Raw genomic sequence first — 61,852 nt, forward strand, 5'->3', positions numbered from 1 at the left:
CCGCGCAATTGTTGAAATGTGACGAGTAAATAACACAAGCAAAAAGTTCGATAACGGAAATAATTGATTGATTTCACTTAGATTCTGAATCTCCAAGCAAACACTACAGCTTAGTTCACTCCTACCGGTACGAAATTTCAAATGGCAATCACCCGCCACCAAAACCATCAGATGGGGCCAATTGGGTCCTTGAAGACGACATATATATATACTGTCGACTGGGCGGGCATTTCAAATACTTACATTTTCATGCTGGGACCCATTTCTTTTACATTGGGCTAGATTGAACTATCAATAAATAAGAAATGCATACTCTTTCATAGGAATGGGCTTTCCCAAAAATTATATAAACTCACCCACTTTCGAATTTTTCTTGGAAGCAATTGCCGAAAGTGCGATGCGACTACCGATAGTGATTAAGCTGCTTGCAGACAATGTCTGTGAAGTCAAGTTTTAATTTAATATTTATAAATTAAATCATTGTAGCTAACAATTTGCTTTGATTTTAATAAATATTTTTTTATTTTTACTGATATATAATGTCACCTATATGTGAGAAAAGGCTTCATTTACGCTGATACGGACGCCTTTTTGACCAAAAAAACAACGCTCGAAATTATAAAAAGTACATTATATAAATGTTAATCTATCGTGATTTCGCTGGATTTCATTGTTTTCATTCAATGCCAGTGGTGATCGTGTTGTCCCCATCAATACGTAGATTTACCCAGTTGCAATGGAATTGATAAGGTATTGCCTGTTGTTCACCTGCGAAACGCAGATTCACCGGGTTAAAATGTGTGTGTTAAGAGATAAAGTTGATGATCCCTACGATGCCTTATGTTGGTTCAATTATGTATTTTTACGTAGATCAACATTTCAACAACACACCCAGGCATTAGGAGAATTCATTTCAGTGTTGAAGGCAATGTAAAATAGACTGCGATGTGTGTGTGTTTCGTAAGGTAAGTAATGTCAAGTTAGCATCTGTTGGCAGGCTCAGAGTTAAGCTTTTGGCAATTCTATTATCGTCAAATTCATCCAAGAACGGAAGGAATAGTTGTTCAATGTGAAGACGCAGATTCCCATTTTTTTGTGATATTCCACATTTACAGTTCAAATAAAAAAGCATCCCGGTAAGCTTTTGGCATATTCATATCATCGATCTTCTGGTAATTAAAAAATTTGATTGACATGCTGAACACTTTGACTGGGACTGTTGTTATGGTTTTAACTCACTTTTTACGTTCACAGCCGAGGGAGGCTATGGAAGAGATGCATATATATTGCAGGTGATAAAGAATGTAAAGCAGAAAAATTACGTTGGTGATAAAATCAGAAGCCGATTGGAGAGTTGAGTGGATGCATGCATTAAATCAGTCCTAGATTGATGACTGATGTTCATCGTGAGTGAAAAATCCTAAGATAGGTTTAATGCAGCTCTCCATTCCTATCTGCTAGCCTTACCATAAGGACATATTTTTTTCTCTTTTACATCCTTTATAACCTGTCCTATAACTCATTTAGGGCTATCCCTAGCCCTTCCACCTGTCCTACGATTGTTTTCATCAGGCTATCATGCCTCATAGTGTTGTCAACTAAGTTGCCCAGTCTTCTGCGTAAGGATTTTAGAAGACACCTTTTCTGCCACACTTCATAGCACTTCCTCATTACTTACTTGGTCAATCCATCTTATCTTCATCATTCTTTGATAGTACCACATTGAAAATGCTTCCACTCTCGACTTCTCTGCACCTGTTAACGTCAACCAAAGCAATGCTCCTTCAACCCTCAAAAGTTTCCTTCGAGTTGATTGAGAGCTTGTGAAGGGTTCCAGTTGAGAGGCTGCTGTTGGTCAGTGCTACGAATTCTCCCATTCCAGCAAACTAACACTACATATATTTTTTGTACCTGTGACATGATCCCTCTTACCGCCATTGGAGTAGATTTTCTGTTTTACAAAGGTTGAGTCCAGAGATGCTTAGCCTTCAGAGTAGGCAACGGGAGAAAGCAAAGTAATCACGGTAGTGAGTGATTGATCCAGTATGTATTAGTTTTGCCTAAAACCACCCCTAGCCTTTATTCCTAGCTGCGCCCCTGTGAGGAATGGACATCGTTCGTTGATACGATGAATTCTGTTGCACGAAATCACAACATCTAGGCATTCCTAATGTTCTGCAGAAGAAACTGGCAAATTAGTTGAATATCTCTCATGAGATCATCGTGAAGACAGCCAGGCCCTGAGACGGCAATTAAACCACTTAGATAGATGTACCATATTTTTGGCGATGCAGCTTAAAAAAAAAAGAAATGTTGAAAAACTTGAGTTGTTTAGATTTCCAGATTATCGATCTTCTACTGTATTAAGTTAGCCATGACCTCAAAGGCATGAATGCCTCTTGTCTCCGAGGCTACACTCTGCATTGGGGTCAACCAATGTTAAGAGTTGCAAACTGTATAGTCCCCTAAGGAGTGAATGCATCGGAGAAGGGCCCATCCCACTCCCAAAAATAAGGGTATATATACAATGCTGTAAGGGGGTTAAACAATCTCTGAAAATGATAATGTAGTTCAAGGGTCATCAACCCGCGGATCCCTGTGGCCCACAGCACAATTTCCTGCGGCCCCTACAGGCTAAAGAAAATAGATATTGTGTCGCACCACTCATTATAAAATATATATTGACACACTCTTCAAAAATAAACAATGTCAAAAATCGCATTGATTGATTGAACTTTTTAACCATTAAGTTTATTGCACTTTGAAAATGAGGTTTTTTTTCTTGATTTTATTGATGTGATGGTAAAGTGACGTGGAGAATTGTGGCCATCCTGACGATGTGAAACCTATTTTTGGCCCTTGCATTAAAAAAAAGGTTGAAGACCCCTGATGTAGGTTACGGGGAGGTACTTGGAGATGGCAACCAACAGCTTAGGTCATTTGTTTCATGAGGGAAAAAAGAAGGGTGGATAGAAACTCCACATCTGCATCATTCATTTTATCTTTACAAGTGAGCTGGTGAACCCAAAGCAAGTGGAGATGAGGGGAGGGAAAGTTTCTCGACATACGACTTTGCCTTTGCCAATCAGCAGACAGCAGGCGTGGCCTTAGTCAGTTGCCCTCAGACCTCCGTCAAGTTACCACCGTGAATCTGCTCGTGGAACAGTGTTGCCAAACCTCACGTGTTCTCCTTGTATGTCTTTAAGTGTGCCTTTCACTAACGGTGCTTCATTCAGCACGTTAGCTGACAATGTCATGGGCTTCTGTGAAAGGATTATCTCCAATGCCTTCCATATTAGTACATAGCTATATTGTCTCGGTGCTGGGGCCAAAATACCTGTGACCACCCAAGACTCTCACGTTTTCAATGATAAACTAGGGTGGCTATGTACCTTTGGCAACATTCAGCTCGCTCCTACTCTCCCTCTATTTGTAACACCCCTCCCCCATTAGCAAAGCCCTACGAGAGTGTCTGGGCTCTCAAGAAATCTCACTCACAAACAAAAAGTGAATAGATTATAACTTATAGGTTGAATCACTGGCTGAGAGATCAACACGCCCCAAGAGAATAGGGTGGTTTCCTATTATTTTTTTATTGCCTAAATCGAAAGATTATTACTCCCGGAGTACATATTTCACGCTTTTAGATTTTTATATAACGATATCTATTTTTTGCGATTAAATGAAAAGTGAAAATTTTCAAGCAGGCGAAAACGCGATGGGTAAGTATGAATGATGGGAAAAAGTCCGTGTGACGTATTTCTAGTTCCCCCTGCCGCCTTGTGAGGTGACCTTGGGGCGAGGCTCTGAGCGCTGATACGACGAAGGATGCTAGCAGGTAGCTGAGTACCATGCTAGCTGGTATCTCTTGGCTTAAATAAGGATTATTAATACCTTATCAAACGAAGAAAACTTTCCGACCTTAGCCAGTTTTAATAGGTGATTATTAAGATATGTTTCCCTGAGCTCTGTGCCTTATGCATGCATTGGTAACCTCAGACGATGTATAACTCCTATCCTCTCGTGTAGAAACTAGGTCCCTGTGACGTCACGTGGAGTGGAGCGCCAATCTGGCCTTTTTCACATGAGGTTAAAATTGACCGTTGCCATTCGTCTAAACCAGTATTTCTAAAACCAAATAATTTGTATATCATGAATACACTAATGGTGGGTAACGAATCGCAATCAATGCCTTCTGTTTTTTTTTATGAAGGAAACTACCCTAATCATAAATTGTATGTGCAAATTTTGACGAAAGGTGCCAAGGGGATCATGGCTTAGTGTCCTATCAAATGGACTGTGTTATGCTTTAAATGCCGTCCATACAATACTAGAGAGAGATTGGGCAGCCTCGGAAAAGTCTCCACTCGTGATGATGTAGTAAATGCATGAGCCCAGTAGGGTGGCATAACTATGAGGGGGGATGAAGGGATAGATCACCTCCCCCCAAAGCCTCAGAGAAATAAAAAGTAATTTATAACTATTGTCCAGTTTTGAAATTTGATTGCTGCATCTGATCAAAGTGAAATTTTTAGTGCCAAAATGATGTAAAATGTAATTCCAGGCATGCCATTTTTCAAAAAATTTTCCTTGACTTTCCTATGCTTGGGGGGGGGCGCCACCCCTGGCCTCCCCATCCCCCCAAAGCACATTCCTAGTTACGCCACTGCATTAGCCTAAACCCTCTTAGTGTCACCAAAATATGGTGGTATGTACTAGCAAAAAGTGCTGACGTTAATTTAAGAATTTTGTAGCACTTTATGAAAAACCATGATATGAAGCTACTATCTTATACACCAATGTAAATTTTTATTCTAATTCACTAAGAAGGAATTATTTTTTTTTAGAAAATTCTAACACATTGGATAAAGAATTATAAAAATGTATTAACTTATTATGCTATTAAATCCAGTCCACACTCGAGCCAATATATCAGCTCATGGGAGTTTTCGCCCATGTCACAAAAGCCGATATATTAGCCAGTGACACTAAGAGGGTTAAGTAAGGATAAAATAATGAGGTATAATATTTTAAAACTTTCATTTCCGTAAAATAAACTACATAAAAGTCAATTATGATCTCGCAAATCATAAATATTTTGCAGTCGAGAGGCAAAACCACAATTAATAAAAAAAGAGGAGCATTTTAAAACGGTTCTCTAATTACAAATTTCCAAAATTGCTTCCTCTACTGGGGCCATATCACCTTGAATTCTTCACAAATTGCCTCTACATTCACCAAGTAACGTGCAAGATCTAACTCTCACTCTCCAACATCTTAGATTTTGACAACACTATAACAGGTAACATTTCTTTTAAAAGTACATTAGCACCATACATGCTCCACCACTGACTGTTCGAGGAAGCACCTCCACAATCTTGTAATTTGGCATCTGAATGTCAGATTACACAATCACAGGACATTGGCCTTCTATGTCATATATTTTTGCTAGTCTTGTAACTACTGCCTCACAATATAATTCCTACTCATGTCAAAATGAAAACAAGAGAATTTATAATTTGAAAGTTTATCAAACAAAAAAATAATATTATTCAACTATACTTTTCAAGCTGAACTTGAAAACAACATGAAAAAGTACGGATTGGTCAGTTCTGTTCTTCACCTCGGTTCCAGCAATTCTAAAGTTGATATCCAAAGCCACAAGGAATCCAATAAAAACAAAATAATTGCTGCAAACACTATTTGAAAACTTTTCTCAAGCATAATTTCCACTGCATATTTTAATCATAGTGATGTTATGGATACAATAACTTGTGAGATAAATTCATGTGTTACTTCCAGTAGCACATAAATATGTACCCAAGGAAAATGACTAATAGATTTATAAAATTAGACAACGAAAAGGAAACACTTAAAAAGGACTGGAAGCAAGAATCAAGACTAAGAAATGGGATTGAAAACAGATTTTAGGGATTGATTCTAGCTAAATGATGAAAAACAATGAACCAATCCATCCATAATAAGAATCTACCTTTTCATCAAAGGGATGACACGTGAATTAATTCTGAAACAACCATGTCTGTATTTACAAACACAAACAGCTTAAATCCATCCAAGTAACAGTATGCATAAAGAAATATGTATTTATATAAAATGGAGAAAAAAGTAACTGGAATCTACCATTACAAATGGAAGATTACATTTGATTTTCATTCCTTCCAATGCAACAGAAAAGCTGCTGGCTTTGCAAACAATGATGCAAATGGGCTAAGAATACTGACAACAATCGATGAATAAGCCGTAGAAATGCTTTCATTTCACTCGCAAAGGCACAGCCATTCATGAAGGGATCACCCGAAGGTTCTCACAGAAACTAGGCTGAAATCCCATTAACTTGTGAACCTTAGAACATCTCCAGCATTGATATCAGAACACACAACAGGGCATGACGTGTGCTACGAGCATTCAGTGTTCCCATAAATACCGCATGAAATGGGAGGCAGGATATATGCTGATGAAACGTGTACTCTGGCAGAAAATATTGGGGAAGAATCAAAGTTAACCACTACTGGACTATCTGGGAATCATCTTGACTTCTACCAGTTTTCTTGTAATTCAATTACTACAACCGAAATTCCAAGCCCATAGTCTTCACTAACCTTAAAGCAGACTTTCATTTACTATGAGGAACCTTGGATGAAAGTTACTGAAACAATGAGCTACGTACACTTGAGTCATATCCAACTACATGACCTGAGCAACGAAAATTGTGAAATTAACGGGACGAGAACAGCTAGCTGAGTGGGGGGGTGAACCTTTGTTGGTAGGAATTTGGCATTAGTTCATGTTATGTGGTGGCAAGTCACGAGATATACATAGAAGCTGTAGGGAAGTGCACCAAAGAGATAAGAGCCACAAGATGATATGGTGTTCATTAACTCTATTCAACATTTTAACATTGAGACTCCCACACATCCCTACAGACAATGTAGGAATGGGTAGTCCAGGCCTAATAAATATCAAACTCCATCCAATGAAATTTCACCAGGACTGAGTGATAACGATACATTTACTAAATCTTTCCCTGGAACCACCAATTGGTGGTGGGCAAGACCCAAGTCATCTTTAGAACATTCGCTCATTTGATCTACAGCCCATGTACTAGACGCTAAGTCAGCGCTTTCGGAAGGAAGAGAGTCACCGCTGGCCAGCAGGATGCCGATGAATATTCCACTAAGTTTAGCTGCCGAGATTGGCGATGCTCGACCTCCAGTGATGACCTGAGTACTACCACCAATCACCTTATCACTGTCAGGCATCATCTGCAAATCGTAGGAGAAAAAAATGCATCAATATAATTATTCCTGAATAAAATAATACCACATGGTCATTATCTTTAGTTGAAAAGGAATGCGAATTGGTAGAGAAAACAGGAACTACCGCAGTAACTACCACATCAGTTGCTGAGGTGAACTTATTTATTTATTTCATCACCAAAAATGGCACAAAGGCTTTTGCATTGGCTGTTCCTTAAATAAATAATACCTAAAAGATAACAAACAATAGCACAATAAATAAAAACTAACAGAAAACAAAATTTTTCAACGTAAGAAGGGGCACTATTGATTAGACAATGGTGAATTATTCAGATGGCATTTTAATGAGGATTTTTAACTAGTGGCAGAGGAAAATAGGTCCAGGGAAGGGATTTTTGAAGCAATGGAGTTAAATAAGGATGGGATTCGGTAGAACAGAGAGCGTTGAGAGATGGAGAGATGGAATTGCGGAATGTGAAGCAGAGAGTTATTTTGTAAGGGGCGAGGAGGAATATGAAAATGGAAAAGAGAGAGAATTTCGTTTGTCCGGATAGAACCGATTAAGATTCTACACAGAAGCATGAGATCAGATAAGACACGGCAGCTAGTTATGTTAGATATCCTGAGGGAGGAAAGGATAACGTCACGGGCATAATATCTGATTGTGGGGATTTGATGGAGGGCTACGGCAAGAAAGAAGTTGACAGGACGGTTGACCAAGTTTAATGTAGTGGGCTTTTTTAGAGTAGTGGGGCAGTTGACCAACTTAGACTGAACAATGACTTCTTCATGTCCGGTTACACCCAGTTGGTTGCCGTTGCTACTGAGGCAAAGATAACAGTCATCCTTGATCATAAGAAGATTAACCCTTAACTGGTGACGTGCGGTCTGAGAGACCGCTGCGTTTTTAAAATTATGAATATTTTCAAAATTAAGATTTCAAAATATCTATAATTCTCGTTAGCTTCATATTTTTGCATAACAAGGACATCCCACTCTTAAAATTTAACGTTCCTTTTATTAATTTCTGTAAATTTGCAATTGAACTCGACTAGCGGTCTGTGAGACCGCACGTCACTTACTAAGAATGCATCAAGAAAAGGAATAAGTGGGATAAATTTCATGGCTACTAACTACTTAGCCTTCCAACTTTAACATTTAAGGCCTTTTTGAATCTGGCAAAATATTGATACATAAATATAATAATTATAACGCAAGTGTTTTTGGCATCAGTTTTTTATCCTGCTTCAAATCACAATTTTTTATGACAAATTGGTTCGTATTGGGAGTGTAAAAATTTTAATATAAGTTTTAAAATAGTTAAGCATTCAAAGAAAAATTAAACAAAACAATAAAAATGGCATAGCAATATTTTATGAATTTTTGATTTATTGCAGTCTCCCAGACCGCACGTCACTGGTAGTGTAACAAGAATTGCACGTCACTGGGTAAGGGTTAAATCACCAAAAATTACTCCAATACTTCTAAATACATAATTTTAAATTTGTGTATTTTCAAGGTCTAGGAATAGGTTAGTTAGCACACATTGTAATTAAAATTTAAATTCATTAAATGCAAGCTAAGACGCTTCATCGACCTCGTAAGTAGATGTTGATCTCACCTGACATCCTATTCTTGGTGTTTTATAATCTTAATTGAGTCTCAAGAGTGATAGAAATTTTGATTCTGTTTTCATGTCTGATATAAAACATTTCGTAGCAGCTGTAAAAATTCTACTAAGCTACTGCACTCAAAATTACGACAAACACATACAGGGTTCCCACTCTAACTAAATTATAAAATTCACGGTTTTTTCCAGGTTTTCACGGTCTAAATTGTGTCAACTTCACGGTCTGTTAATAAGCCATTTTAGGAAGAAATATTGATCACATAAAAATCACTGGCCGCACGTTAACTAAAAATATAGCAAACGCGATAAACTCCGCGAATGCAAAACACAGCAATGAAAGGGCTCTTATGACGTCGCCTATCTTTAGCAAAATTTTTGGGCCTGCTAAAGGTTGTGAGTGAGAAAATGGAGGGTGATAGAGAAGTGAAGATGTGTCTGATTTCTCGCCAGGGTTAACGATCACTTTGGTTTAAGGTCGTCCGATCACAGCCTTAAGGTCTGTGTGTCGTCATGACACACGGACCAATATTTGCGCTTTGAATATACGAGTGCAGATAAATAAGTGGACAGTATCTGCGTGTGACAGATCTATTTTTCTTTTGACCCATCGACCGTAGATCTAAAATCAAGTATGAGAGGTTTTTAAGGTTTTCAGATGAATTTCACGGCTTATTCACGGTTTTAAGGTTTTCACGGTTGAGTGGGAACCCTGACATATTAGGCCAGAAAACATATTACGTGAGAGAATATAATTGTGCCTAAAAAGTGCCCACATCCGAAAGTAGGAGAGTACATACACTAAAGGTCCTTATGCAGTGAAACCTCTGTACACGGACACCTCTGACTTAAGATTCAATTCCCTGGCAGGAGGATATGCATTTGTATAAGGATAGAATCTCTAGTGTATGTATGTACTCCCACTTATGGACGCTGACACTCTTCAGGCACAATTTCACTCTTTCACAAACACCATCGCTATGGGTTCTCTAACAAATCCATCAAAAATTTATCTTTTTTTTAATATGAAAGGATTTAATTCAACTGGTTGGAATTCCTACTCAATAATACTTGTGTGGTAACATTAAGTCTAAAAATGAGGTTTTCTTTAGATAACCTCCGATTTGCAGACACCTTTCGCTTACTGACAAATTTTTGAGGACCATTAGTGTCCGAAAATGAGAGGTTTTACGGGACAAATGCATATTCTTATGCCAGGAAATTGAATACTGTTCTTAAGCCAAAGGTGTCCTAAACAGAGGTTTTACTGTACTTGATGATAAAACACAACAATCACTAATATAATGATACTGCCACAACAGTTTTAAATATAAGGGATAAGTGGGAATTTTCATTCCAGATTGTCATCAATACACTTGTTCAATTACCTTGTCAGCCACATGTAGATACACCAAACCATCCCCACCAACATAAAAGGTTGAGAAGCCATCATACCAACTGAAAGAAAGAACAGAGATAGGGTTAGCAAATGATAAAAAAGAGCCATCTGAGTTCATATATACACAACATAATTATCAATGGCTAGGTTTTAACAACACGTATCTCAAATTCGGCCGGTAAGAGTAAGGTGCCTTAAACAAAGTGTAAAAACGTTTAAAAATACAATATAAGCAAAAAACAACTCTTTCTTAGCAAATGAATGCTTCTTTTTCAGTTTGATGAACTTTTCGTTTTTAATTTCAGAGTAAAAGTAAAAAAAAATTAATCATTTTTTTTTACTCTCCTGAAAAGTTGCTATGCTTGAGATATGTGTTGTTAGAACTTAGCCATCGATATGTATTAAAATTAGGGATATGTAATTTAGTTTCCTGTTCTTAGTTCCATTGCTTCTTCATAAGGGAACTGGAATCAGAACTGAAGCCAAAAATTATTGGTGCCAAAATAATTTGTGCAAAAGCAGATACAGTGGAACCTCGATAAAACGACACCCCACGGTGCACTAATAAACACTCGCTATAGCGAATTGTCGCTTTACCGGAGGTGGTGCAAATAATAGCCAATATACCTCATATTACTCCTTTATTTTTATTTTCTCGCTTAGACGTGTTTGATGTTTTTTTGGCCATGGTGTGTTCCATCAAATGCTTTCTATTCATGCAACTCATGGACGTGCGGGTATGCTGACGACTGCTTTCTGCCGCCCGAGGAACAAAAGAAGATCAAGCATTCGCGAATGCTAATGCCACAATATTTTCACCAAAATTAACTACTTATTTATCGAACGACAGTTTACCACATAAATTTGAGACTGAGCACTCCATTAACTTCATTTCTAACAGATCGCTAGCAATTACAGAGATTAAGGAGTCTTGGTGTAAGTTTTTCCGGCGGTGAAACCCTCGCTATGGCAAGAGCCAACACCAAAAGGGCCTCGTAAAAACAAAATTTTTAACATGCTTATTATAGGATCAATTGACGGTGCATCGGCTATCTCTCGTAAAGCGGGGGTCTCGCTATAGCCCGTACTCGCTTTAACAAGGTTCCACTGTATTTAACATTTCCGCTTGCTGAAAGTTTAGGCTTCAGATATTTAACCCGCGGAAAACACGTTTGTTATATAATTAATAAATGAAAGAATCAATTGAAGTTACACCTGAAAGGGAGTGCATATGTGTAGTACTGTATTTAAATTTGAACCCATCATCCAAATTTTCCGGACTCAAGGCATGTGAATAATACATTTTATTCAGTAATTCCAAAACTTAGTAAATATAATGGGTATGTCTGAAAAATGCCAAGGGTCGATCTATCAGCTGAGGTTATAGCATAAATTTAGAAAATTAAATATTTTCTAAAAGTTTTAATGAAGTGATAATAAAATAAATAAAAACATAAAACACAGAACTTAAAATTAGCTTTACAGAAAATTACACCACCACCTTTTCTCGCATTAAAATAGGTAGCTTGTCATGCTGACACACAAGAGCAAGGTAATATCACAGCCACATTTTGTTAGTCATAGTATTGATATCAAAAGATTAACGACATAAAAACTGAATGAATTGCCTTCATTCGTACATGGAGGAGGAAAAGAAAATAAATTCCTGATTCAAATGATTCCAAAAATGCTGTTCTCCTGGAAATATGTAGAAGGAATGCATATAAAATATGACTAAGTAAGGGAACTAGGACCTCGCAACTTGCCATTTAAGCACATTCTTCAAGTGACTGATCCACAGACAATGACCAATAAAAAAAACAATATGCTCTCAGAGAAAATACTGATACTACCGCTTATATCAGGAAAAAAAATGCAACAACAAAAAGGAAATTCTGCCTTGCTGAAAAAGGCAGATTACTACCTAATATTGTTAAACAACAGATATTTCCAGAGTCAATGAGAAATTTCTTGGACATTTCTATTAAAAATATAACTTCCTCAGATTTCCCATCATACCAGAGCACTGAGACCTTTTTTTAAGGTGTCGTAATTTAATATATGATACCCTCCAACATCCGGTGATTTGCTAGAAGAATACATATTTCAGTATTTCAGACTCCCTCATAAATGCCTACTAGAAAACTAAGCCAAATATATTTGCAAAATGACATCTGCAAAATGCTTTTGAAAACTCATTTACCAGAGAAATATTTTCTACTTTACCTAAAATATGTCTTAGAAAAGTTTCAGGATAGAGCAGAGATACAGATGGAAGAAATGAGTGATTGGAGGTACATATACAAATGAGAGTTACTACAAGCAAAACTATGTATATTCAAAACATTTAACAGGGAAAGGTTTTCCTGCCATTAGTACTTCAGCAGCTCTGTTAAATATGTATCAGAGTTACATTCCTCATACTATTGCACCCAAAATTTCCATTGCGGTGTCAAAACATTAATAGTAACATAAAAATACCCTTCATTTCCTATTTACAATTGACATTCAACCATTTCTGAAGATATTATAAAACCCTTTCCTGCCCGTGCCTATTATAGGAAAAATTTTTCTGTGCTATGAGTAGCATAAGAATACCTATTTAAAATCACTCAGTGCGGAGTTCTTTTTTGGGTTCGAGTTTCCCTCATATTCTCATCCCTCCCATTTGGGACCCAACTCAACCCAGCCATTACTTCGGCCACTGCACTAGACTCTCTAACCCAGTGTTTCCCAAACTTTTTCGAGCCACCGCCCCCTTGCATCCATAAACCTATACATACTCAATGCCTCCCTAATTGGTATCTTTAAAATAATAATCAGAATCATACACTAATTAACCAAATGAAGAACATCGTAATAATTAAATTAAAAACAATGACTAATTAAATGTTTACTTAGAATCCAATGGATGTATAGTTTTTTAAATCATTTATGCAAATGATTTAATACACAATAAAAGGAACTGAGAATATACTTTTGACATAAAAATAAATAATTTTAAGAAAGCTTTTTTAGAATTTTTCATGTCATTTTATTACTTAAATTAAGCAATTATATAGCATGAAAACTTTCAATTTATAGTAATAGAATGACAAATCATGTTTTGATAAAATTATTTTAACAATTAAGTGACTTTTTATTATAGATGTTCATGGTCTAAAAGTCATTTGAGAAGATTCTATTGCTAAAATTAATGACATATTTTTATCAAATAAAATTTTAATGAGAAGGATGAACTTGATGACATGATACAAGTTTTCCAATGTCTGGTTTAACGTCACTTAGCAGAAGTCTTAAATCACCGCGTTCGCAAACCTGGAGTATGTTTCTCTGCTTGGAAATAAGCTGAGTGACTGCACTAAAACCACGTTCCACCAAATACGAAGTCGGAAATACAAGAAGGAGTTTTTTTACCACCATCCATAATGCAGGATAACGATTGGAAATCTCCTTCTGTAGCCAAAACTCTTTATAATTTATCTTAAACTTCGGTTTCAATTCAATGTCATTTTGTAGTCCAATTAATTCTTCCTCTAATACCCAAATTTGAAGAAAGGCTTGGAAATATTTTTCAACCGTTCTTGCTTTAAAATGTAAGAAAACACATTGTTTAAATTACTTCCAGATGCGGGAAACAAAGTAAACTTTAAAAACGAAGCTTGGAAACGAAGACAAAAGGAAGGTTATGAAACCTTCGCATTTGTCACATTGTCAGGACCCTCCGGCGCCCACCTGCCGCCCCCTTGTCCCTTTTCGTCCCCATAGACTACAGCAACGCCCCACAGGGGACGGCAGCGCCCACTTTGGGAACCACTGCTCCAACCCTATCACAGCACGAGACTACGTCAGAGAGTCAACTCATGGCAAAAGCAGTGTTTTTTAAACCAAATATGTATTCCATTTGGTCTTTTACAATTTATTATTCTACAAGAAAAATTAACATTTTTTAAGCATTGTGGATTTGAAACGGATTTCTGGCATTAATAACACCAAAGTTAGTGAACGCAAGGTACTAAGACTGCAAGTCCAGACGTCCATTATTTTTAACCCTTGGTCTGCGGGAGTTCAGGATTTTAGCCGCAATCCAGTGTAGAAGAGTGAAGAATCCTGTATGCAGGAGGCACCCCCTGCCACAAGGGCTGGTCTGGTAGAGTTAAGTCCCTTACCAAACTTTATGGTGAGGGAGAGGGCCCAAGTGCAAGATATCCAGGTAGCAATAAATATTTTGAGTAAATGCCCCAGTAAGCATGCTAAACGCATAAAAACGTTCCCACACTCTAAGGGTTAACAATAAAATATCATATAAAAATTGCTTACGCACAGAACAAAAGGAAGAAGTAATTTCAAAGTGTAAAATAAATACATAGAAAAAGCCTACTTACGCATCTTGACTCTCAAATATTTCTCTCCACTTCCAAAGCCTAAATTTCCAAAATTGGAACATCACCTGAAAAGAAAAAAGGGCAACTCACATTGGTGATACAGTTCACATGAAACATATGTAGCCCTATCTTTCATACTGATGAAGCAAATACAGTAAGACCTCAACTAACGAACATTCTAATTGCAAACTTTCAGACACACGAACATTCATGCCCAATCGAAAAATTTGAGAGAGCCCGAAATTTCAAATTTGGCCCCTATAAGTTGACCAATATGACAGTCGGTGAAGTGTGCACAATATCACAGTTTTGGCCTAACGTGCGTGACAGACAAATTAAAAATTCTAATGATATAATATGTAGTACGAATTCAACCATTATGAAGTCATGAAATGTTCAAAGTTTAGCCAGTTTTTGCTTCCAAGAAGCACAGAAATTTCATCAGTTCCAACCACATCACTTGTGCAGGGAACAGTTCGCTAAGATAATTAGTCAATGCAAAATTGTTACAGAGTGCTGCATGCTGCAGAATTACTACACTTTTCAATGACTAGCCTATTCAACTTACAAACAAGGTCTCGGAGTGCATCTTGTTTGTATGTCAAGGACTGACTGTACTGCAAATGTCATTTAAAAATTGAAATTAGAGCTAAAAAGGTATGAACAGATTTGGAATACACAATAGTCCGCAATGATTTTACCATAATACAGAGGAACATGACTAATTATTACTTTTATAAAATGGATTCCTCTTTGATTCAAACTTTTCTCTCAGTTATCTCATAGTGCATACATATTTCAATTAAAAAGTGCTAAAAAAATCGTGGTTAATTTAAAATTTTATTCTGGATCATTCGTGTTTTATGAGTTAAAATATTGTAAAAATATAGTAAACAAAATATAATGTCCTAGGGGCTGAAATCTATCCTCTCTAAGTAAGCTGCACGTATATGATGCAACAAGCAGCAGTCCGATGGTCAGCACAACTACATTATGCGGTTACAGGCCCTAAGCCTAGCAGGGTCAAAGGCCTAGGTGTATATTCCCACCTGCCCTCACCAGAATAAACCTTCTTGCAAAGTATAATTACAATTGAGAGCACTCTTAAGAGTACACATTTGAAAAGGGTCCCCCGGTTGTGAGATTGTGGTTGGCATTGCTGTGAATTACCCCATCACAGCATACCGACAAAGTAAATTGATCCATACCTTTCACTAGGTTTTATCATATGTAGAACTTGAGGGACAAATACAGAATTTAAAAATGATTTAAGGCTGAGGAATAACATTTAAAATTATATTTACGCTTTTAATCTCAGTCATAACCCTGAGGAAGTCTCCAGTATTGGAGGTTGAAGTATCGGCACATATATTTTTTAATGGTGATAGACGTTTACCCAAAAGAACATCACTGGACATTAAAGAATAAGAACATCTCTTGAAACAAATGTAATTTTTAAACTCTAATTACCAACCTTAAGGCCCGATATCCCTCGTATACGCCATCTAATCTTCACAGAGTTATCCTCTGGATGCATTGTGATCTTAAGGATTTCAAATTTGACGTATGCAAACCTCAAATGGCCAATTGTTCTTAACAATGCCACTTGTTTAATGTAATTGTACAGCCCTCTGAAACAGAAATAAGTTACTTTTAATGATAATATCATCCTAATCATAACAGACCATGATTCCTATTTCACAATAAAATCAAGTTAATATATTGTGACCGTCCACTCCTGTGAGTGCAATTCCTTCCTTGCTCACAACCCAAGCATCCCATGTTTGGTAGACAGAGAGAAAACACAAATCAAACAATGTTTCAATTTTGCCACCATGTAGCATTTATGTTAGTACATATTTTGTTGTTTAGTTTTAAGGTTACTTGCACGATTTAAGTACGGGGGAAATTGAAAAGGTGATGCTGATAAGCTCTGGTATGCAGAAACGAAACACCTTTCAAGGGAGAAAGAGTGCACCCCCCACGAGCAAAGTTAACGGACCAAAGGGTTGTTCAGAGAGGATAGAGGGAATGCGCCCGCTAACAAGTCACCAAGTCCAAGGATAGAGATAGACAAAAATAGAGGTTAAGCGTAGGATAGATATGAAGATACAACACAAAACAAATGCAATCGTGTCAGGCGAAACATGATGGAACTCCTTCATGATGAAACAAAAAAAGACAATGGCAGGTTCCACTATTAAATAAATACTGCGACCGGATTCGAATACATAGTATCATCATCAGGCACATTGGATAAGAGTTGTTTCCACTTATATAGTAGTCAAGAGGGAGGAGGGGAAGTTAGGGGAATGGTTGACAGCGTCATGGATTGGGTGGTAGGGTGAGGAGGTTAAAGGGGATTGGGTAGCAGCGTCAAGTCGAAATGGGAGGGGAGGTGGAGTACGTAGGCAGGGGAGGAAGGGCGGAGTGGTCAGGGCTGTGAGGGAGAATTAGAGGGGGAGGGGGGTAAGGTTGAGAAAACACATTGAGAATGGGGGAATTCCAAGAATACAATTGTTTGTTGACTAACATTAATGACGGGGAATTTTGGCCTCGAAGAATTTCTAGCTGCTCCATGGCATCGAGTCGGGCGCCGTTGCTGACTTTGTGGAGAATTTTTGGTTTCTCCTCATCTCACATCTCATAGAATGTGGTCATGATAGTAATTATTGCCATTGCTGTCTTGCAGATTACGTCTGGCGAATATTTATGCCGTAAATTTTCAGGGATGATAAAATGAGAGAGTGGAGATGGGCTTTCAGTGAATTTTAGAACAAGTGCCAGAGTAGGTGCAAAACAGGAAAAGAGGGTTAGAGGGAATGAGAGGGAAAAAGGAAGGCACAACCGCTAAGGATATTGATTGCACCAACATTTTGGTGGGCATTATGAAATACGTTCGAGCTTAGGTGCAACGCAGGCAAGGTCAACATCACGACCTTGGTGGCTGAAAAAAGACTATTTGAATTTTCCTCGTCTCGTTCCAAGGATTACATACCGTTAGAAAGGGAATCCTTTCTCCTGGGAAACGATAGTGACGGAACAAACTCTGTTGGGATACTTTTCCCTCCATAGTACATGATTTATGAAGGTACAGTAAGAAATTTTCTATACATGTTTATTTCATCAATTGTATTCCCGGTATTGAAATGAGATTGCATCATGCAGAGATGGTTCACATTTAACACCCATCAACGTTGATCGTAATAATCATATAAGCATCAATACCTAATTGGGGCAGGCATAACTTACACAGTTCTGGTTCCCCTCAAGTTGTTCTCAAACACTAGATCTGGAGAGTAAATACTGTAATCCATCGGCTGAATGAAGAGCTTTGGTAACTGCAAGAGAGAATCAAGCATATGAAGAAAGGGATACATTTAGCGAAAAAAATCTTGATTGCATAAATGCTGTCATAACAAAAAACAGGATTTCAAAAAACAAAAGTTAGACATTTGAAACCAAAATATTTTTCACGAGTCAATTTGCACTGATATGCTCTGATACGAACAAAAAACATTAAATACAATAGGATGAGGGTTTTTCTCAATGCGTAAGCACATCGTGAACAAGAAACCAAGGTGTAAAGATCTGTCGTATGTATAATTCTCAGGCAAAACTCTCAAATTACCTAGATTACCTAGTACATGAGCAAGGTGAGTATGAGTAAATTTCGGGTTACCATTAAGATTCAAAGGATTAATTATTTATACAATTTCATTAATTCTGAAAATATTTCAATGAAACTGGCCTAAGGAACTGAGAACACCGGCAATAGACTCATCTTCGTAAGCTGAGGGCTGAGGGTTAAGCCTAGGCTATTGCACATAACCCGGTGTTCATAAACCTTTGAATCAAGACTATCGAATACACAACCTAATTTAGGCCATTCACAAAGCTCGATGATAATAAACTACTATCTTTAACGCTGTTGCATTAAAGAAATAAATATCACCGTGCATGTCCTAGGAGAGGATTATACTCACAGTATCCGATAATACAGAGAATACTCGCTGAAGGTGTTCGTTTGTGGGTTTGCCCCGAAGTGCCTTGTCAATTGAATCACTACTATCCGATACTTTTGCTTGAAGCACATTTTCACTAAAACTTGAAGCCTTCGAATCTTCACTTGCAGTACGGGAAACGTCTTTCGCGTTTAAAATCTGAGAGTCACTATCGCTAAAATTATGCAAATTAGCTTTAAAATCCTCGATACAACATGATCTCGAGGCAAGTCCCCACTTATGTATGGTATCAGGGGATAATTGAGGGAAATCTGAGAGAGTCTCCTCTGGCCCAGACTGTCGACGGGTTCTGTTAGCAATTCGATAACCATCAGGAAAATTAAATTGCAGCAACCCTCCTGCACGAGGAATATTTTTGGTTCTTCTGTTTGTAGGCAGTGGGGCGACCGTACATCGTGTTCCGTAGAACTGTAACATAAAATTGATCAAAGTTAATCCATAGAAAACATCACCATTAAAGAAAACTACAAACCGATTTGAGATTAATTACATGCACATCGTCGGCAACTAAACATAATAATACAGCGAACATTGTAGAAATGCATTAGGTAATTATTAATGAAAATAAATAATGATATAGCGAATGAATTTCCTAAATTGGTAATTTACATTAATTAAGTCATATCTATCTTAAGTAAGTCGCTTTTCAGCGACGAAAGGTATTACCTCTTCTAAAAACACCGACTTTTGAAGGCAAGGTAAGGTTTCACGTCTCTCACAATGAGAAACATTGGCACGAATGCTCACTAAATGACTTTTAGAGGCTAATTTTTGACTAACTCTTCGTAAGCAAAGAGCCATTCCAAATAATTAACCGCGAATCACCAAGGGAAATATCACTAAATTCTCTACTTCGCCATTTCTACTGCTGCTCGCTGCCCGGTCCGCACTCGATGCTCAACTATTTACCTCGCATTGTACACTCATTTTTTTCCTGCGGAAGCGCCTTATTGAAAATTGCTCATGGCTGAAGATACTTTAATTTTTCTTCATATTTAGCCTTAATGAGCCATACCTGACGGTAGAAAAGAAGGGCATTTGAGAAAAGCGTCATTATTGTGTAGGAAGATTCATTTTTCCACGGGTGTTGTTTTTGTGAACCTGCGATATACATCATAAATGTACACAACGTATTCCATTTACTTTTCAGATATTTGGTATCGGGCATTGTGTAAGAAATTCCCTAAAGTAGAATGGTGAAATAGACAGAATTATAAGCAAATAGGAGCTTAGCTTTGGATTTCACTTTTTCCTTTAACAGTCTGTTATTTTTTAGATGGCCTGTGATCAGTTGAAGAATATTTATATTTAATCTAGAAAATCGTCGAAAAAAATAGAGGAAGGGGTTTAGCATTCATAATAAGTAGTCAAGAAAATAGTGCTAATTATTATTCTAGCCTGTTTTGAACACAAAGGCCTTGCCTTAACCAATCAGGTGTACAACACATATCTATTGCTACTGTGGGGAAAAAGTAGCTATCCTGTATGTTTGTGCCGCTACTTGTGAAAATAGGTTTCCTTCTGGATGGCATGCTTTCTTTGGGCAAATTTCAATTAGGGAAATTCATATACATCAAATAACATTCCTCTCTTCATTGTAACAGTCTGAGATAGAATGCTGGCAGCCCTTGTGCCTCAAAGCTCAATTCACTTTGACTGCCTGAATGGTGGCTCATTAACTCCAAAGACTTAGAGGATTGGGTTGGTGAGGTGGCATAAGTGTTGGTTTCCTACCCTGGTGGTCCAGGCTCAAATCCTGGCAGTGGCAGAGATTTTTTTTGCCTAATGCCTGCTTGAGTGCTTTGAGGAGGGTAGGTACTTCAGATACAGCACTCCATTTGTCGGATGGGGCATTAAGCCATGGTGACTTTGTTGCCTTTCATTAACCCTTTCGCGCCGAATGCCTCACCTGTGCGGCGAGGATTTTCTTCCATAAACAACGAATGCCACACCAGTGCGTCCTGAATGTTCTTACCCTAACCAACGAATGCCGCGCCTGTGCGGCACAGGTCGAAAAAAGTGACCGTGGCGGACACAATAGACCCACGGACGCGGTCGCCCCTCACGATCCGCCTTAGCGCGAGCCCAGTCCCATCTTCGGCCGCTCAGATCGACCCTTTCCTATCCTCTCCACGCGGTCAACAACTGTTATTTGCAGTGTGTTTTTAAAAAAATATTTGTTGCTTACTTTTGAAATTCAATGCTAGAAATGAATTCATTTTTTCTGCTGACCACATGGAAATTTCAAACAAAATTCTAACGTTAATATCAACGGAGTTATAGACCAACTAGTAAATATACTAAATCCGTCTATATCAACGTTAGAACTTTGTTTAAAATTTCTGCACGCTCAGTAAAAAAACACAAAATTCATTTTGAATGTAAAAAATCGATGCGAACAACAAGTATTTGCATATATTTTGCATTAACATTTTAGCCAGTTGACCGCGAACTCGTGCTAGGAAGGGGCTTTTAATCCTTCTAGGGTCTGGGACAGAGGCCGAGGAAAGGGATCGGCGCCCTCTGAGTTGGGTCCAAAAATGGTTAGGGAGGGAACCACTGCCTTCAGTTGACGCGAAAACGCTTCGTACAAGGGAGTAAAGAAAACTTTGAAGAGGCTCGTACTGAGGAAGAATTTCGCTGAACCAAGGTCCGGCGCGAAAGGGTTAAGAGCAGACTAAACCTTATGCTGATTTTCTTTCCATCCTTCCTTCCTTAAAGTGTATTTGACCAAAACTATCAGACTCCTCCTCTAAATACCATAACCGAATTCAAAGATGTTTGTGGGTGAGGAGGTTCTACACCCATGGCCTAACGAGATCATTCTCTGATACCCGCAATTGCACTTTGTTAAAATTATTTGGTTAATGGAAGACAAATATTAGTTATGATAAAAAAAATCTGCCTCATTCAGCAGTTCTATTACAAATTCAAATAAAAAAAAGTGTTTACTCTGCACCCACTTTTTATGAGTTGGTGACATATTGTTAGTACGGATACTACATTAACTTGTTCAGAGAGAACCACTAATAAAGGAGGGAATACCTCAGTAGAGAGAAAACAACTAACTACCTGAGTTTGAAAGGTGAGGAGCAGTTGAGATGCAGTGAACCACTCAAGTGAGTGTCAATGATGTCATACATGTATCTCCGCAAGGGTTAAGGTCATCAATTTTCATGAGGCAACTGACAGTTGAGGTCATACGTGCCATAAGGCATGTAAGGTAAGGTACGTAGGAAGGGTGGGGAGAAACCCTGCATCGGCATTTGCCTGCTCTCAATGGAAAGCACCAAGGGGATCACAGTTTAACCCTTTCCAGATGGCGGAGTTTTTGTCTTAGCATGACTGCTGTACCGAGCCCCAAGAGACTCTCCTTTCTCGTGGTACGGAGCATTTTTGGAGGGCATTCGTTAAGAAGGGTCTTGCTGAACTTTTTTCGATCCCTCCACGCTGGGACTTCGCATTATCTTGGACTCCGAGAGTAGTTGTGCTCCCTCCTTTCCGAGTTTACGACCATACCTGCGGCATTGGTTCACAGTCAACTTATGTATTGCTTATATGTATTTAGCAAATGGATAATTGTTGCTTGCACATAAATTGCAGACTTTGAATTGAATTCCTCATTTTTTTCTGAGCATTGTTAAATTTTAATCGAAGTTCTAAGGCCAATGTTAACGCATTTAATGCAACAACATTTTCCATGTTGATTTTTATACATAGCTCGAGATATAAGTTAATACTTATCGTAGAATTTCGTTTAAAAATTGTAAACGCTACTCAAAAGACAAAGAATTCAATTCTTAGTTTATTTGTTATGAGAAATGAACAAATATTTATTTCGAAACGTGACTGGATAAACAATTGTATGACTGCTGTCCGTTACCGCTATGAGGGGTTATAAAAGACGAGGGATCCGGGTACCTTCTCCCGGATTCCGAGGGTAAATCCTAAACCCCGCAGGGTGTGGTCCCGAGACAAAGACAACGTAAACCCGCGACCATCCTAAAAGGGGGAGAGCTAGAAAACGCATATATACGGCTTTCGTTCTCTTGGTCAGGAAAATCTCACACGTAAATATACGGCCGTCGTCCCCCAGGTCAGGAAACGTCCACACGTATATATACGTGTATAGTAGGGAAAAGGTTAACATCCCATCCAACAGACAGAGTGTTGCGCTTGAAATGTCCTCCATACATCATTAAGCAGGAATCGGGCAGTCTCTGCTAAATTCTCAGCCATCTCCGGGATTCGAACCTGGGCCCATGGGGTGGGAATGAAACACTCCAGCTACCACACTAACCCCATAAGACCTTTAATTTTATAAATTTTGGTCAACCATATTTCCAATTTACTTTGAGATGGTCGGGGTCTGGTCATAATGGCTGTGCTTCCCATTCTGTGGGAGGACGGCTTGCTCTTGTACGCAGACGTTTGTCCCAGCTCTAAAACCACAGTTCACGGGGCGAGATTGGTTTCGTCAAAATACGTGAAGATTCGGTGCAAGGAACCGAGGAGTGAAAATCACAAGTCACATCGATAATATGTATAATCTTTTTGGCAAATGAAAGAGTAAGGAGTATATTAGACTGAGTCCCTGCACAGAGGGTGGGTAGCGCAGAAGCAGAAAAAATATGTATTGCTAAGTTCATTGGTGTTTAGATGTGGGTAGCATAGTAACAAGTGCAAATAGTTTGCCCCAAGTGAAAATGTTTTGGACATGGTCTGGTTTTTTTGTCTGTCCTTGAACTGAAAAATTTGCATGAAAAATTTTGGAAAATAATTGTAGTCTACTCCTGCAATTTGAATTGGAAATGTATTTTGAAAGGGGAAAAAATATGAACAGGAACTAAAAAAAGCCCTTTTAACAAAACTACTATCATTTTACTCTTGAAACAAAAGCCTTATTGCCACACCCAGCAACATAGGTAATATCCTAGGGGCAGCACTGAATCTTTTTTTTTTAGCTTGGCAACTGAAATGGCAATTTTTCAACTGGCATCCTTGGCTGTGGTCCGATAGTATCTGGGTCTCAGATCAACTTTTTTCCAAATCTGATTACATTAACCACTGCCCTTTCTATTGAAATTATTTGATAAATCAGGTATATTTCAATAAAAAACTCTGATTGAGAACTAGCAATGATAACTATGGCCACTTCCATTGTAGAAAAAACTATGAACTTAGATATAAAAACTTTCAGTATTCTGTATACAAAATTTATAAGTAGCTTTTTATAATGGAATGTATGCCTTCCTGAGGCTTGCAAATTGGCAATACAAGACTAATACAGGCACCCCACATGCCACCTAAACCCTTCCCAAAGCAAATTTTTTGGCTTGACAGTTAGTTTTAAACAAGGAATATCTAAAAGTTGAATAGGGTCCATGTACAACGAAACAGTGATGACAAAAGGCAAGCATTTCTACAAAACAGTGTAGCAACAGTACTTGCAGTGGAACCCAAATATATTGTTTTTCAATGGGATGGACGAAATAAACGATGAATTTAGGAAAACGACTGATGCGGGAATGCTTGTCTAGGTTGCCTATGTAGCAGGAAACACATGATTTTAGGGAGTAACTGTGATATTCTTTGAAGGATTCGTAGAGGAATTTAGCTGTTTACAATAAAATTTGAATTTTATGTAAAAAGTGTGGGCATATTGTTGAGTTGACTAAAATCTCTTTCAAATATCCTATGGTCTTCGAAACATGAAACCTGCACTAGCCATGATTTGGGGTGTCTGAGGCCTTTTGCATTGTTTTGGAGAGAAGGAAAGCGTCAGAGGGAGGGGGGAAGCAAAAACTGATGGGTGTTTTGTCAAATGATGGATGCGGGAAAATAATACGTTGGAACTGCGATATTCAAACGATCAATGCAGGAAAACGATACTTTCTGGAATGATACATTGAGGTTCCACTGTACATAAATATGATTAAAGAGAAAAAATAACAAAAATTAGAGATAATCATCCAATAAAATATATTTTTATGCATTAATTGGCCTAACATATCATAAAAGATTACAATGATGGGTAATATTTGTAAACATAATAATCCCTGATTTAAGGAATAGATTCACTCCAAAGTGGTACAGCCATTATTTCTTCATTGGTTCAGAGATTTTTTTCTTCCAGCATACATTCAGTACCAAGCTTGCGTAACAACAACAGTGGCACGATGGAGAAGGCAAATCATTCCCAGAGACTGGCTTTGGTCTTTGAGTGGCCAAATCCTAGCCGTGTCCATTCTCAACATCAAAATTTGAACAGCAGATCATTTTCACGAAAGCTCTTGATTGCCCTCTCAGACAAAACACAATTATGAAGCACCATTTCATCCAGACAACCCTTTTAAGTAATCGATTCCCGAAGTAGCCGCTAAAGTCCTGATACATCCCTCCCTGACGACTGATGATATTCTTTCTTTTATGGCGATGAGTTACTCTTTTCAAAATTTATGCTAAATATTATGAACAAACAAAGTAGGTGGCGGTATTTTGTGGAGCTGAATAACAGGTTACATATTGGCAGAAACATGTTTGCATGGTCCGTAGATATTTATTTACTGACCCAGATACCACAATCTACCGGTATTCCTTGTTTAACATGAACTTGCTAAACGCAACTAGTTGTCAAGGTTGCTCTCTATTTGTTCAAGCTATCTTCCATTTTTACCTCAACTAAGCAACTTTACAAAACTCTCACTTCACCCCTTCAACAGCATGGGAAAGAACACATTTATTCATGAAGTAATTGGCACCACAAAAGATATTATCACTTGGGTTTTCAATCACTATGAGGTATGAATTGTATTGATACCCATGCATGAGAAATGGCCCCCAGAAAACTCAACTTATGGCGCACAGCCTAAATTATAATGCACAAAATATACACCTCTCACCAAACATGAAATTTGCTTAATGTGACAATTTTCATGAACATACCTATAGTGTGAAGTGAGGGATACTTAATAAACAATAAACAAATTTCAAGTCAAGGCTCTTATATGCAGGAGCAGTTGAAAACTGGCTGCCGTGAAGAAAGTCTTCCCACTTGTTTGAGAGCATGCAGAGATGCCGGGTGTTGCATCGAGTTAGCACGTGGGGAGGGTAGGGTTGAGAGGCAGGGTGGCACGAGTGAAGGATGTGGTAAGAAAACGAGAAGTGGTAATCATAGGGACGCTTTGATTTTCAGAATTGAGAAGAAAGTAAACGACAAACTGTGGTCGATTCCGAAATGGATAATTCTTTGAGTACTTTGAGAAAACAAGTTGCCGGTCAGCTGTCTTTGGATATTGATGATGCGAACATGTCAAAGGAAGAAAAAAATGCTTCCTGCACATTGGAAGAGAGAAATAATGGGGTGTCGGAGATTGGCAAGGGAGAGATTGAGGTTGTGGTGGTTAATTGTGCCACAAGAAAGCGAGTTGACGGCCTAATTATGGCTTCTGATGAGGGGGATGCATCAAAAGTTAAATAAGGGATACCTCTATTTCATTCCATACCTTGAAAATTACGTAGTTTGTCGAAACCTCAATAAAAATCTGGGGGCCACACTAACGTGTTTCTGTCATTACATTACCTTCAGCTATCATCTTGAAATTTTCATGATAAAGAGAGCAGACATTTGCCTGTATCTCATAATTAAAAATTTTGCATCTGAGAAAGTACTAAGGTAATATTTTCAAATTTGAGATAAAGGCAAATGTTGGCAAGGGTCTCTATTTAAAGTTTTCTGAAAATTTCTAGAAGATAGCATAAGTTATAGGTTGTGGTGGTTTGTTGTGCTGTGAGAAAGCGCATTGACAGCCTAATGATAGCTTTCGGTAAGGGGGCTGCATCAAAGTTTAAATGAGGGATACCTCTATATCATTTCATACCTTGAAATTGACGTAGTTTGTCAAAACCTGGGTCAATAAAAATCAGAGGACCATACAAACATGCTTCTGTCTTTATGTTACATTGAGCTATCATCTGGAAGTTTTTATGATACATCATAGTGGACATTTGCCAGTATCTCTTTTAAAACATTTCACAACTGAGAAAGTGCTGGGGTAATATTTTAAAATGAGATATTGGCATATGTTTACAAGGGTCTCCAGTTAATGTGCCTTGAAAATTTCTGGACGATAGCATTTTTAAGTTTTACGCAAGTAATACAAAAATCATGAAAAAGAGGTCTCGAGCAGGAGGGATGCATCCTCTTAAGTAACTGTATTTCACTGTCTTTCGTCAGATCACCATGCACCGAAGATGCTCATCTTTGAATCGAGTAAATTATTACACACATAGAGCGGTGCTATCACCAAGATCCTAAGAGTAAAACAGCATAATGAAAATGTCAAGCAGAGATCGAAGGAGACAACAAGTAGAGGTGGGCATCTTCAGACACATTTAGATGTATACACTATCTTCCTACCATACACTGGACGCAATAGGCAAACCTCACGCACGTGTTTTCCCACCGACCGCCTTGTAATCACCACAAAGCTGTCAAGTGAAAAAATTGACTGAGGTCTCTTCACAGCATTAAGAACATAACTTACATCATGATACAAGGAATTTCACATGGTATGTATGTATTTAGAGATAATGTTTTTCATTGGCCTTTATCAAGGCATTGAAATAAATAATTACGATTTCACACTGGGTAATGAATAGCGAAAGAATTGCTCATTCACCATGCCAGATGAACATGTTTGGCCAAGCAATTTTAATTACTATTACTAATACTCCTCTCAGATCAATTGCATCACTTCAATAAAAATACACCTCAACCGTATGACCTACATTAACACAAACACTGTAAGTTCCACGTTAGCTTTCATACCTATATATTCATTATCAAGCAAAACAAAGAAGTTTCAGCCATGAATAAATTATAAATAAGCAGGGTACAATTGGCTCATTTTGATTGATGAGTGGTTAACATTCCGATGTATAAAACTAAAATATGTATTGAAGTACTGATATCACCCCAGCATAATATAAAAAATTAGCTAAACCAGAGTTGCAAAATTTCTAATTCAACCATATTCTCTGTAAACCACCTCATTAACAACTTTTTAAAATATGATTCAGTAGCACAGCGTTCACAGCCTCTAAAACTGCATTTCTTGAACAAAATACAACCATATATATACGTATGTGTATAAGTTAGAACATTCACGTTTCACAATCACGATTTTCTTGAACAACATTGAACGGCACAACATGTTAGAAATCCTATAACATCTAGTCTTGAAGGACCACAGAAAGATCCCCTGGAGAGATTGGGCAGCTCTTTCAAATACCGCAACAAAGTCTAGAGGCTCAATTCGATTGCACAAAGGTGAAGGGGGAGTGGCAATTTTTGCCTTATCGTCTGTCACAAAAGGAAGTCAACACTTACACGCACACTCTTGCAGACACTCAATAGATACATATGTACACAATGCTTGATCCTTTTAATGTACATCCCCTATCAGTCTGACGGCCAATCAGATGGCTTCGTATGCTTCGGGCACGACGGATGCCGGAGACCCATTCAAGAACTCCTCGAGCTCGTCGCTGGCGAGCCTCCCACTCTGCTCTGAGTGGCTGCTCTTCTTCTTCCGACGCTCAGACTTCCCTTCTCCATCCTTCTCCTTTTTCTTTTTTGTCTTTTTATGTTTCTTTGAAGATTTCTCATCACCCTGAAAAAAAGCATTCATGTAACTATTTTTTGAACACTATAAGTTCTGCACTGGCTTTCACACCTACATATTAATTCCACAGCACAGCACATGAGGAGAACTTGAACGCAGTGCAATAATTATAACACAGCATAGTGTATATCCACTCAACCCTTTTACTTCCACCGAGCCGATATACGTATCGGCCCTTGCTGGTTAAGTGAAAATTGCATGGCCAATTTATCAGCACGAATTATTTCACTTTTTTTATGATTGTGGCCTTTTCAACAGCTGTAATTTATGTAAATCCCCATAACCTATCTATGGTTATAAGATATAAAGATATCTTAAGAGTTGGGAAAAAAATCTAGACGTATTAAATAAAATTAAGTAGCTGAAAAATTTTTAAATCTGAAATGTTGCTAATTCCGGAAAATAGCCTTGGCAGTCTTCGTACATCCCACCTGAAATGGGCTGGCAGCAAAAGGGTTAAATGCCCTTGCTCATTTGTGGAACTTGGTAATAAAGTTCACTTTGTAACCGCCGAGACCAGGACTGATGTTCGTAATTTCATAATAACATTTATTTATTACGTATTTGAATGGCCTTTTCCTCAAGATCAACAATTTGCTTCATAATAACGAGAACTTTGTAATAAGGTTGTTTGTATTAACGAAAGTCTTCTGCATTAACCCCACAATATATAAAAAAATAGTCATTATAAAAACCTATGTTGAAAAATGATATTTTTTTGTTAAGTAGATTATTTTTTTTTTTCAAGTTATCTGACCCTGAAGTCGCAGACGTGTACACGGCCAAGGGGCCCCAAAGACAAATGAAAACCCTTGGAAAAGTGAAAGAAAACAGTTACGTGAGCATGTTTTAATGATTTAAACTAAACAATTCGATTAAAAATTTAAAGCAACACTGTTTTCAATTTTGCGGATGCCTAAGAGAACATGCCCACAGTTACACAGGGTGAAGAAAAATTGTGTCAAGAAATTTTAACCCTGCATAGCTGATGCCAGAGCAGGAACCAAAATTACTGATCATATTCAGGTTGAAAACGTACCATCATTGAACTACAGAAACTTTAAGCCAAGCACTCCGATTGGCTGCGAGTCTGCCCTGTTGCCTCATGCCTTGGATAAATCGCAATCTCCAGCAGGAAAAGTATTCGAAGTCATGAGTTGTCCACACCTAAACATCTTTGGTAATTTTAGCTCCTCCTGACATTATCTATCCTGGGTTAAAAGTTGTGACACAATTTCTGCCCACACTGTATACTTGCCTACCTGAAAAGCTAGCACTCTATTAATGTGTAAACATTTCTTAAATTTTCTTGAGACAAAGAGGTGGGCGACCCATAAGACAATATCTTGAATTTAAAGAGCACTTGCTCATAAGATACTAAGATACATGAGATGGTCTGCACAAATGCATTACGTATACAGGTACAGAATCTAGGCCCTAGCAGGCTCGGGGGCCCTGTCGGAGATTCCCATCCCCCCAAGTCAGTTCGTACCTGTTTGGGTCTTGAGAAGATACTGAAGCATAACTTTTAGCTTAACCCATTTACGGCCAACGTTGCGAAAACGCAACATTATTAAGAAATGCAAAAAAAATGTTTCAATTGAATTTTATTCATGTAGAATTCGCTTTTTTCGATAACAATAAGTTTAAACTGATTTTTAGTGAGTTTATAATGACATTTAATAAGTATTTCGATATTTAAAAAAATACTCAAAAAGTGTCAATTTTCGAGTCTCCTGTTAAGCAAGATAAATAATTTTTCCTAAGAGTAACTATTCCCTTTATTAAGTTTTTTATTCTTCCATGTGGACATAGAAATTTCAATTAATAGATATTAAAGCTTATATTTCGTCAGGGAGTTAACATTAAGCAAAAATTAGATCCGGAAAATAATGTTGCGTTTTCGCAACGTTGGCCGAATCCGGTATCTACAGGCAGTTATGCAACCCGCATTACCACATAATTTCGTCTCATAGGATATTGCCGTCTTTACTGTCAGATATAATCCTACGCCTTTTTATGCCTCGTATTTGACAGATATCGTCATATTTGATAATTAAAATTCTTATATATTATATTTCCAATGAGATGCTCCATTATTTTACCTAAATCCAATATAAATTAGAGATGCATTATGGCTTGAAAGAAATGGGTCAAAGTGAATATTTTTACAGAAGATAACGTGTTTTCCAGTTTTTAATTGACATTTTTATCACAACATATTGAATTACAACAAATAATGACTATTTCTGAATTACATGATAGCATTTCGGGTGCAATGGAACACAAAACTTTGTAGATTCAATCCGAATTAGTCCTTCCTTACTTCACGATTCAGCGATGTCACCGAATTCCAAACAAGATATTGGGTGAAAGGAGACGATAAGGCGTAGATTTGGTTCAGAAATGATTGAACCAAAACATATTTAGATTAATAAAAATTATCAACACTTTTTAGACAATTCCTTTCCGGACAAAAATGACAGATTTGTAAATAATGACCTCAATTTGATGACGAATTAAAAATTATTACAATTTGGAATATTTGCGTATAAATTTTGAAATAATGAGCAAATGGTACCTTACTTTGGTCACTAAAGTGCATAAATGTTCTTTTAAAATAAGCCTTTTAGATTTTGCTTTTAACTTTGGTGCTCATGTTATTCAGACGGTTTAAGGGTTCAACCAGGCGATAGAAAATTACTTCCATCGAAATTTAGGCTTTGAAGCAAGCGTTATTCTGGAATTTCTCAAGGTTATCCCTGATCCCTCTAATCATCGTATGTTTTTCGATAACTTCTTTTCATCTTGAAGACTATTTATTGTTTTGAAAGAAATAGGATTATTTGTCACTGGAGCCATCCATGAAAATATAACGGAGGAGTGCCTGATAGAGTATAATAAAACCATCGATGTGAAACCGAGAGGAACATGAAAACAAACATTTGATAAAGCCGACGGTCTTAGTATTTTTCGATGGTATGATAACTAGATTGTCCCTGTAGACAGCAATACAAGTTTTTCGCTTCCATTGGGCACAGGGAAAAGTTTCTGCAGAAAAAAGAAAATACTATTTCACATACTATTCTATGTTAATAAAAGAAAATACTTTTCGTGTTATTGGGGAGTATAGTAAATACATGGGAGGCGTGGACCTACTTGATAATGCAAATTACCGCACTCGAATTCAGGGGAAAAAAGGTCCTAGCTAATCAACTTACTGCACAGCGTTTGCACTAAAGCCAGGAGATTGTACAGGTTATGCAGCGGAAGTAAATTTCACTGGTAGACTTCAAATCGTATCTAGCAGGGACGCATCTTAAAAGTGAAGTGAATCAGTCAGTATATGTCGTACCCCTATACAATTCGCATCCTTAAACATAGAAAAAGTTAGGCCATGTAATTCATCGTGGATTCGCGAAGCATGAAAGGACGAATTTGGCCATAGAGTTAAAAAAAATTCAGTAGTTGCCGTTGTGATTCAATCTGCAATGATAAAATTAAAGTCAATGAAAAAATGTGAAATACATGCTATTCTGAGAAAATTTTTGCTTTGACTTATTTCTTTCAAACCGTAAAGCATGTCTATTTTATAGTGGATTTAGGTCAAATAATAATAACATCTCATTGGAAACATAATATCTAAGGATTTTATTTATCCAATATAACGGTATTTGTCGTATACGTGGCATAAAAAGGTATAGGATTATATCCGACAGTAAAAACAGCATATTCCCATGAGACGGCAATGTATTGTAATGCGGGTTGCATAACTGCCTATAGATACCGGATTCGGCCAACGTTGCGAAAACGCAACATTTTTGTTTTACCATAAGCAAATTTTTTTGAAGGCCCATATTTTCAATTTACCTTATTTAGCATGTTATTAGGTAATATGAAGAGAAAAAATTATATATTTTTAAGTATTTCTTTACTCGGCCGGTAATGGGTTAAGGGAAACATTAGGAAAACACTGGCTGGTATAAAGCTAACAAAACAATACACACCACAGTGAATCAAATGGCACATGACTAAATTTTAGGGATGGTCGGATCAGATACCTCGGATTCAAATATCCACGGATATTGCCCTTCATCAGATACATCGGATCCAAAGTCGCGGGGGACATCGGATCTGGATCCGAAATTTCAAATAATAGCTTCAGTGAATGCTCTTCTGAGAAAATTTTTGCTTTGACTTATTTCTTTCAAACCGTAAAGCATGTCTATTTTATAGTGGATTTAGGTCAAATAACAATAACATCTCATTGGAAACATAATATCCAAGGATTTTATTTATCCAATATGATGATATAAGGGTAGAAAGAGTTCCCATTCTATCTTGGAATGCGCCGTCGCATGCGATTCTTGTCCTACTCATGAACCGTTTTGTTTGAAAGCTCTCGCAGATGTTACGTAGGAGAATTTCAGCCATGGAAAATAAAAAAGGCAAAATATACTGGCACATAATGTGACTCTTACCAAGAGATTGAACAATCATCGTGGGAATCTCAGCGTCAGGAATTTAAAAATGCATTTGGATCCGAAAATATCCGATCCGAAAGATTCGGCTCCGAAAATCAAGGATCCGATCTGAATCCAAAAAAAAAATCCTGGATCCATCTATCCCTACTAAATTTGTAAAAAATCAATTTATCTACACAAAATATGATTTATTTTGCATTGTGACATTTTTTAGATTTTTCATTTCACCTCCATTTTTAAGTTTTATAATTATTATTACCTTTTCTTTCTTTTTCTTAACCTTTTCTTTGCTGACTTGAGTTTTGACTTCCATAGATGGAATCGTCACAGACTCATCGGAGCTAACGTTGTTTTCCTTGATGAAGCCATCCACTAGATCATCATAGTTTGAGGCACTAGTTTTTGACCAAACATCACTGTGGAAAAAATATTAGGACAGAAAAGAAAGGTATAATTAGACTATTATGACCCCTTCACACATGGCTGCTAAAGGCCAAATGATTAAAATGAAATAATAACTAGAAGGATTGAGTAGCACATTCAAAGTAAAATTACTTACAAACAAATGAATGAAAATTTTAAAATTTCATTTTTAAAAATCATTGAAAGAACTCTGGGTTTGTCAAACTTATCTTCATGAAAATCAACTACGTAAAAGTCTATACTTTAAAATCCGGGTCATTTCAATTAATTAATTTGACATACAGAAACAAAGTCAATTTATATTAGAGTCATGAATTGATTTCTTCACATTACAGAGGTAACCCAAAAAAATATGAATAACAAAAATTAATAATCCAAAATAATTTAAAATGAAACCCAAAAATAAAAGCCCAATAATAAAATAATCACAATCCAATAAGCATTCATTATCAGCAATTCAATTCCTTGCACTTCATTACCAGTCATACTGAAGATACTATCTAATATTTTACCTCTTATATTCAAGTTTCTTAGGTTCCAATAATTCCATCCGCATCATTTTGGTAGACAATGATTTATGCTGCACAAAGTTCATTTCATGAACAGCCTTGGTTGCATCACCCTCTTGTCCTGATGCCACTGACAAGGGCCGTTCACCCTCACCGTCATCGTCAGAGAGTGCTGGAGAGCTGTTGACATCCCGTGGAGTTGACGCCATTACTATACCACTGTGATTAGCACCAGAATACTCGTAGTCTGAATCCAGGTCATCCTGGAAGCCAGCCACCAATGGGTTACCTTTTCCCGCATCACTGTAGGAATTGAAAGTCTCGTATAGATGAATTGCCATCAGAAAAAAATATATTGAAACAAGCGTGCTGTGCCCGCCCCCAGCGGGCTTCCCCGCTCTTTTCATTGCAGGTCCACAGAGGGATAGGCGCGTTTCTAATTTTAAAATGTAGAAAAAAAAGGCAGGGTCTTATGTACAAGTACAAATTGAGGTCAGAGGATCTCTTTAAACACAACATTGGAAGTAATTACACTATCCTCTGTTAAACGCACATGATGACTCATACTTACGTATCAACAGGAGACTTGAATGTGGAATCAGCCACATTTTGATAAAAGTTATTTGAAGAATGCGAGATATCGTTGCAAATGAACTGTATCAGTTTGTGCGCCGTTAACGTCAGGAATATTTACCGGTTTCTGATTTTTTAAAATTTAATTATTTTAAAACCAATTTTAGGAAACAATAGCAATATTTATGAAGTAAGATATGCCGTCGCATGTTCTCTGATAAATTCTGTGCATTTTGGTACTTCATTTGTAGAGTTTGGTTGCGTATAAGTTGAGAAAAAGGTATCTATGAAGTAGAAGTAATATAGAAGATAGGATTTGAAATATAACACTTAAAAGCCTTGATTGAAACAATCAGCTTCAGGTTTCATTTCATGCCTACTATGGCAGAAAAAAGCATCAAGACAAAGTTTGTAGTGTCACTATTATTCCATGAGAAAATCAAATTTTGACTCGCACTTTAAGTTCATACCATAACATAAGAGTTACCCGATTTAAAAGCAATATTTTTTATTTTTATACCAAGTGATTTAGAATTATGCTTGATGAATACTTACATTGACTCATCATTCAGTGAATCAACCATAAGGCTGTGCTGAATAGGTGAGGTTAGAGCTTGCCCCAGACTAAGCCACAGGCATGTGAATCAAATGCTCAGGGCACCATATAAAATATATGAAATACCATGGACGGTTACTTCGGATTTCCACCAGGTCAGGTTCTCCATCACAGCCGACGTTTCGATGCACGAGTCAACCATTGAAATGCCAGCCGCGATGGTAAACCCCACCTGGTGGAAATCCCAAGTAACCTTCCACGATAGTATGTATATGCCGGGAAAACCTGCGATCTTTCTTAACTCAAAATAAGATAATGCAAAAAATCCACAGAGAAAAAAATCATTCACCTTGACCAGGATTCGAACCTAGGTGCCCCAATTTCCGGTCGAGTGCTTTAGCCAGTTAAGCTATCGAGGCATCATTCCTCTCTGTGGATAGTTTTGGACACAACTGGACAAGGTGTCCAGTGTCCACATCCAGTGGCGCCGACTCCATGGGGCCTGAGGGGGCCCAAGCCCCCTCAAAAATTCGTTATGGGTGCGAGGAAAAAATGTGTCAGGCTTGTCGATTTACCCTTGAGTGTCCAGATATCGAGATTCGAGTTATCAGGGTTCTAATGTTGATCATATGACTCTTCTAAAATGCTTAAAAAACTTAAGACTCACTACTTAAACGATTTCCCGGGGCATGATCCCCAGTTTGGGCCCCCCCAATATTTTTTGTAAGTCGGCGTCCCTGTCCACATCCACATATCCACAGAGAGACATGACGCCTCGATAGCTTAACTGGCTAAAGCACCCGACCGGAAATCGAGGGATCCGGGTTCGAATCACGGTCAAGGCGAATGATTTTTTCCCTGTGGATTTTTTGCACAATTTGTGCATTGCGTGTGACTCCCGTAAAAGTTATCACCGTGGCTAGTCCCGGTATATTTAAAATTAAGATAAATAATTTTACATAATATTACACACTAGGCCCATAGATCAACATCTTGTGCATCTTAGGCTTAAAATAAATAATAATAATAATGATTACCTGTCCTCATCGTCACTGTCACGCTGCATACTCATGGGCACTGGCAGTGGTGGGTGTTTGGAGTCGTCTTCCAGGAATGACCTGTCTATTGCCATCCCACCCTCGGGCATAAACTCGTCCAAACTGGAAATGTTGGTGTCATTGGGCGATTGGTGCGACTCTATCTTCCCATCAACCACTGAGGAGAGAACAAGCCCACACTCAACAATATACCAGCAACATACAACACCACTTGCTGAAGATAGGATATGTCAAGCTCGTAGTGGGAAGGTTTTTGGATGGAAGAGTGGAGGATAGGTGCTCTTTTGCAATCATCAGGCAGTGTTGGTAAAAGTACAGAGAAAAAGTTACTGGGCTCAACAGGGTTCCCACTCTAACTAAATTATAAAATTCACGGTTTTTTCCAGGTTTTCATGGTCTAAATACAGTCCTCGTTCCACGTCACCCCGTTTAACGTCATTTCGCGATAACGTCACGAAAATTTTGAGACCGTCATTCGTTTATCGCACCTACCCTTCGCGATAACGTCAAGTCTTTTAAATTTCGCGCGAAGGCGAAGCGGCGGGCGTTGCAGGTTGTTCGTTTTGTGGGCGGTAATACAGTCAGTCTAAGCAAAGTGTAAAACGGTGTGTTTATTCTTAATTGCGATTACGGTTTTAGCAAAAATTTCTGAAAAATGAATTCTTACGTAGGTGCGCAAGGTTTAACTTGACATAATGGTTTTCAGGAACCTAAAAAGTGATTTCTAGGCATTTTTCCGTGTAGAACTCGGAGATTTTGTCGTCACTTTTTTGCCGAGTTCACAATAATTTTGGTTCCTGTAACTGCGACGATGTTTCAGCGATGATGATGCCCAGGCGACGCTCGCCCGGGTGACCACCATAGCAAAGCCGAAAAGCAAATGCTGGAAGATACAAAAATGGAGAAGGATTTACGTCACTGTTGCTATTGTCGTCGATGAAGACAGGAACTCGTATTTATGCGATAGTTTGGCATTCCCACCGTAAAAAATGCCCCAGATATGATACGCTAACATTTTTTTCGCGTAGGAATTGTGAGGTCTAGGAGCCGATATTCACTTTTAACATAGTTTCTTATGGGATATTATGCTTCGATTAACGTCATTTCGTTTATCGTCACATTTTTCAGGAACGGTAAGTGACGTTAAACGAGGACTCACTGTATCATCAAATTCACGGTCTGCTGATTAGCCATTTTAGGCAGAAATACTGTCGAAGTAACAATCACCGCACGCACGTTAACTAAAAATTTATCAACCCCGACAGGCGCCGTGAATTCAAACATGGCAATGAAAGTGCTATTTCTCATGACGTCACCTATCGATACCAAAATTTAGGTGAAGCTTAAGGTTGTGATTGGCAAAATAGAGGGAGCAGTGAGGTAGGGAAGTAAAGAAGTGTCTGATTTTTTGCCAGGGTTAATGAACACTTTGTTTGCCGGTCTTCCAATCACAGGCTCAAGATCAATGCGTCGTCATGGTACAAGGTACCAATAATTGTACTTCGAATATACGTGTTGTAACATAACATAAACAAGCCACCATGTTGTTTGTATGTAATTTCAAACTAACAATGGTAGTGAGGGACGGGGAGATTGTTGTGAAGGGAAAAAGGGTAGTCGTGTATGGAGAGAAGGAGGAGGCAGACGTGTTTAAAAGAAAGATAGGGAGAAAGACTAAAGTAGCGGTGTATTGAGAGAGCAGAGGAAGAGATACGGCAGAATTCAATATCGGCAGGGAGAAGAAGAGAACGCAGAGAAAAGGAGGCGCCTACGAGAAGAGAAGAGAACGGGAGGAAAGGGATACGGCAGAACTCAAGATCCACAATGGTGCAGTACATGGCGGTGGTTCAGTGAGTGGTAGTACAAAATATAAATGGGATTGTGATAATCATGGTGGCTTTTTGATGTTGTTTTTTTGCTCCAAAGTTTTAAAATATAGAGCTGGTTTTTGAATTGTACTAAAATTATTTGTTTAGCTAGTAGTGGATATTTTTTAAAACGTTACAGTGTGGAGATAAATGTGTGGACAGTGTCTGTATGTGGCTTGGACTTGAAACATGATTGAAAAATCATCTTTTCTTTTGATCTGTCAATTGTATTTCTTTTTCTATAAGTTTGAGAGGTTTTTAAGGTTTCATGATGAAATTCACGGCTATTTCCAGGTTTTTTCACGGTAGACGAAATTCACGGCTTATTCACGGTTTTAAGGTTTTCACGGTTGAGTGGGAACCCTGCTCAATTACAGTTCATCATCACTGGTCAACAATCCTAACATTGGTTTGACGCAGCTCTCCACTCAATTCTCCCATTCGCGAATCTACACACCTACATACGTCTTTCTTCTCTTTCACATCCTTCATTATCTGTTGCATATATTTTGTTCAAGGTCTTCCTTTTCCGTTCTTGCCATCCACTTGTCCCTTGACAATTGTCTACCTCAAACCATTGTGTCTCAAGATGCAGTCTATAAGGCCATTCCATCTTCTTATTACGGTTATCATAAGGCTTCTCTTCTCTCCTACTCTTCTTAGGACTTCCTCATTCCCGACTTGTTTGATCCATTTGATCCTCATCATTCTTCTGTAGCACCACATTTCGGAGCCATCTATCCTTGCTTTCTCCGCTGCTGTCATCATCCATGCCTCACTTCTGTATAGGAGCATACTCCAAATGTAGGTTCTAATAAATTGTTTCCTAACTTCCATATTTAAGTTTCCCGCTGTTAGCAAGTTCCTCATTTGGTGGAATGCTCTCTTTGCTTGGGCTATTCTGCTGATTAGGTATGTCTTTCTTGCTTCTACCTTCACTAGTGATTCTGGTTTATTCCCAAATAATTTGGGATTTGCTAATTTTTTCTCCGTGGCTATTCACTCCCGAAGCCTTTCCTCCGATTATAGTTATTTCATAAAAAAGTAATCAATTATGAGTACAAATTACTGATTTTAAAAAGTAATCAGTAAAATTACAGTAACAATTACTTCTTGTAAGATTGTCTACTCTGTAGACCACCAGGCAACTGCTGAATAGTGCAGTAAAAATGTGGAATAATATTGTCATAGATGTTGCAAGATCGCATTTGGCTGTTGTGGTGGCTGTATGTGATCTTGAACGCTTCCCTGTTCAAGCGTGTATACTAGACAGCAAAGCTGCCTGAAAGTTATTCAAGTTTACATAGGAGCGAAAAAAGTAATCGTCGATTACAAGCAAGTAACCATTGTAAGAAAAATAATAATGATTACAAACTAAAATTATATTTCATAAAAATTAATTATGACGAGCACAAATTACTGCATCAGCAATCCGATTACATTTATCCAATTACTTAACAGCACTTTCATCAAGAGACACCTTCTATACATAGCGAGCAAATGGGTTCCGGCGCAGAAAGACTTACTCTTGAATACAATAAAATACCAAGGAAAGCTATGCCATTTGTTAAAATCTCCTAAGGGTAAACAGAAAGTATTACGCAGCTTTTACACGAATTAGGATAGGAGCCACTAGAGACTCGGGAGGCCACGTGCTAAGCCATGTGCCATACTCACTAAAGCTAACTTCCACTGTAATTCTTCAGATGAATGATAGATGGCATCCCATCCACAATAATATTTTGCGAATGCCCCAAAGCTATGAAGCTAATTTTTTGTCAAACGCTCAATTTACACTTAACACTCTTTTTTTCTGCCTTTACAAGTGATACTTATGTATTACAAAATGTTGTGATTACATGAAAAATAATGTAAAATGTAATTTTTATCATTATTTCCATTACTTTCAATCATTCCTTCTGCATCTGCTTGTGACATACACAGAGCAGAGATCACTCACCGTTGCCTGATGAGGGATTGTCTTTAGAGGTCCTCCCAAACAGTTTTGACATGAAGTGGCCCTGATTGCCATTGGTAATTCCTTTCGGCAGCTCGCCTTGGAGCGAGCCATCTCGTCCATCCCCTGCCCTCGACTCCACGGGCTTGGGTTCCTGCTTGCCAGGGCCTGTGGCTGGCCGAGTCTCAGGCAAGTTAGCTGGTGGAGCAGCGTTAGAATTGGCTGCAGTTGCTAGGCCTGCATAGGACACAACACAAAAATCAATAAGAAGACCAAGATAATAAAGAAGTAGTTGTCTGGTGCTTAAACGTGTGGAATTTGCTAATATTGGTGATTGAAAAGCAAAGACTTGCTTCCACTGTAATTCTTCAGATAAATGATAGATGGCATCCCATCCACAATATTATTTTGCTTTGCTTTTCAATCACTAATTCACATAGAACACCATCACCACTAAATGCGATGGCGGGTGGCGTCACATGGTGGAAATCCTTCATGATGCACAAAGGGTAAGAAAAAAACTTAGCTGTCCCACAAAATAAAATATATATTTGCGACCGGTTTCGATACGGCATACCATCATCTGGCCAGCTATCTATATTTTATTTCGTGGAACAGCAGTCTTTTTTTCTTACCCTTTGTGCACTATCATCACTACATCAACTTCAGTCATACCATGGTAACAAACACATCTGTACATATGTACCTAGTAGGTATTGTAAGTGTTATATCTATACTATTTAGTCATAATTAAATCTATTTTCGTCTTACCAATCAATCCTACTTGCATTTTTTGCTATTTCACTCCTAACCACTTCCATCTATTATTTCTTGTGATGGAGTGCATCACAGTGGAATTGGCTCATCCTTAGTATTTTCCAAAGTGGCCATCCATTTCCACTCTTCCCTCGTGTCAACTCACCTGTTATGCTGGACGACTGCACCGCTGGGAACGACGAGCTCTTCTTCATCGCACCCAGTGGTTCGGGCCTGGGCATCTGTCCCTGGTTCCACGTCTGGGGCGGAGGGGCGTTGGGGGGTGAGGAGAGGGCGTGGCTACTTTGGCTCGGGTTCAGCGATGGGGGAGGGGCCTGCGGAAGGGGCCCAGCTGACGTGGGAGGGGCCATGCTCCCATTGGGGCCCACTGGCGTGGGGGCGTACGACGAGAATGCCTGGCCCTGGGCACCCGTGTTCTCAGCTGCAGCACGGCGCCTCGATGTCAAGTTCTCCAGGAACCTTCCAAAGAGACAAACAACAGAGTTAACGCAGAGCAAACAGAAGGTTTAATTTTTAATGAAGACCTATCAATGGAAGATTTACCATGAGGTTTAACACTTTGAATAATATTACACATATTTATGTATTATTTTGTTCCTCATTTAAAGATTTACATTTAATAATAGAAATTTTATATTACATTTATAAATGCCTCACTTGGCACCTAAAGACATTCGTCATAATTTTAAAAGAGTTATATAGATAAATACAGCGGAACTTGATTAGTATGATCCTCCTTAGCACAGCGATTTCTCTCAGTCCCGGTGCCATCCAAATGAAATACAGGTAAAACTACTTGGTTAGTACGCTTAACATAGTGGCACTTTCCTGGATAGTGCACTCAATTATTAGCCATGAAGCAACCAGCAAGTCGTTTCCTTGTATCTTCTGAGTGTGTAAACCACCAAATTCATTAGTTACAGTGGAACTTGGTTAGTACGTTTCTGAAGGGACCACGAAAAATGAACGTACTAACCAGGAAAACGTACTAACGAGGTAAGTAAATAATAGCAGTCGGGGTTATTGCAATCAGTGAAAAAGTCGTCATAATTACAATTACTATCAGTAGTTCTCATAGGATCGCCTTCCTGAACTCTTTTCACATTTAAAATCAAGAAAATGAGCGCTACCATGAAAAACAATACCATGTGAATAAAAATCGCAATTTTTCATGGACATCCCGGAGAGGATTTCATAATTACGGCGTCTATCTCCCGTGATTTATCCTATATCTATTTACAGAACGAGGACGAGTGAAGCTCAGACAAGCGAAGACAAGTCATTTTTCTTTCTCACAGCGTACTCGGAGAATATAACAACAACCCGGAGTAAGTCAACTGGTTTTTTAAACATCATAAAAATTGGGCAAAATTATATTGACTTTCAAATTACGGCAACAGCCGTAGACATTCGCTTCTGGAATGATACCATTTCGATTGTAAAATCGATCGATATATCAACTGATGACACGCAAGATTATTAGATTACGACGTAATTACAAGAAAATTTTATATTAAACAGTTGAAATTTACTTTCAAAATTTGTCTAATGTCGTCTGCTTTCGTTCCGAGATCAAGTATTTTTAAGCTAAGCTTCGCGTGGAGATCCAGAGGATCGTCTGCTCCCGCAACAGTAGTCAAGTAAATACGCACGACGTCGAGTTTATGGAGCAGTACTGTTTTAGATAATGTGGGAATTGTCTAATACCGTTAAGACTCATTTCTTCATCATGATAACTCGTGCAATAGCAACAATTGCCCACTCATGAACTTTGTGCGCGGCAGTGGGCACTCCCAAGCTCCAAAGGCAACAGAAGGTGAGGAGCTCGGGGTGGGGAAAATTGGGGCTTCTTATTGGCTGTAGTTTTTCATAGTCAGACTCCCAAAAAATGGCCGCATTTTATTTTTCATCACGTCACAAGAATTTAGAAATGCATTTGGATAAATTACGGTAGAAGAAAGAGATGTGGAATGAATGGAAGAATGTTAATGGCTAATAATAATAAATTAAATCATGAATTCAGACGTTTGCGACCCTTAAGAAGACACTAAAGAACGAATTGCGGGTTGCGTCACGGCAAGCAATTGAGCGTACTAACCAGGAAAGCGCAATTTTTTCAAACGTACTAACCAAATTCTTTTACCTGTATTTTGCTCGGATGGTACCGGGACCGAGGGAAATCGCCGTACTAAGGAGGAAAACGTACTAAGGAGGAACATACTAACCAAGTTCCACTGTACTTAATTATTATCAGCCATTGACCTTCTTACATTCATCCCAAATCTCTTTCTACGACCCTGATGCATCCAAATGCATTTCTCAACGCAAGGAGTACGGGCGTCATTACTTGACAAGTGTTGCGGGAGCAGACGATGCTTTGGATCTCAACGCAAAAATACTTGATCTTGGTACAAGAAATAGAAAGCAGACTACATTGGACTATGTTTTAAGAGAATTTAAACTGTATAACATAAAAATCTGCTTATAATAATCTTTAAATGACTTATTAGTCATCATATCAATATCGATATATCAATCGACATATTCAACAATATGGGTTCATTCCAAGAACGAATGTGTACGGCTGTTGCCGGGATTTATGGTAAAGAAAATGTTGCCCAATTTTTCTGATTTTTTTTAATAACAACCAATTGATATACTCAGGGTTATTGTCATTTTAAATGAGTAATCACCGAGGAAAAAGAAATGACCTAGCTACTGTCCTCTCAATACATACACGACAAATCACAGGAGAATGATGATGTTTTTATGTAATTATCTCTGGGAAATCTATGAAAACATTGTGATTTTCGTTCATATGGTATTTTTTGGCAGTTTAGTGCTAATTTTCTTGATTTTAAATATGAAAAGAGTACAGGAAGGCAATCCCACAAGAACTTTGGATAGTAATTGTAATTATGAAGACTTTTCCACCGATTGCAATTACCCCAATTTCTATTATTTACTTCCTTGGTTAGCACGTTTTCCTGGGTAGCACATTCATTTTTTGTGGTCCCTTTAGAAACGCACTTAAGAAGTTCTACTGAATATATTTTCATTAAGTGTAATTTCAAATGTGATCAATACAGTGTAAAGCAGAGATGTACATCATATTATCTTAAATGAAAAAAATTACCTAAATCTTACTATAGTCAAGAGTTTTAGACATTTCAATTCTGTTGTTCTATCTGATATTCCACGTTTCGATGCTATTGTAAAAATTCTACTAAGCTACTGAGCATTTAAAATTATGACGAACACATTTTAGGTCAGAAAATGGGAGTTGAACTGGCTGAATTTCATGTGAAATGAATTTGAAATTAATTACTTTGAAATTGCAGATTATAGCAACAATTCATGAATAATTCATGCATTATTCCCAATTCTCCAGTTTTCCCAGTCAGCAGACACCGTTTAATTTTTAATGAAGACCGGTCAATCGAACAATTAGCCAAAAGTTTTACACTTAGAGCTGGTTTTATGCCGTTGTATTATCTTCTGTATGGTCAATTAATGCATGAATACATTGAGGTAAATGATACTATGTCCTTCTTTTTAGCTCATTTCTTGTTTATAAAGAGGTAGCATAAGAGTGTCGATTGGTTCTGAATAAGAGGTAAGTCGGCTAGATTGCTTGAACTATGAGGGAACCAGTTGTGCCATAGTGAAAATTGTGATAAGTGTATTCTTGTCCAGAGAGAGAGTTCTTTAAAATACAAAATAAAATACAAATAGCATATCACTCACTTATCATAGTCAGCCTCATCGCTGCTCTGATAGAGATCCAACTCTGCAATCGTGAGCTCTGTCTCTCGGGCATTGGTGGCTAGCTGCGCCTCCAGCGTATCCCTCTGCAGTCTGAGGAATGGTACGTTGAGGAAACGATGCAGTAACCGCAGTCCGAAGCCATTGCGCATTGATGATTCGGCATACCGCACTATGGACCCAGGAGATCTTTAAGGAGAAAAGATCAACGCATAAAAAGAAAGCTGATAAACAACTGCAGCAATTACGAAGTCTTCCCAAACCCACCACCAGCAACAGTTAAAACTGCAAAACACAAATTCAATGGGACCAGAAAACAGTGCCTAGCAAGGAGGCACAATTGTTCCTTTTAAGTTCATAATAATGAGTACGTCCAACGATAGAATATCAAATGCAAATTGGGAGGACCTGGGTTCGCATCCAGGTCATGGCAAATGATTTTTCCTATTTTTCTGATTTTAGAAAGTTATGCAGCTGGCTATACTCTGTTCATTTTATCTCTGCGGGTGAGCTGGTGTGGCCTAAGCAAGTGGAGATGAGGGGAGGGAAAGTCTCTCGACATGTGACTTTGCCTTTGCCAATCAGCAAACAGTAGGCGTGGCCTCAGTGAGTCGCTCTCAGACCACCGCCGAGTGAACATCGTGAATCTGCGCGTGGAGCAGTGTTGCCAAACCTCACGGGTTCTACTTGTATGTCTTTAAGTGTCCCTTTCACCAACGGTGCTTCATTCAGCATGGTAGCTGACAATGTCATGGGGTTCAGTGAAAGGATTATCCCCAATGCCTTCCAAATGAGTATGTATATTGTCTCGGCGCCGGGGCCAAAATACCAATGACCACCCCATGACTCACACGTTTTCAGTGACAAAGTAGGGCGGCTATGTATATTTGGCAGCATTATGTTCGCTCCTCCTCTCTCTCTTGTTAGTACCCCTCCCCTATCTGCGAAGCCATCCGAGAGTGTCCCGGCTCTTACGAAAGCTCACCCACAAACATAAAGTGAATAGACTTTAGTTTCAGGTTATTACTTGAATAACTACAGTAACACTAAAATTCCATACATTTACTGCAAAGGTTTTTCACCATTTACCGTATTTTACAGCATATAAGACACACACTTATTTAGAAGGCCATTCACAAGGAAAAAAAGTTTCAATAGAGACAGTGTGGTACCAGAATAACCTAAAACGAGGTTTCTCTTAGTTCTCACGTTTCGTAAAGGACAAATCAACAATCATTGAATGCAATTACCAAACATATTTTTATTAAAAAAAGCAGAAACATAGGCGGGCAAAGCAGAAACAAAAGAGGGCGGAGCGAGCGCTACTAGTTTCGTTTACTTTTTGACGGGAAGGGTGCAGTGTCGGAAGGAAACCATCCCAGTTCTCTTTTTTGAGCTACCTATATTTTTGATGGAAAAAGTTTAGTTAAACCTGATAAAATAATTATGGTAGATACAGAAAAAGTTAACACGTGTCTAGACCTTTATCCAGGCTAAATATAGCATTCAGTATTTAAAGTTAACCTGTCTCCTTCATGTATAAGATGCAGGTAACATTTTTGAGACCAAATTTAGGAAAAAAAAGTGCGTCTTATATGCCGTCGAATATGGTACCTTTCCAAAATGAAATGGGTGATTTTTGATGGGAATTGTCTGTAGCGAGTCTGAAATACGATGAGTTATTTCATGAGAATTACCAAGTTCTTCTTTTTGAACCCATTAGCACTACATGTATTAAGATTTTATTCGTGCTACTGATAACACGGAGAAATTTAAGAAGAGGATAAAAAGCAATTATGTACACAAATGTAAATGTCAAAACAAATCAAACTGAAAAATATGGTTTGCATAAACAAAAGGGAAAATAATTGGAAAAGAAAAATCAATCACGGCATCCATAAAAATGCGTGTGTGAAGTGAGTAGCAAACATTTCTACAAATTCATGCATGTATTGCATTAAAATGCATGGCAAATACCAATGTCAGCATAAAACAATATGTCCATGTTTACCTATTGAGACCTTCAATAAAATAAGTAACAGTGTCTGATGTCACCGTCCTATGGTGCCCCATGTCACAATGATTAGCCAACACCAAAACAGGAATGTGATGAGGAACCTTGGGCAGCTCACGAACCACGTAGTCAAACGTCCTGTAGAGGAAGGTACAATTCAGTCAAAGCAGTTCACCATTACATTATTTCCAGCCACCTACATCCAACTTTCTATAATATTGTGAAGTCTATGTTAAAAAGCAAATGGTTGACTTTAAATTAAATGATAAATATCACTTGCACAAAACTAGGAGATGTACTGATGTGCATGTCCAATAGGGTGGTCCTTATTTTTCGATTTTTTTAATGTCTTTCGGGACGCCCCCTCATTTTATGCCAATCGGTGTAAAAACATATCCTGTAAAATATTATTGCAATTGGATAATGGGAAAACGTACCGCATCGCACTCAAACTTGAGGAATTTTGGTATTTTTGGCTGTTTTTCGGATATGAATGGCGATAAGAAGGCGCTTGTATTTTTCAACTGATTTTCTATGGTAACAAACGATACAGTGGACATTCGGCATGCTGCTCCTAAAATATTTTCCAATTGTGACAAGTGGTTACCGAGATACGGCCCCAAGAGTGAGCGCACCCCACCCTAGGCAGACATTTTTTTGTGGCACGTGGGTTGCATACGCTCAACATTTGTTGATCATTCTCATTCATTGTGAAACCATAAAGTTCTTTAGATAAACTTTAAAATTCGTCAATATAACCTTATTGCCATGTTTATGCTATAATTTGCTTCTACCATGCCGGCACTACAGCTGGTGTGAAAAGTGTATTCGACGTGAAGATCGGGAAGTCGTCAGACACTAATGCTCCTCTGTTTTAAATATTTCAAAACCTAAGGAGAATAAATCATTAAGTCCAAATAATATCCCGTTTCGGCAATAAACAGCGATAAATATAGCATTAAAGGTATCTCAACTTTGAGTGCAATGCGGCACGTTTTCCAGTTATCCAATTGCAATAATATTTTACAGGATATGTTTTAACACCATTTGGCATAAAATGAGGGGGTGTCCCAAAAGAAAATCGAAAAATAAGGACCACCCTAATGTCCAACCATCTAACTTATCTTTGACACTAACTGGATCTACGACAATGCGTACAAAAATCGATAATACCTTACCCTTGATTATTAATATCTGTGCTTTTAACAAATTGAGATGAACCTCTCTCAGTTTGAGTGATTGAGTTTGTACTTTTAGTTTTTTCGGCATGCCTTATATACATGCCCTGTTCATATCAGTGTATTGTGTCTGCTGGCAAATAAAATCATTATTATTATTAACTCCATTGAGATGAGCATACTTCCCCTCACAGGGACAAGCTCTGCTGGCTTGATATTTCTAACAGCTGGATTTGAATATCTTTTGTGCATCTTTTTATTCTCATTGTTTGGTAATAAAAAACTTACTAACAAATATCTCAGTGACCTTAATCACAATCCTGCAAGCAGAACAATATCAACTTGAAATAGCACCTTGAGAATTAACCTCATAGAACAAATATGAACCGCAAGTCCTCCACTGTCACTGGAACCGACATATGGAACAAGATTTATGAAAAAGGGGTTGAATGTTATGCTGGCAAGCAGGAATATGGTTACATTACACTCAGACTTTGCAACAAATAGCATAGATGCAAAAGGATCAAAAAATTAAAAAACTGCACATATAAAATCGTTTCAGGCTTGATTTTGTGGAATATCGCTACATATATCCATGATAAAATCACCAATGGTAATTTCCACACTATTTAATTTAACCCTCAACAACCGACCATGGTTTCAACACTATATGTCATTTTCAAGGTTTCAATGTCAACCTTGAAAATGACACAAAGTGTTGAAACCACTGTTGGATCATTGAGAGTTAAATTAAATACATAGTGTGGAAATTACAATTTGTATTTTTGTTGTGGATAAAAAACTGCAATAAATGACCAATTTCCACGGTAATCAAAACGGGCGTTAATAGAAGAATAAACAAATTTAAAGTCCGAGAAAGTCGAAAAACATTTTCCTCTCCGCACGCAAGAAAATCTTTTAAAAATGTGACGAGGCAAAAATATTTACCACTTGCGCATAAAGGCACATCTTTCATGCCACTAACAAACAGATAATACAGAGAGAAATGTGATGTAAAGAACTACGAAATGTTGTGCCCACTTTTTAAAATTACTAGTATGTAAACTGTGACATTACGAGGTTAATTATAGCAATTTACCAAAAAATACATGTCAAATTTGTTTGCCGCTTGACGAGCACAGCTCCTCCTATTAATTGTATTCCCTCTCTAAATTCCCATTGGTAACGGCTTGCTGATCCATCGTAGCAATATAAAGTCATCAGCTAAAGATAACCATCAAAATAATAAAATTATGTACTAGGAAAAATTAAGAATACTATTAATTAGGAACGGCAATAATCATGTCTGATGTATACTATTGACATCACTGGAAATTTCACACTCAGTTCAATATTTCTCTGAGATTTCCATTGAAAATAAAATTCCCCAAGATTTACCAGTCTTCCAAAGCAGAGCACACTTAGTCTCATGCACTCATCTCTGTTCATATTGTGATCCCACTCACCAGCTCTTCGTGACGTCCATCATGAGTACTACACCATTGGTCCCCTTGTACACATCGAGGAACTGTGCGTCGAGGGCTGCTTCCTCTGGTCCATCCTCCGCCACCCCCTCCTTGCCCCCATCCTCCGTTGCGCAATCGGGACCAAGCTTCAGCCCCTTCAACTGCCTGCGCTTGCGTCCATGATCTACCACGTCCCACACCTCAACCTTCACCACGTCCTCTGTCGCCTTATAGCTCCACTGAATGCTAGCAACCTACGAAATACATAAAAAGGAAATATGATTCAGTGCGGGGATCGGGTTGGTGTGGTGGCTAGAGTGTTGGCTTCCCACCCGGCAGGCTCGGGTTCAAATCCCGGCAGTGGCAGAGAATTTTCAGAGACTGCCCGATCCCTGCTTGAATGTTGTGTGGAGGACATTTAAAGCGCAACACTCCGTCCGTCGGATGGGACGTTAAGCCGTGGTCCCCTTGGCGCCTTTCGTTAAGAGCAGGCTAACGCCGACGCCAGGTTTCTCTCCACCCTTCCTTCCACACCCTTCCCTCATGGCGCAAATGACCTCATTTGTCGGTCGCCTCCTCCAAATACCATACCATGATTCAGTGCTTTCCCAGTGAATGATATTCAAGAACTGTTTGTTCTCAGGTTTCCAACTGGGTCAATATCTCCAAGGGCTCCAACTTTTTGGCAGTAGACACCCTGTAAAATTTTACTGGGTGTCTACTGCCAATGATTGGTTTAATGGTTACAATTTTTGCACAGAGTGGTCAAAACGTGGGTTTACAGGTGCCATTCATGCCTGTTGTAAGGCCTGATGTTATTTTTCTCCAAGCTAATTTCTGTGTGTTCTTTCTCTAAGTAATCCAAAAAGCCAGGGGGGTGAGTATTTCAGTATTGCCAAAAAAAAGGACTCCTAGAGAAAAGGATTTATCACTTCAAATACATCAACATAATGCATATGCTACCATTTTCAACTAAATGTGACCCCTAATTGACCTCCCATTAGTTAACATGTTGCCATTTTTGCCTACAATTATAGGTTCAATTGTTGCACCCTTAGAGGAAACAAACAATAGTACACATGCTGGCTTCATAGTAACCAAAAACAGAGTCCAACACAGAAACCCCAACCTCAGTATATTAATGGGAACTACAAAGAGTGAGAAGAGTAAATACTACCTATAAATGGATTGCATTAGAATTCTGATACTTTTCCTACTTGAATGTGTAAACAACAAACCCTTCGTAATGCTACCAACTACCCTGCTAAAAGTTAGGGATGACTCACCACTACCAGCCTTGTCTTATCCCACGGCAGCGGCATACGCCCTGAAATTCTTCCCTAGTTATAAGGGTAGGTCTTGGCAATGGACGATTTCCTCACTTGCCTACTAGCCTTGCACATGTGTGCTTCGTGTATCTACCATATACATTTCGGTGTGTCCTTGAGTGTAACTGTATTTTGCTCACAACAGCCATCACGAAATTTCAACTTCTGATACATAACCACACTTTAATGGAAAAACAAAAAAAGAAAAAGTTATGAGAATAAACAGCATGGAAAGAGGAATTAGGAAGGAGGTGATAACAGGAGCTTTATGTAAGAGAGAAGCAGAAACTTATGTAAGTGAAGAGTGGCAAAGAGCCAGAGGTGGAGATTGATGCAGCATAGCAGGGAAAGTTACAACCTGGAGAAGTGAGCATGAAAATCATGGCAGACATTAGGAAATTTAACCACATCAAAAAATGTAGAATGAAAGGGCAGTTGGCCATAAGCTAGTGGTCTCCTTGGCAGATGTTTCAAAGGTAGTCTCTGCAATGGAAAAAATTTCATTGGGAGGGGGTCTGAAGCCCCTAAAGCCTGGCTACGAGCCTGCTATGAAAATATTAGTACGTTCGTTCAATCTTTCAACTGAAGGAGTGAAAAAAATTTCCTACATAGGGAAATTTAAAATGAAACTCTGAAAATATCAGTAAAACGTAACATTGTATAGTACATAGTAATGAGGGGGCGTGGTAGCCTAGTGGGAAGAATGCTTGGCTAATCATCAAGAGGTCCTGGGTTCAAAACCCTGGCGTGGCCTGAGGGGACCTGAAATCAAAAATCTACGAAGACCGAGGTAGCCCAGGGAAAGGAATCTACACCTACATACTACCCCGCAAGCCCCCTCAAAGGGTGTTTGGCAGGGGGTGTTAAGACAACAACCATTAACAAATACAAAAGAAATGCATAACTATAAGGGTTGTACCAAAAGTAAGGTTCCCAATGAGCTACAATGTTGAGGGAAGGTGCTAAGCAAAATCCCACAATAGTGCCATGAGCAGTAGTTCCCCTACTCTCGAGTACGCGATTCACTATGTAGCTCAGTGCTGGCTTAGCAACCATCAACAATGTAAGTGCTAATTCCCGTTGCTACCAAGCATGTGGTTCGAGCAAGAATCCAATTTCTCCACGCAAGGAAGTTACCGCCCATGGAGATTCATCAGCAACTGACTGAGGTTTATGGTGAAGAGTGCATATCCATTCAGCTCATCTGCAAATGGTGCAGGGTAGCATGGAAGTTCACAGTGAAGAACGGAGTGGAAGACTGCCGGCTTCAGATGCGATTGTCCAGAAGATCAACAGTGAGCTGCTGAAAGATTGGAGGTTCACTGTCCGTGAACTTGTTGAACACATTCCTGAAGTCTTGTATGATGTTAGGCACGATGTGGTGGAAGTTCGTAATATTGTTGAAATGACATATTGCAATATTTCTATAAGTGGAAATATTGCAATGTGTCATTTCAACAACATTCCTGAAGCTTCTCATAGCACAATTGAAAGAACTTTAACAGAAATGTTGGGCTATCGCAAGGTATGTGCTCGCTGAGTCCCCCGCATGCTGACTGATGGACACAAGGAGCAACACCTTGACTGTGCTCGCAAATTTTTCCAGCAATGTGAGGGGGGTGGCTACAAGGAGAGGCTGTTGGACTCTATCATCACCGGAGATGAAACGTGGGTGTTTCCTTACACCCCCAAAGCAAAACAACAATCTTGTCAGTGGCATCACTCCGGTTCACCACCACCAAAAATATTCAAACAGACGCAGCAGGTAGGAAAGGTTATGGCGACTGTGTTTTGGGATCAGAAGGGGGTACTTGACATTGATTTTATGCAACCTGGGACAACAATAAACTAGGTATGGTCGGATTGGATACCTCAGATCCAAATATCCACGGATATTGCCCTTCATCGGATACATCGGATCCAAAGTCGCGGAAAGCATCAGATCTGGATCCGAAATTTTAAACAATAGCTTCAGTGAATTCAACCCATAAGGGTGGAAAGAGTTCCGATTCTCTCTTCAAATTTGCCATCGCATGTGATTCCTGTCCTGTTCATGAACCATTTTATTTGAAAGCTCTCGCTGATGTTACGTAGGAGAATTTCAGCACTGGAAAATAAAAAAGGCAAAATACGACTGGCATATAGTGTGACTCTTCCCAAGAGATTGAACAATCATCGGGGGAATCACAGAGTAAGGAATTAGAAAATGAATTTGGATCCAAAAATATCCGATCCGAAAGATCCGGCTCCAAAAATCAAGGATCCGATCCGAATCTAGATCCGAAAAAAATCCTGGATCCGTCCATCCCTACAATAAACTCAGAAAGATATTGTGGAACATTGACTTAACTGAGGCGAGCCATCCAGAGTCCATGTGACCTTTGAATTCAGAAGAGTTTCTTGATCTCTTTGATTTTTGAAATGGCTGATACTCGAGAACAGCGTGCGGCGTTAAAAATTTGTTCTCTGCTCAGTAAAATTTACTCGGTCACAGTTAATCTTTTGTCTACAGCTTATAAAGAACACGCCTTAAAAAGATTTGAAGTGCACAAGAGGTATTCGGAATTCAAACGTGGCAACATGTCGATCGAAGACATTCAGCGCCAGAGCCGGCCTTTCAGGTCCAGAACTGATGAAAATGTGGGAAAAAAGTCGTGCCCTTGAGCATGAGGATAAGAGGCGTACTATTTACGAATTCACTGAAAAATCTAGTCTCTCTTTGAGTTCAATGCAGTGAACTTAAGCTAAAGATTAACAAATGAGGTGAATTGCGGCAAAATTCATCCCTCGTTTGCTAATTCCTGATCAAAATGTTGCTGCTTGCCACGACTTGAGTTTTTGGTAAAAAATTGCATGACACTGCTTTCTCACTCACCCTACTCACTATATCTCGCACCTTGTGATTTCCTATTGTTCCCCCCGATGAAAATGGTGATAAAAAGGAAATGTTTTCATCACATTAAAGAGGTGAATATGGAATCGAAGGCGGTCCTGCAAGGCATCTGAAACAACAAGTACCAAAGGTGTTTCGCACACTGGAAAAAACGTTTAACCAATGCACCAGGAGCAAACATAACGTTGCCAAATTTACATTGACGCCCTACTTTGTAACTTGAAACGTGTGAGTCATGGGGTGGCCACAGGTATTTTGGCCCCGGTGCCGAGACAATATACCTACTCATTTGGAACGCATTGGGGATAATCCTTTCACAGAAGTCCATGACATTGTCAGCTACCGCTCTGAATGAGGAAGGCACATACAAGGAGAACGCGTGAGGTTTGGCAACACTGCTCCGCGAGCAGATTCGCGATATTCACCCGGCGGAGGTCTGAGAGCGACTGACTGAGGCCACACCTACTGTTTGCTGATTGGCGAAGGCAAATTCACATGTCGAGAAACTTTCACTCCCCTCATCTCCACTTGCTTTGGCCACACCAGCTCACCCGCAAAGATAAAATGAACCGAGTATAGGAGCTTGCTGATCCGACGGACAGAGTGTTGCGCTTGAAATGTCCTCCACACAACACTCGAGCAGGGATAGGGCAGTCTCTGAAAATTCTCTGCCACTGCCGGGATTCGAACCCGAGCCCTTATGGTGGAGAGCCAACACTCTAGCTTTGCCAAAGCTTAAACTATTAACTGTTTTTATTGTTGTTTTCGGGAAATTAAACTAATGGGATTTTGATAATAGTTGTGATGATATTTTAAGAGTAAATCCATGAATGAGATGAGAAAAAAAAGTACCTGAATTTCTTCAGTAGGAATGTACTCTTCCACGAACTTCCCTCCTTGCAATCGATGAAACAGGCATGTCTTCCCCACATTTCGATCTCCCTTGATAATTATCTTCACTGAAATAACAATTGCACATTGTTAAAAGAACATATAGGCATCTTTTTCTTCTTTCCACACATACCACTTGCCTAACCAAAAAAACTGGAATATATCAAAACTTAGAGGTGATAAAGTAAAAACAAACAATAGTTGGATCATATACCTTCTCATCCACAGTCAAAAAATGAGTTAAAATGCAAAATTTTTCCTTGAATAGTTTAATGTCTTATAACCTCACAAAAGGCATGCTTAAGGCCACTATTCATGGTGGATGATCATGCTGAATGATCATGAAAAATATATGCTCGCATGATCCCGTGAATAATGGCATGATCATTCAAATGATCATTCACCGTGTATAGAGGCTTTAAAAATATTTTCCCCTTTTTCCAGATACAAATTACTTTAGTCTGTGCATCCATCTATTTGGAGACATTGATGAAGTAGATCAAGCACGAACACTCTATTCGTTGTCTAAGTGAAGCAATTTTATTCAAATTGTTAAATTTATTTTGTGTAGTCTTTCATAGTAAGTGAATTTGAACAATTCAAACTTGAGAAATCACTCATGTACATTTAGGTGAAGGTGTTAAAATAAAAAACATCATCAATATAAGAATACTGATTTAGGTAGCACATGGAATACCAATTAGCACCAAAATGAAAAACAAACATTTGAGGCAATCTTTCAAAATTTGCCTTGAATGTTGAATGTCACTAATATTTAATTATTCCTGGTATTCTACAATTGGTATAGTCAAACCTTAAAAAAATAAAATATGTAACTGCAATTAAAAGATGTAGGTCAATGCTATCTTAGCAATGCTCACTTACAAAAAAGTGCAAACATATAAATACTCTCTCGTACTTAAAGAGTTCCAACCAACAAACTGGCTTGGTTGGGCAAGGGTAAAGCTCACCCCAGACTAAGTCAGTGAGTGATAGAGAAAGATAACATGGTATTTCAACCACTAAGTACAATTCTAGTGTTCAGAGTCAGCATGGAGAAAACCGAAACATTTGACTTAAATACTTTTAGTCATACAGCAGTTTCTTTTAAGAACAAAACAACCCTTTGCAAATAGCTCTTTAAAGCACATATGCACAAATCTCCCCTCTACAGTGGCACAGCGAGGGGGGGTTTAGGGGGATAAACCCCCCCCCCCAGAACTCAGAGAAATTTTAAAATTTAATACATTTTGCTTAGTTGGATAAATATTACTTACAGAATAGTGTAAGGATTAAAAAACATCCTTCAGAAAGCCATAAAACTCACTATTTTGAACCATTTATCTGAAAAATTGTCGGGGGTAGGGCACCCACATCTCCTGTATTCCATACCCCCACTATTACTTGCACCTAAAACCCCCCTAGCCTAAATTCCTAGCCGTGCGCCTACCCCTCTATATTGGTGAATCGATAAATGCTTGCATAAAACTTTCCACAAAATAATAACCGTCTGTTTAAGGTTTAACTCCATCAATAAATCATAATAAAATGACAGCTCTATAAAAGCACTGACAGAAACTCAATAAAACTTAGAAGAGCAAATAATGTCACATCACTATCGAATATACCATGTAGTTCAAATGCAGATGCAAGGGAGAGTGCCTTGGGATATTAAATCTACAAAAGCAAGGGAAAGGAAATATTACTGTTATACTGGACGCCTCTTGCGAATTTCCTCTGCAAAGAGTGGGACATCGCTTGGAGGCCTGGGCGAGGGCATGGTGTCCCAGTAACTGCATTGCCCCCGCCATCAGCCTTCCCCGTTAACCTCTTGAGTGCTGAAAACATCGCTGACGAAGGAACTTATCCAAGGAACTCACTTCAGGAAATAGACCTGAGGAAAACACAAAATCAATTTTACTCGATCGATCCAAGAGCAAGTCTCCAAGACAAATATAAGCACGTACAAAGAGCAACAGCATGGCAACAAAAAAATTTGACATGAGATGATCACTTTCAACTAATCACGATGACCCTCTAACCTTCTCCCCTTCTTTGAGTATACTAAGTACATGCCAATCCGCAGTAGAAATGGGCGACAAAATATACATATCAACACGGCACAGAAAGTATCGTGACATGGCTAAATTTTTCGACAGCTTAGATGAATGACAAAATTGTAATTCATGTACTTTCTATGAACATCGTGAAGGCGGCAACACATTCCGAAGCACCAGAATTAGCTTAACACAATAATATTTATAAATCGACGATTACACGTAAGTAGTGCTTTATTATTTTTCGATTTTCATGACCCTATACCCATCCTACCTTCTCACTTCGACGAACCGTGGGAATGCCAATGCACCCATACGCCAGAAGGCCTTCATCTTGAGAAACACCACATCGTTTCAAGACATCTCGAGCAGAACGAAAGCACAATTCCGCCAAAGAAAAAACAAGGCATACACACAATCTGACACAGCAACAGCTGTTGTCAATCAACGGCACATGTTTTACACGAATGGTCCAGAAAAGTTCATTATCCAAGTTCCCAGATTACTATTTCCAATATTTCACTGTTTAGTATGGGTTGCACGATCAAATTCCTGTGTTTTATTCTTACGTAAACAGTACGTTCTCGGCATAGAAGAACGAGACTTCTCCATTTGATGATAATTGTTTTGGTTGGTACACGTCTTGACCCCAACGTTTCCTTTTAGTTGGAAGTGAAGTCGACAATATAGGAGGGGATAAAAGCTTTTGCACCAATGGGAGAAAGGAATAATCGAACAGTGTTGCCAAGTGCCTTCACATCAGCTTAGCCAACATTTGAAATATACTAAAAACAAAAGACATATTGATACCGTTTCGGGTCATGGCGGGCGGTAAGAAAAGTATGTATTTGCTGTCACTGTCAACAAATTTATTTATTAATGCAGTGGTATTCCTCATTACAATAGCAATAGCAGTAAATAATAGGGTTGTTCACCATATTTTTTTTATTTAAGAAATCGAAAGATCGTGCTTCAGAAGGAGCAATGACAATAATATTATGCTATTTTCTTCATTGTACATGTTTAGAGAAGGCTTTAAACAGTGACAAATTTTACGTGACGCCAAAAAGCCCTACTTCCATCTTGAATTGATGTGTGACGTCACAAGCCTGTAGATGCCCTACTGCAGTGTTGTTTAAGTGGCTCAGCAGGGTTATTCCACTTTTTTTCAAGATCTCCAGCGTCTGCCGCCAGATCAGTGTTTAAAGAAAATCCAAATTTATCCTTCAATAAGAGTAATAATAAGCAAAATTACCCTTACTTGTACATATTTATTGCTCATCATATCATAAATAGCACTACAACGTACACATTTCACGAGTTGTCTTTTTGATACGAATTATTCGAATATATTCCACAATCTTCTTAGTCTGACTCACAATAAATATAAAACACTAATAAAACATGATAATCGGTTTTCCAATCACTATGCACACGCTAAAAGAATTTGCACTCCTTGAAGTTCGAAAGATTCTCCACACCTCACTTCTCACTCATCACTAACGACTTAGAATCAGTGTACGTTATTTCACATTGACATTTCGAGGACAATGAAATGAATAGGCTGAAACAAATAGCTAAACCGGTTATTGTAACATCAAAAAACTTCGAATTTCACTATTACTCTTACCCGTACTCTTACCGTAACCAAAATATGACCAAAACAAAAACAAACAACAGCGCAACGAAATTCGTGAAATGTAAACACTCGTGAATGCTCAAAATGAATAGGTAATAAAATCAAACGGAACTTAGAAGCGAACAAACGATTGAAAATTAATATGCGTTCGATGTATCCCTAAAGCACAACTAGCTCAAATATGAAAAATATCCCCTAGGCAATAGTTAGATACCTTAGATCGAAATGTATAGGGTTGATTGAACTAGCATGGAAGAAATAAATAATTTCGTCGAAGCAGTTACATTCACAACTCACTTCACTCGTCGCTTCATCGTCTATATGCAATCATTCACTTAGGGGTACATTAAGGGCACAAATTGTGTTCACTTGCACTAGAAGCACAATGAAAGTTCACTGCACGTAGTTTCCTAGCAAATGCAGCAATACAAAACTTTCAATTCCTGTCAACGCTACATACATTGCCTGCCTAACTTGAAGAATGGATTTCATGTCGCCTTGATCCATCCGGAAGCTTCATGCACAACATAGGCCATTTCAAAATAAGGAATAACCTTGGCAAATGTCCAGTCGGCATGCAGAGTACTCAGCTTGGCATCGAGCGATCGAGGGTACAGGCCAGCCGTACAGGCTTGTGTCGTCATCACCTCTATTTCAAGATGGCCGACCGTTTTTGGCGGCGTTTAAAATTGTTCGAATTTTGATTGCTAATAATTCCATCATTACTTTTTCAACGCATCTGTCATTCATCCCAATCAAAATGAAATTACATCAGAAGTGATATACATTCGTTTTTTTAGACCGTTTTGATAGGCTTGAACAACCCTATTATGAGGATTCAATTGCTAATAAAATGAAATAGTTTCACACATTGAGTACCTCTTAATGAAATGTCATTTTTGGCACAATGGATTTTGAGCATGTTTCAGAGCAATCTAGATATTTTATAAAAATATTTTAGAATAATGTCGTAAGCATATGCGTGAAATGTTTTCATTTATATCCGATGCATAAACTCCGCCTACTGGAAATTTTCAACAAATACTTTAATTTTCTTTGCATGACCAGTATCAATTCATTTATCTGGCGATGATATCAAACTGGTCTTATAAAGAAAATTAAAATATTCGTGGTAAGTTTTAATTTAAAATAAATAATATTCATCATTCGCTATTGGACTGCCAAAAATCATGAAATTCTACTATGAGTAACTGCCGAAAAAGGGACTGTAAAAGAACAAAATCCTCTTATACGCCTAATCGCCTCCAGGAAAAAAATTCAGCTGAATCCCCCAAAGCCCCTGCGGGCTAAATGCTTTCTAGGACCCGGTGGGAAATCCGAGAACTCTTTTTACGAAATCATATGGTGTTAAATAAAGAATAGGGTGATTTCCTAATATTTTTATTGCCCGAATCGAAAGATTATTACTCCTGGAGTACGCATTTCACGCTTTTAGATTTTTAAATTACTATTTCTATTTTTCGCGATTAAATGAGAAGTGAATATTTTCAAGAGCGAGAAAACGCGACGGCTAAATATGAATGCTGGGAAAAGCCCGTGTGACGTCATTCTGGTTCCGGCTGCCGCCGTGGGAAGTGACCTTGGGGCAGGGACGCCGACTTACAAAAAATATTGGGGGGGCCCGAATCGGGGATCTTGCCCCGGGAAATTTTATAAGTAGTGAGTTATAAGGTTTTGAAGCATTTTCGAAGAGTCATATGATCAACATTAGAACCCTGGTAACTCGAATCTCGATATCTGGACTCTTCGGGGAAAATCGACAAGCCTGGCACATTTTTCCTCACACACACAACGAATTTTAGATAATTTTCCCTGAGGTCTGTGCCTCATGCATGCACTGGTTATCTCAGACGATGGAAAACTCCTATCTACACGTATAGAAACTAGGTCCCTATGACGTCACGTGGAGTGGCATGGCATGGGCGACAATATGGCCTTTTTCAAATGCCATATTGGTTAAAATTGACAATTAAATGCGGTTAAAATTGACAATTGCCATTCGTCTAAACTGGGATTTCTAAAACCAAATAATTTGTATATTATGAATACACTAATGGTGGATAACGAATCGCAATCAATGATTTTCGTTTTCTTTGATGAAGGAAACTACTCTGCTACCTGCTAGCATCCTGCGTCGTATCAGCGCTCAAAGCCTCGCCCCAAGGTCACCTCATTTGCGGCAGCGGGAACCAGAATGTCGTCACGCGGAGTTTTCCCAGCATTCATACTTAGCCGTCGCGTTTTCGCGCGCTTGAAATTTTTCACTTTTCATTTAATTGCGAAAAAAAGATATCGTCCTTTAAAAATCTGTAAGTGTGAAATATGCATTCCAGGAGTAATAATATTTCGATATAGGCAATAAAAAAATAATAGGAAACCACCCTATTCTTAGCTGCGCCCCTAAATGGGATCATTTTTAGGGGGGGGGGGGGCAAGCAAAGTTGTGAATTTTAGCATGGAAAAGGTGAATGAAACCAAAATTTTAAGAAAATTATAACAGCCCTTTATTAGTTTATGAGATTATTTCCTAGAAAAAATAGTTTTATTCTAGTTATATATCTTATGCCAATACATATCATTTTTCGTTAGTTTAAAGGAAATTTGTTGAATACTTTCGTTTCATTTCAGTACTAATTTCTGACTTTTGTGATTTTTGAAACTTTTGCGATTTTTGCTTATAAGGGGTGGGAGGTTGCCCCCCTTCCCCTCCCTGGTACGCCCACGCATGACCTTAGATGATACCTGGCATAAGTTTTATTCTAATTAATGCGTCATCCATAAAAAGACCGGTGGAAGGGAGAAGTATGGGTCCTTTTCGGAACTATTTGAAAATTTGAATAGGCCCGCAGAAACCTATTACCTATGAAAATATTGTATAAACCTGTATAAAATTTCTATGCATTCTTATAAATTGTCATGACAATTGTATAAGAATGTATACAAATTTTATATAGATTTATACAATATTTTCATAGGGGTAGTTAATCTCCAGGCAACTTAAAATTTATTTATATTTTAAGGTATCGTATGGTAGGTATGGTATTTGGAGGAGACGACCGACAGCTGAGGTCACTTGCGCCATGACGGAAGGATAGGTAGGGAAGGGTGGAGAGAAACCCGGTGTCGGCATTAGCCTGCTCTTAACGAAAAGCGCCAAGGGGACCACGGCTTAACGTCCCATCCGACGGACGGAGTATTGCACTTGAAATGTCCTCCACATACCACTCAAGCAGGGATCGGGCAGTCTCTGAAAATTCTCTGCCACTGCCGGGATTTGAACCCGAACCCGCCGGGTGGGAAGCCAACACTCTAGCCACCACACCAACCCGGTCCCCTTATATTTTAAGATGGCGTTGTTTGGTACATGTGTATGATCAGTTTAAAGTGACTTGATTATAATTATAATCAAGTCACATGCAATTAATATAATTACGATAAAAATAAAGGTAGGTAGTTCAAGATATCTCTTGCGCCCCCTGTAACCGCCATTGGTCCCAACGGAGTGGGAAGTTCCTTTGAGCTCTTGTTGTGACGACCGGAAATGCGTACTCAGTTACTCCGTTGGCGCGTTGAATGGTAAAATTTCTTTGGTGATAACGAAGCGGTCAAGGAGGAAATCTCCTTCGCGACACAGCTGCAAACGCGAATCAGGCTTGAAGCCGCTAGAGGTTCGGAGGCTACGTGATGGGCTTAGATTGCTAAAGTATTGGGGTGGTTTCCTATTATTTTTTTATTGCCTAAAACGAAAGATTATTACTCCTGGAGTGCGCATATTTCACGCTCTTAGCTTTTCGAATGACGATATCTATTTTTCGCGATTAAACGAAAAGTGAAAAATTTCAAGCGCATGAAAACGCGACGGCTAAGTAGGAATGATGGGAAAAGTCCGTGTGACGTATTTCTGGTTCCCCTGCCGCCTTGTGAGGTGACCTTGGGGCGAGGCTTGAGCGCTGATACGACGCAGGATGCTAGGAGGTAGCTGAGTACCCTGCTAGC

General features: G+C 38.5%; 2 protein-coding genes across 3 annotated transcripts; both read right to left on the minus strand.

Moving 5' to 3' along the window:
* Positions 1-5,023: 5,023 nt before the first annotated feature.
* LOC124168986 lies at positions 5,024-19,602 on the minus strand. The gene is made up of 7 exons (XM_046547414.1): positions 19,380-19,602; positions 18,675-19,121; positions 17,941-18,029; positions 16,163-16,319; positions 14,689-14,753; positions 10,293-10,362; positions 5,024-7,283 (listed from the first exon to the last, which is right to left on the minus strand). Exons 1-7 carry the CDS (start codon positions 19,512-19,514, stop codon positions 6,981-6,983), a joined length of 1,266 nt encoding a protein of 421 aa, XP_046403370.1. The 5' UTR covers positions 19,515-19,602; the 3' UTR covers positions 5,024-6,980.
* A 5,069-nt stretch (positions 19,603-24,671) lies between these two features.
* On the minus strand, positions 24,672-56,886 carry LOC124168882 (rab-like protein 6). Of its 2 annotated transcripts, none has more exons than XM_046547256.1 (12): positions 56,471-56,886; positions 55,846-56,033; positions 54,101-54,207; positions 49,028-49,281; positions 46,381-46,521; positions 44,352-44,558; positions 40,750-41,063; positions 39,831-40,058; positions 35,982-36,159; positions 33,819-34,118; positions 33,143-33,299; positions 24,672-28,387 (listed from the first exon to the last, which is right to left on the minus strand). In XM_046547256.1, exons 2-12 carry the CDS (start codon positions 55,985-55,987, stop codon positions 28,193-28,195), a joined length of 2,223 nt encoding a protein of 740 aa, XP_046403212.1. In that variant the 5' UTR covers positions 55,988-56,033; positions 56,471-56,886; the 3' UTR covers positions 24,672-28,192. The 2 variants fall into 2 exon arrangements, with proteins under 2 accessions (XP_046403212.1, XP_046403211.1); XM_046547255.1 differs by having other exon boundaries at positions 39,831-40,064.
* Between the last annotated feature and the right edge of the window lie 4,966 nt (positions 56,887-61,852).

This window comes from Ischnura elegans, chromosome 12 (genome assembly GCF_921293095.1).
Source record: "Ischnura elegans chromosome 12, ioIscEleg1.1, whole genome shotgun sequence".
Lineage (NCBI taxonomy): Eukaryota > Metazoa > Arthropoda > Insecta > Odonata > Coenagrionidae > Ischnura > Ischnura elegans.

Excerpts from the sequence above, each read along its gene's own strand:
- LOC124168986 (XM_046547414.1), bottom strand. The coding sequence starts at position 19,514 with ATGGCTCTTTGCTTACGAAGAGTTAGTCAAAAATTAGCCTCTAAAAGT. Across the intron at positions 14,754-16,162 it reads GAGGGATATCGGGCCTTAAG|GTGATGTTCCAATTTTGGAA; the intron begins GTTGGTAATTAG and ends TTTTCTTTTCAG. Across the intron at positions 7,284-10,292 it reads ATCTACATGTGGCTGACAAG|ATGATGCCTGACAGTGATAA; the intron begins GTAATTGAACAA and ends TACGATTTGCAG.
- LOC124168882 (XM_046547255.1), bottom strand. The coding sequence starts at position 55,987 with ATGTTTTCAGCACTCAAGAGGTTAACGGGGAAGGCTGATGGCGGGGGC. Across the intron at positions 49,282-54,100 it reads TTCCTACTGAAGAAATTCAG|GTTGCTAGCATTCAGTGGAG; the intron begins GTACTTTTTTTT and ends TGTATTTCGTAG. Across the intron at positions 36,160-39,830 it reads CAATCCCTCATCAGGCAACG|TGGTTGATGGGAAGATAGAG; the intron begins GTGAGTGATCTC and ends TTCTCTCCTCAG.